Here is a 72,089-nt window from a genome sequence, read left to right as displayed (position 1 = left end):
AAAATGTGAACACAATTTTGTACAAGAGAGGTAGAGGAAATATATATTAGAGTGGACAATAATTCTACATAATTGCACATAAATAGATTTCAAATATAGACTTAATTTTCTTATTATGTAGAACTATAATTTAGTTAATTTGCTAAATTGATATGAAATATTTTTAAAACTTTAATTCTCCAACAATTCTTTATTGTTAGTGGCACAATTATACAGATTTTCTTTGCACAAGCTCTTTGTTTCCTTTCCTTTATAATTATCATAATTATTGTTTATGAACAACTGATGGTTACTATTGATAAAAGAAATATTATAGTTAAATAAAATTTATTTGTTCACACATAAATGTTGTCTTTTAATTTATTATAATTATATAAACACACTTTTTATTTGTATTATACAAACACGCTGAGAAAGATATAATTGAATATAAGTTATGTTATAAGAATGGTTGATATTATCACAACTTAGATAATAAACTCGCATAAATAGAATTATTGTTGACCTAATAATTAAAGGAAAGAGCAAGAAAATGATAAAAAAGAAAAATGATTGTGAGAGAGATAACAAATATTTATTAAAAGAGAGTAAAATAAATATTTATTAAATTGAAACATCTTTCAAAATCTTATTTCAACAAACTTTGAGCATACAACTTTTGAAATATATAAAAAATATCCGACATTTATGAAGGGTACAATAACAACAATATGGTGTTGTAATTAATGATGGTACTACAATTTAATTTAATGGCCCTCAAGCGTCTCGTGTGCATACATGAGACAGTGAATGGCATCTCGTGTGTTTTGAAATGTGTGTGTGCTTGAGTTGCATTATCAACAGTGTTGATTGAGGACATCTATGTTCAAAACTTTGATTGTTGATTTCTTTTTGAAGGCTCATGGTTTCATCTATCTTGGCTAATAAAATGGCAATGTAGTTTACAATTTAGTTGTTTTATGTTCCCACTTCAGTCTTTCATTTCCTATTTCCTTTTTCTCTCCTCATCTGGCAGAAGCATCATTGTATGGACTCGACTCAATTCACATCAACGATGCTAACTAGGATCAACCGAAATTTCGAAGAAAAAAGTGAAAAGATAAAACATTTTTATTTTTGACAGCTATCCTGTACTTGCGTAAGCAAAACATATTTTATAACAATTCTTGGATTAAATAGTTTATATAAATGAGTTGAGAATATTTATTTATTTTTATTGAAAATAATAAGATATAACAAAATTAATATAATAAAAGCTTATTTTGAATGTTTTTAACATGGTGTGTTTTAGCGGGACCTTCATTCCATGAAACTTGGAAGAAGTTCCTCTCTGCTGTATTGGAACATGGACTCTACTCCAATAGCAACAACTCCTTCCCACACCGAATCATCTTCTTTCCGACGAACGGTTACTCAATGCTCCCTTTCTTCCTTTCTTTTTTTCTCTCTCTCTCATTCTTTCTATCTTCTCACGCTCTTTTAACTCCTTTCCCAAGGTCTCCTTATACGATTGGTGGCTCGTTAAAGCCAAAAACGACTTCCAAGGAAAGCGTTTAGCCGTCGCTGGCGTCTCTTCCAGAAAGTAAGACCGGAAACACGTTAGGGTTTGTCGTTCGCCTTAAAATGCCTCTGCTTCACGGCAATGTTTATGTCTTTCAGGGATGAGGCAGTGCGCGTGTTTGTTTCTGCTCCTGTTGTCAAACGATGCCATTTTTTTTCTCTGGAGACTGTGGATGGGATATGCGTTCTTCTCAGTGGTTTCATCAACGCGCAGCGCACGCTCGAAAATGGTTTCACCGCTCAGGTATAGAATCACTTCCGGAATTTAGTTTCTGGAAGGTCTCATGCACACTTTCGGAAATTATAATGAAAATGGTGGTGTGAATAGCAAAAAAGGGGGTGCAGAAAGTAATCTCTTGTTTGGTGCTTTCATAAGCCTTGTTTTAAAATTTTGTAAATCGCAAGTGTTAATGTTAATTTTCCCTCTCCCTTATTTTATGATATACTCTCTGTAATTTGTTTGTTTTCCCAACGGCTAGGTTTGCAACCGTTTTTTAATTGGCTTTCCTCGAGACTGGGAAACTCTAGTTTGCTTCAGAGAAGTATCAAGCACTGGCACTGATTCGGGTAGTGCTTTTCCTGATTATGTATCAGCAACTAGTCCAGAAATCTTATCTGATGGTAATGAATGCTTGTAAATGATTTGTGTAATTGTTTTTTTGTTCCGTATGGTTGTTTGATGCTTTATTTTTACTGTATCGTTTCCTATTTACCTAGTTTCTATATGGATGCTTTAATTAATTGCGGTTACAGTTGTGGAAAAATATGTCCCTACTTCTTTGACATCAGTTGAGGAGACCCCGGGAGATCGTGAGAAGTCGTTCCCTAAAAGTGAATGCGATGTCTTGAAGGAGATGGGTGGGGCTAATGTTGCTTACGATAGTGGCGGGAATAGACATAGTGCCAGGTTGCATAGTATAAGAGTATGTGAGCAGAAGCAGCAGCTGGCTCTTATAAGCAAATCTGAGCAGATTGTTAAAGTATCTGTGTCCAGAATTTCTAGAACTTTGTCAGCAAAGTCTGAAGGCTGTTATAAGAAAAAGAGTGTATCAGTTGAAACAAAAGTGGGCAGGGATAAGAAAAAACTGATTGAATCTCCATCTGCTGTGAAAAATCTGCAAGAAAAGGATGTAAGCCACTTGATCAAGGGAAGCAAACAGAATTAGAGTTTTGGCGAAATCAAATACCAATTTATAATGCGGTATGTGATATCTTTGGGTGATTGTGCATCTTTCTTTGGCTACCCATTCGTGGACATCCTGCCCACCAAACCATATGTCTTGTAAACACTGAACGTGTCACCTTTTTTTAGGACTGCATATGTAGGATTTATTTTCTTTATGAGGTGGGATAAGATAAAAGTTGAAATCTTACTACCTTTTTTCTTTTAACTATTTCTTTTTATTTGTTATCATCCAGGACCGTGAGATTGCAGAAATTCAGGAAGGTTCTTCGGCATCATTGAGCAGGTACATCTTTCATTGTTAAGACAGATTCCAATTAATTAGATTAGTACTTTCAACATCTGGATGGCTTTTCCTCAGATTAAAATATCTATCCATGTTTCACGGTTTCGTTTCTGTGGATGAGGCATGGTGCTTGTTGTTGTCTCATTTGAAATTCTGAATTATGAAGCGCCTTACCATTTAAGTCTCAATTTCTCATTCACCACAGAAATACCAATTATTATTATTATTTTGTTGGTCAATTTCTTGTTGAAATAAATCATCTTTAGATATGCTTTAGCAGTCAGCAGATGCTTTCATGAAATGCTTTAGATTTGTAGCCTTTGTTAAAGGCATGTTCTCTTCTTTTTGGCCTCTTATACCTCCTTTGGAGTTCTACACACACGTCCTATAAGTTTTGTTTCTTTATCTTTCGATTTTCTGTGTGCATTGTTGTAGAAATATCAATACAGATACAGAACTTGTTTGGGTGACATGACGAATCAAAATGGATGTTCAATTTGAATCTTGTATTTCAAGACACTCATAACAGAGTTTTATCAAAGGGAAAGTTAGTTACTTTCAATAAACCCGTGTTGAGAACGACAATACAAACAAGACTACAATCCCAGGACCTTGTTGAATAGAGTTTTTTTTTTTTTTTTTTCATGATTTATAGACATCACCTCATCGACTCCATTCATTTCTATTGCTATGAGCACAAACACCTCTCTTGTTTGAAGTGTCGCAGTGTCGGACACATTTTTGACCTGACACTTTTAGAACACTTGTTAAACACATTGACACTTCTCGTTAGGTGTCCAATTAGAAAGTTATTTGCTTTTCGGCTTAGACACTTGACACCACCATAGAGCTTGGACACGTGAGGCGACACTTACAGTATAAATGGACAAACACAAGTATTATGGACCTTGGGTGTGGAAGACATATAACCGTCCAATTCTATGAAAGAGGGGCTGGAGCAGGGGGGACAAAATGGGAAATACAAAGAGGAACGGTTATACAACATGTATTTTCTTTTTATAGAGATGGGTAGTGGAAGAAATTAGTTTTTGAAACCTTTCTCTAAGTAGTGGAATAGGAGTCTAGCCCAGTGGGTATTTCAGAATTCACGTATGTATACATTCTTCTTTCTTAATTTAGTTTCTTCCATTTTCATTTATTGGTTTCTGACATCAGCAGCTCTGCCAGAATGAACTGTAAACGTCTTGTTACAATGTTAAAGGTGGTGGCACACACAAAGCCAGTGTCGCTTCCCTTCAAAAGCAAGTACAACATCTAGAGAAGGGCAAGTAAATATTACACTGGTAAGTAATAGGGAGGGTATGTTGTGGAGGAATGTTTCTTCCTCATTCTCATTCGGGCAATGACAAAGCTAACTTTTTTAATTTCTAGGTTTTGCTTGTTTTTGACTAGGGGTGTAATTAAGTCGAGTGGCGCCAAATGTTTAAAACTAAGGCTTGACTTATAAAAAAATAAAAAAAGAAATGTTCAAGCTTGACTCATTTATTTAAATAAGCCAGCTTTAAAGCTTAAATTTTGCTTTATTAACAAATTTGAAGCTTGGACTTGACTCAAAAGCTTGTATATAAATTTTTTAAAAAGTTTTGAATTTTTTTTATTAATTTAGTATTTAATAAATATTTTTTATGATAAAAAGTAAAGTAAAATAATAATAAAATGTAATTTTATCTACATAAAGATGACTTAAGGTTAAAAAAATATATACATTATGAAAATAGTAGTATATTTCAACTCGTGAAAATTAAAATTAGGTAGTACACACAATTATAATAATAAAAAATATAAATTTTAAGTAAATATAATAAATAAAATTATAATTATCTAAGTATGCATATATATGTGCTTAGTCGAGTATTTAAGGAGTTTAGTTTGAATAGTTCATGAGTAGCTCAGCTTATTTAGACAGCTATTTTGGACCATAAAAATCAATGACTACTGCCGCATGGAAGAGTATCATTACATGTCCAAAATCTTTCAGGTTTCAGTCCAATGTAAGCCCATAAGTGCAGCAGCACATATAATGTAAATGAACTTAACCCCTCTGATATGGAACTGTTAAGCATGAACAACAATTATTCATTTCTCATTAGCGGGGCACCACCTGTCGCCTATAAAATCATCAGCTGGTTTCAAAGAAGACCCATTGAGTGGGAAGGAGGAACTCGAGAAAGAAATATCCGTCATACATCTTAATGCCTACCATCTTTTGTTTGGTGTGCCTTATGTCCGTGAGTTCATCAGTTGTAACTTGCAATTGAACTGACTTATCTTCCTTAATAGTAAGTTAACATGATTGTAATGTTTTCTCGATAAATATTTGCATGGAAACGTTTAATCTTGTCTCATGCTATTACCAATTCATTTGGCCTTTTATATTTGAAATGACGTGCGACTGGGAGCTGAAGGCCTAATGCGTGGTATGGGTCATCTCTGTAAATATACCTCTCATTTTTGCTATGGTTCTTAGAATCTTTTTGTGTCTACTTACTAGATCAGATGTGTAATGATTTAATTATACCATGGTTAGACTTAATACCATTTTGTATATTAACGTGCAACTCAGGGTTGCCTCTCAACTTCGATATTTCATCCACTTTTGTTGAAACACAAAGTGGTTTAAAATTATTACACACAAAGTTATTATTTACTTTTCAGTGCTCAACATTGTTTTGATAGCCCCTGATGTTATCCGGTTTAAACACTACATTTAACCCAGAAAATAAGGAAATATAAAGGAGTTGAAAAATGATGCTACCTGGGCACAATTCATCAGCACAAACTGCACATAGACTCAAATGTTTTTGTTGAATAAAACCTTGATTTTTATTTTGGTTAAATGCACTTTACTCCCTAACTTAACATTTTTATCGTAATTCCCTTAGTAAATCGTTATAGTTAATGAAACAAAATAATAGTTATTTAATACAATTAAAATGCTAGAATTATCGACTTGTATTTTAGTCAATTAGCAAAAGAAAGATATAAGAAATCAAGGGAAAGTCAGCCTGCAGGATCATGCTAATGTTTTTATAGTGCAATAAAATGCGATATTTGTCTTGTCTTTTATTGTCTGCTATCTACCATCGCTGACTCGTAGCCGTCTTTTCATTTACATTTCCATACAAGACACATACATACACACGAGCGACATATCTAGTGGAAGTATATTGGGGTTAAATTACTGATTTTGTTTTGATTTGATTTTTTTTTTTTGTCATTTTAGTAATTATAAAAATATTTTAAATAAGTTTTACTTTGTCTAAAATGTTAATTTCATTAAAAAATTATTGTTCATATTTTTTTTTTTGTGAATTCAGATGAAAATATAATATATTTCAGTAAGTTTTTTTATATAGCCTATTCCTTTTTATCTTTATCATTTTCTTCATCATCTGCACCTCTCTTAACTCATTATTTTCCATCCGAATTAACAAAAGATTTTCTTATTCTGAGGAAAGAATAAGTTGTGGAGGCATGAATGAGGTATAAAATATAGAGAAAAAGAAAAGATAAAATTTTTGTTAAGAGTTCGAGAAAAAATGAGTTATTAAGGCATGCATAAAAGATAAAAGGAAGAAGAAAAAAATATTTTTATCGAATTTCAAAAGGAAGGAGAAGAAATAATTATAAATGTGTAAATGAAAGGTAAAAGGAGGGGAGAAAAACAAGAAAAGAAAAGACAAGATTTTTATTGAAGTTCAAGAGAAAAAAATTGATTATTGAGGATTAGACAAGGATAAAAAAAAGAGAGAAGAAAATTAGACAATAAAATTTTTTATCAGAAAATGTTGTATTTTTGCTTGTTTCAAAGAAGGAAGAATATAAACATTAATTTTTTTTTTAAACAAAAGTTAAAATTTTTGAGAAAAAAAGAGATTTATTTAAAATGATTTTATAAATTAAAAGATTAAAATAAGAAAACAATATTAAAAGACTAAAATAAAATAAAATAAAAAATTATGAAATGAATCTATTTATGTTGATTGTTATTTGTTTTTAAAATTACATTATTAATATATTTTTACTTTTGTTAAGTTTTCATTCATTGTGTGATACACGTACGTGAAGAGATTAACTTATATTGTTATAAGTTATAGTAACTATTATATCACTAATAATTTTATATTCAATGTGGGTCAATTATAAAATTAAGATTTGTTTTAGTTAATATATTAAAATATAGAATTAAAAATAGTAATTTTATAAAAAAATATAAAAATGAGATAATAACAGTTAGAAATTGTTAAAATAAACAAAAAATTAAAAATGAATAAAAAATATTACACGTAACAAATAAGTTAAGTATGAGAGCTTGTCTATATACGTAATAAAGAAAAAAGGATGAATTATATTAAAAAAATTGTAAATTAAGTATTAGTTTTTAATTGAGTATTATATTAGATTGGAAGAATTGACCTTAAATATAAAAGCATCCTTAATTATTTTTAACGTATTGTATTATATAAAATCTATTGTTCTATATTTAATCTTATGTGGTTAAAGTAAATATTAACATTGATTGCATATGATTTTAAATTAAAAAATTTACATAAATTAAATATATTTTTTATTAACCTGATACTTATTTACAATAAATTTATTTGTTGAAATAAAAAAAAAATTAAAGATACGTAATCATTAAGAAAAATTAACGATTTGGGTATTGTTTTATCTGAAAATATAGAAATTGATTATTTTGATTTTCTTACTTTGTAAGAAAAAAGAAATCTTTTTAAATATGTTGAAATTGATTTGATATGTAATAGAAATTATTTTTTAAAAGTAAATGAATAAAAACACCCTCATTTTACACAAGATAGCATGACTATAACAGTTAAATAGATAAATGGCAATCTAAAGTTTTACATCATGACAAAATAATATTTAAATAGTATAAATAATCACAAATAATATGATTTTAATTTAATAAAGTTCTAAAATAATTATAAAATAATATCAGGTTAAATGAAAAAAATGAATAAATATTATATTAGCTTGACCTCTAAATTTATTTTATTTTATTTCTTATTTTGATAGTTTATTTGAACTTTTTCTCAATTTTTCTTTTTCTAAGATTAGGTTATTATTATATATATTTTTTATAATATTACCTTACAATTTATTTTATTAGTATATAAATATTGTAATTTATTATTTAAATAATCTCCGTGCATATATCTCTCTTCACTCCATCACACTTTATGATTGTTTTAGGAATGAATCATTATTATAACAAAAAGATAAAAAAAAAATTTAATTACCAATCATTTTAGTCACAAAAATAAAATATAATTTAATAATTAATTAACGTAATAAATGTTAAAAATTATTTAGTGATTATTAGGTTGCTTAATTAAATTCATGAATTTGACTAATTCAACTGTAAAATATTTTTAGCATTTTAAAAACTAAATTAACGACTATATTTTTTACTAAATAATTTATATTTAAATGTATAAATTTGACCAAATAGATTAAAACAATATAAAATGTTATGATTTTTAATAATAATATACTATTTAGTCACTCAAATGGAGAAACAAAACAAATCTTTATGACAAATTTCTAAACTAGACATGAAATGAAAAGTGTGAAAAGGAAAAAAATTTAAGATGCTAAAAGTTTAATTTGATGAATGAAAATAATTTCATTTAAGATAAAAAGGTTTGATTTATTAATTTGTTTATTTCAAGTGTTTAAGTAGTATTTGTAAGATGGTATAATTAAATTGTGTGAAAGAAAATCAGATCAATTATGTGTAAGACAAATCAAAAGATGGTGTAAATGTCAAAATTGATTTGGATTGACATTTAGATGGATTTTTAGTTAGTTTTCTAGGATCTTTTTAATAAAAAAGAGTAATTTTGATGATGAAAACTGTACAAAAATATATAATTGTTCAATAAATTCAATTTAATAGAATTCTTGTGTAATTTTGTTGTTGAACTAGTTTTGCAAGAGATTCTAAGGAAAAACACGAGTTAGAGGCATTAAGATGTCAATTAGGCCGAGCGTTGTCATTTTGGGCACAAAAAGTGAACACTTTAGAGGTATGAAAAACAATTAAGGTAGAACGTAGGCACTTTTAGCATAAAAAGTGAGAACAAACTCCAGAGGTTAATAAGCAAATATGCCCTGCGCGTAACTATTAGCATCAAAAGTAGTCACTTTAAAGGCTTTTTGAGGAGGTGCGTGATGCACTAGCTACTTTTGGAACCAACTATAGAGCTAAGTTGGAAGAATCATCATGCGCCTAGCCACTTTTGGAGCCAAAAATAGCCACTACATAAGCTTAGATGAGGAATTATTCTTCGCATAAACAGTTTCAGGGCCAAGAGTAATCCCTCCAGATAGCTATTGTTGCTAAGTACCTGCGTGTAGCTACTTTTTATGTTGAAAATAGCACTCTAGAAGCTATATTATGCAAAAGACCATGCGCGTAAACACTTTAAGTGTAGAAAGTGAATGTTCCAGAATGGTGTTATTTGAGAAGAAGGTGCACGTAATCACTCTGGGCACCAAAAGTGATTTCGTGAGAAGTGGGAAAAATCTATAAATAACTTTAAACTTAGATTTTTTAGGATATTTTCTCATTTTTTTTTCTTTTCCACACTCTTAGAGAGTGAGAGAGAGAGAGGATTGGAGACAAATTTTGAGGCTTAAAACTAGAGGAATTAAGCTAGGGACTTGGATTCATAGAGATTTTCTGCACCTTCTCTTCTACTCTTTCTTTCTCTTTTTCTTTTATAAACATGTTCTAATTGTTTTGGTTAGGGATTGATGGATTCGATTTTAACATCATAAATTGATTGTTGATATGAATTCTAAGACTTTAATTGTGTTGAACATTTAATTCTATAATTAATGCAATTCTTGGATGAACTATATAATTGAATTGAACTTGGAGGATTTTCATCAATAGAAGTTGAGTTAATTTCTCATATCTGAATTGAATGTCAACGTTATTGATATTTTAGGAATAAGCATTCATGATCTTATGATCTCTTAATTTCTAATGCTTAATGCAATATTTGATTGATTTACACCTAAGGAATTAGGGTAGTTAATTGAACATTAGGATCATTGAGTCAAGGAATTGAACTTTGATTATCTTAGTGAAATTGATCATCAATTAATTAAGGAACTTAGAATTCATATCACATTCAATTTTGTAATTAACAAATTAGTGAAATTAACCCTAACCTTATTTGATTAATAATCTCATCTCACAATTCTTCACTCTGTTTTGCTGTTATCTTTTGAATTTTGCTGCACTTTATGATTTAATTCTTTAGATGTTTAAAACACCTCAAGTTTTGATTAGCTCAAATAGCCTTTAATTTGTGAAGTGGTAATTAAATAAACCAATTCCTGAGAACAATACTTGAAACTTAAGATTTTGAATTTATTACTAGCTATAACTACCTAGTATACTTGCTAGTTAGGACTCTAAAAGTGTAACAAGTTTTTGGTGTCATTTGTCGAGGATTGTTTACTTTCAATATCATTAGTGTAACATCATTAATTTTTATTTCAAATTGTGACAAATTATAATGAAGAAAAGCAAATAAAGTAAATACTTTTTTTTTATGGTAAAAAAATTGAGAAAAAGTCAAACTTTCATTTTGTTATTCAATTTTATGAAAACTTGAAGGTATTTAAAATTTTCAATGGAAAAATTTGATAAATCTATATTTTACTAGGTTTTTAAGTAGTTTTCTAGGTTGTTTTTAATAGAAAAAGGTAATTTGAAAGGTGAAAACTGTACAAAAATATATAAATGTTCAATAAAGTCAATTGTTGTCTTTAGTAACTCAAATTGTATGAATTTAATAGAATTCTGATGTAATTTTATTGATTGAACTAGTTTTGTAGGAGATTCTAAGCTAAGAGTCTTGAGGATGAGGATTCAAGAAGAGAAAATAGAAGAAAGTAGCAAATTTGGATAAAAAGAGCGAAGAATCCAAAGTTGTATAATGTGAGTGATCACTATTTGTCCATTAAGTGACAACATTGGAGTGCATTTAGCAAAATATGGTGAAAGTGTTCACTATTTCTACTCATAGTGAACACTATAGAGCCTTTGTTCAGAAGCAGGAATGAAAGTGTTCACTATTTTTACATAAAATGAACATTTTAGAGCTTATTTCTAGGAGAAGAGATGCGCGTGAACACTTTGTACACTCATAGTGAACACGCGCAAGCCTGTTTGAAGGAATGAAGTTGCAAATAACTACTATGATCATTGAAAGTGATCACTCTGAGTGTGCGTAGCTACTATCAACACATAAAGTGATCACTAGAGAGTGCTATTAGGAAAATACCTTGCCCGTGGTTACTTTCAGCACTGATAGTAACCATGCCAGAAGCACAAGAATTTTATAAAAAGTCAGAAACTCAGTATTTTTGAAATCTTTATCATTTTTTCATTTCTACACCTTAGGAGAGTTAGAGAGGGAGATTAGGGGTGGCTTCCAACCTCTGGAACTTGAAGAATCAGCTAGGGATTGGAATTATGAAGAAATTATGCACGTCTTTTTTTACTCTTTCTTTCTCTTTTTCTTTTAGGAACATGTTTTGATTTCTTATTGTTAGGGATTGATGGATCTGATTTTGATATTGTAAATTGATTGTGGATTTGGATTCTAAGATCCTGATTGTGTTGAACATTTAATTTTGTCCTTAATGCAATTCTTGGATTAATTATTCAATTAAATTGAACCTAGAGGATTTTTATCAATGAAAGTTGAGTTAATTTCTCATATCTGAATTGAATGTCAAGGTTATTAATATCTTAGGGATAAGCATTCATGATCTTATGATCTCTTAATTTCTAATGCCTAATGCAATGTTTGATTGATTTATACCTAAGAAATTAGGGTAGTTAATTGTATATTAGGATCAATGAGTCAAGGAATTAAACTTTGATTAATTTAGTAAAATTGATCATCAATTAATTAAGGAACTTAAAGTTCAAATCTCATTCTGTTTTGTAATTGATAAAGAGGTGAAATCATTCTTAACTCCATTCACATATCATCTTATTTATGAACTTTACACTATGTTCTACTATTACTTTCTAATTTTTTGCACGTTATTGCTTTTATCTTCAAATGTTAAAAACACTCCAAATTTCGTTTAGTTTAACTAGTTATTGATTTGTGAAGTGATAATTAAAAGAACTAATCTCTGAGGACAAAACTTGGGACTCAAATGAATTTTGAAATTATTTTATAAATTGCTACAACAACACTAGTATACTTGCTAGTTGGTTTACTTTTCTGAGTATATTCTGAAAGTAACAACATTTATGGAATTTAACTTTTTAAATAGAGTAAAAACTAAAATTTTTATTTCAAGAATTTACTTAATTCATGATACATACATATAAATTTAAAACACAAACAACACTTTTTTCTAGCAGAGTAAATTTCTATATATAAAAAAAATTGAATGTAATCTATAGTTAAAATAACTAACTATTAATATTACCAATACACTTCAAATTAATAGTTACAACCAAACTTATCAAAGTGTTATAAATTCAAAATTTACATCTAGTATAATTACATAACCTTGTCAATTTAAGTAGAAATTTAATAAAAATTACAATTTTTTAGAATATAGTACAGAGCAGTCCTTCCTTACAGTTTCACTGAGAATATGAATTTAGATCGGGTTAATCTTCTTTAATTCCTTTCAATTTCATTTCTTGAAATAATTAGTAAGGGTGAGTATTCTCCACTTCACTAAATCCTTATTTGACAGAAGTATTATATAATGTTGAAAATATTATCTAACACATTTTTAACACACATTGATTAACACTAACACACAGGTCATGTGAATGATTATTACAACATACAGTAAATCAATAACCTTTGTAATATTTATAACATATATTTCTACATTGATTTGTATGTCATAATACATGTATTATATGACATAAATCAATATGTCACAATACATGTGTCATAATCGCACCCGTCGATGTATTACAACACCTATATCATAACAACACCAATTGATATGTTACAACACATATATTGTAATCACATTATTACTATACTTTGTCACATTCATCACTATTTCACAATCATTGCCCCTATGATCCTTTGAGGTTTTCATAGTATAGATATGTTCTGGTTAACCGCTACACACGAATACAACATGTGCCAACCCTGGCTCATTTTAGCAAAAATGTGGTCAGGGGTTTAGGTCAGGAAATGAGTGAGGCCTGTGGTGTCTTTTCTCTTTATTTCATAATTATGCGCAATCAAGAAAAGCATCTGCTACCCTCATTTTTTCCAAATTTCCAAAATTGCCCCTCATCTTCCACACCCTCACTTAGTGTATTTTTGTGACTATCTATACATATTCTCACAATTTCTCATATCATTCTCTTTCTCATCATTTCTCAAATATTCTCATCCATTTCCATATACTTTTCACAGATTAGCATGTCATAATACGTGAGTTATGATCATATAGGTCAATGCATTACGATACATGTATTATAAGTACACCCTTCAATGTATTATAATACCTATATCATAATCACATCTATCAATTTGTTATGACTCACGTATTATAATCACACATCTCACAATTTTCACAATCATGCCATATTATCTACGTTTATACATAATACCCTTTCTTCATTCAAGATCAATTAAATACTTTTCATTAATAATATAATCCACCAATTTCAACATATATCAATTATTAGACAACATCCATATTCATTGTATCATATCAATCTAATACAAAAAACTCATCAATTTTTTCCACATCATACAACTCAATGAAACATGCTAGAGGTTAGACACCTTCAAATTCAGACCAATCATACAGTATCAAATACATTGCTGGAGATACCACTCTCCCAGTCTTAATAAAATCATCTATCTTAAAGTTTTGGCATTTTTTAACACCTATTATTCAGAATAATCATTCAACATTAATTGTACATACATAATAATAACAGAATCATAAAAACTTGTTAGAAACATGTTTTCTTCATAGCTTTTACTGTAAAATCTCATTTAGATAATTTCTGAAACAATTTATTAGTTTTTCATGCCCAAAAATTCTATTCTTAGTACTAAAATCTTAAGAATTATTAAAGTTCTATGATTTAAAGTATAAAAATTAGGGTTTTTTAAGCTAAAACACATACGTAGGAGTTAGGGTTTGGAATCAACTTCTCTTACCTGAATTACAAGGAGTGGAGCTGTAGTTGCAAGTCCTAAACCTGCAGAAAAGAAAATAAATGATGCAGCAGAGAGGAAAGTTGAACAAGATCTGCAACAAGGAAATTTTAAGCTATTAAAGAAAGATCATTCAGAAGAAAAAGAAGAAGTTCTTATGAATTCTGAGAGAAAAATCAAAAAGCAACTCTTTGAAGATGCTTGCAAGCCAATAGATCCAGAAAAATCCAAGAGGCTGCTTTATCCTCAAAGGGTTCAAAATCCTAAACAGGAGGAACAATTTGAAAGGTTTATGAATGTTTTTAAGAAACTGCAGATTAATATTCCTTTTGCAGAGGCATTAGAGTAGATGCCTTCATATGCAAAGTTCATGAAACAGCTACTTTCCAGAAAAAGGAAGTTGGAACATGATAAGACTGTACCTTTGACAAAAGAATGCAGTGTGATTCTCAAGAGGAAGCTTCCTCAAAAGCTAAAAGATCCTAGATCATTCAGTATTTCATATGAAATAGGAAATTGCACAGTTGGAAGAGCACTATGTGACTTAGGGGCAAGCATCAATTTGATGCCATTGGCTGTTCTGAAGAAACTTGGCATAGAGGAAGTGAAGCCCACTAATATAACACTGCAGTTGGCTGATAGATCATACACTTATCCTTATGGTGTAGTTGAAGATTTGTTAGTTAAAATTGACAAGTTTATTTTTCCTACAGATTTTGTAATTCTGGACATGGAGGTCGATGCAAACATACCTTTGATCCTAGCAAGACCATTCCTTGCAAGAGGGAGAGCTCTAATACATGTGCAGAAAAGAGAACTTATGCTTCGAGTTCAAGATGAGAAGGTAGTGTTCAATGTGTTTGAAGCATTAAAATAATTCAGCTGAAGATAATTCATGCATGAGAGTAGATATACTGGATGCTTTTATTACACAACACCCTATTAACGAATTTGATGAAAATGTTGTGTTAAGGGAAATTATAGTTGCAGAAAATACAAATTCTGAGATTTGTAAAACAGAACAAATGATGGAAATTGAGCAGCAATTAGAAGCCTTGCCAATTCAAAAACCTGCAGAAAATTCAGTGAGGGAGGAGCTGAAAAAGGATGTTAAAGAAGAGGAAAAACAGAAGATAGAGCTGAAACAACTTCCCTCCCACCTGAGGTATGCATTCCTGGATGAGAACCATGAGAATCCAATCATAATTAACAACGAGCTCAAGGAAGAACAAGAGGAAAAACTGCTGTGAATCCTAAGAGAGCATAAATCTGCAATCGGCTAAAGTATTGCAGATCTGAAAGGTATAAATCCTTCATTTTGTAAGCACAAAATTTTATTTGAAGAGAATTTTAAGCTTGTTGTGCAGCCACAAAGGAGGTTGAATCCAGCCATGAAAGAGGTAGTTAAGAAAGAGGTCATGGAGCTGCTAGATGCAGGAATAATCTACCCAATTTCTGACAGCAATTGGGTGAGTCCAGTACAAGTTGTTCCAAAGAAAGGGGGCATGACTGTTGTAGCTAATGAAAAGAATGAACTCATCCCTACTAGGACTGTAAATGGCTGGCTCATGTGTATTTACTATAGGAAGTTAAATGATGCCATTAGAAAGGACCATTTCCCACTACCATTTGCAGACCAAATGCTAGAAGACTTGCTGGACATTCATTTTATTGTTTCCTTGATGGTTATTCAGGATACAATCAAATGGCAGTGAATCCTTTGGATCAAGAGAAGACTGCATTTACATGTCCATTTAGAGTCTTTGCATATAGGAGAATGCCTTTTGGTTTATGTAATGCCCCTGCCACTTTCCAAAGATGCATGCTTTTTATTTGTTCTAACTTGGTAGAAAACATTATAGAGGTGTTCATGGATGATTTTTCTGTTTTTGGTGATTCATTTGATGATTGTTTAGCTAACCTATCCACTATTTTACAGAGATGTAAAGATACTAACCTTGTGTTGAATTGGGAGAAATGTCATTTCATGGTCCAAGAAGGCATTGTTCTTGGCCATAAGATTTCAGAAAAAGGAATGGAGGTGGACCAAGCAAAAGTAGAAGTCATTAGTAAACTGCCTCCACCAATCAATGTTAAAGGAATTAAGAGTTTTTTAGGACATGTTGGTTTTCATAGGAGGTTTATGAAGGAATTTTCTAAAATTGCAAAACCTCTTAGTAATTTACTTGTAAAAGATGCTGAATTCATATTTGATGATGCTTGTTTGCATGCATTTTCTATTTTGAAAGAAAAACTTATTTCTGCACCTATTCTTGCAAAACCAGATTTATGATAAGTGATGAAGGTGCTCACTTTTGCAACAAATACCTTGAAGCAATATTAATGAAGTATGGTGTGAAGCACAAGGTTGCTACTCCATATCACCCACAAACAAGTGGACAAGTGGAAGTGTCAAACAGAGAAATCAAACAGATTTTGGAGAAAGTAGTGAGTAGTTCAAGAAAAGACTGGTCTAAGAAGCTGGATGACTCTCTATCGGCATACAGAACTGCTTTTAAAACTCCAATTGGTATGTCTCCATACCAGTTAGTATTTGGAAAGGCCTGTCATCTACCCTTAGAGCTGGAACATAGAGCATACTGGACTATCAAGTGGCTTAACTTTGACTTGTCAAGTGCTGGAAATAAAAGAGTTCTGCAGCTGCATGAGTTAGAAGAATTCAGGCAGCAGGCTTATGAGAATGCAAAGTTATATAAAGAGAGAACAAAGAGAATCCATGACAAATTCATTCTGCAAAAAGATTTCAGACCTGGGCAGCAAGTACTGTTATTCAATTCAAGATTAAAATTGTTTCTAGGGAAACTGAAATCCAAATGGTCTGGACCCTTTTTGATTAAGGAGAATTCTCCCTTTGGAGCAATCCTTATAGAAGATTAGAAAACAGGGAGAGAATTCAAGGTCAATGGCCAAAAATTGAAGATCTATCATGGAGAGGAGTTTACAAGGAACATCTCATGCTTGAAATTGGTTCTTCTTGAGTGAGGAACAACTAAGGTCAAGCTAGTGACATTAAAGAAGCGCTTTGTGAGAGACAACTCACATTTCTAACCCATTTTAAGCTTTTTGTAGTATTTTAGAATTCTGCATATGCATGTTTTATAATTTTCTGCTTTTTTGCAATTTGATTCTGCTGCATATTTCTTTTGAGGTGAATTTGGTACTTAAATTGAGATTTAATGCTTAGAGTGTGTTTTGAAAGGACTAGAGTGTGAGAAGTGAGTTAATTGAGAGTTTAGAAACCATTGACTAATGAAAAGAGTTATTTTGTTGCAGGAAAGGAGCTGCGCAAAGAGTAAATTTTGAGGATCTTTGCTGGAACAATCACTTTTACTGATAAAAGTGATCACGCAGAGACAGATGGGAAAACTAACTCTCTGGAACGCTTCCTTTTATTGGCAAAAGTGACTATGCACAGGTAAGTAAACTTCCAATATTTCTGCATTAATCCTTTTATTAAAAAAAGTTGTCACAATGCTACGCGTTATTACTTTGCCCAGCAATAGTGATAACGCGCCACACACTCTAAAAAAGTCACTCTCTGGAAAGTCCACTCTTATGAAAAATAGTGATCACGCTGAAAGTCTTAAATGTATAACGTTCACTTTTCTTACTTTAAGTTGTCATGTGTCCACGTGTGATTATAAATATAAGTCGAAGTGAACACGCACATACCTTTGCACTCAAAAATTCTTCTTCTCTTTGAGCGTTCTGTGCGATTTCAAGCTTCCTGTTTGTCAACCTAGCAGTAGCAAGTATTTCCCCCATATTTCTACATCTTCTTCATCAGGTACGTGACCCTCTTCTCTCTGAAATAGCGAGTTAGGGTTTTCTGTGTTAATAATTTGAGGAAAACAAAAAAAGGAGTAATAGGAAATTATTTTAAGGTTATTTGACTCAATAATAGCATGAACAATACACTGAATGAGTCTCTCTGTCATTTAAATTTTTTGTACAAGCAGATTCAAATCTGCATTACATTGATTGAATTGTTTCTGCTGAAAATGATTAGGTTAAAAGCTATGTTTGAAAAAAATTAGTTGAAACCTGAATACATTGGTCTGTTACTCTGTTTCGTTGTACAAATAAATGCACTTTGAACTTCCAAATTAGGATTTCTCTGAATCTTATGGTGTAAGGTTATGCAGTTATATGTTCTGGTTTTTAAGTTAGAAGAAATTTTTGAATGAATAATGGAACACTATTCTGAAGTTATTTTCTAGAAAATCAGAATCTGCATTATGCCAATTCTCTGATTAAATTTTTATAGAAGTTCAGTAATCTATAAAGACTTCTACAAAAATATTCTAATTGAAAGTTGATTGTCTGAATTTATCTGCTGAACTATATTATGTGTTTGAGGCTTTAGGAAAAGTTAGAATTGAGAATTGGGGAACTGTTCTGGTGTTATTTGGTTCAATGTTAAAATAGACAAAACTCTGAATAGGTTTTCTCTGTCCATTGTGATCAGTTGTTTTGATTGGAATAATTGAAACATATTTGAACCAAAATTCTGCAGAATCTAAGTTGATAACAACAAAATTTTCTGAGAAGGTTGGATTGGAAATTAGAATGCATGACTGTGATAAAATTGAGTTAGAAATTATGCTAGGAAGAATTGAAGTGCATACTTGGTTGAAAATTGGCTAAAACCTTGTAATCTTTTGCTGAAATTACAGAATTTTATTGGAATTTGGTCAAAGACCTGTAATAATCTCTCTGCGTTAACTTGATATTTTCTAAGAGTGTGCACTCTGAACTCATACAGTAGGACTTTACATGCTTTGACTGTGAATGATTAAGCCTGTGCAGTTGTGTGTATATATGTGTATGCCGAATTATCTTAACAGCAACCTGCATGAGTATAGTGTTAAAAAGTGAATGTCTGCAAATTATTTGATTGAATTTTCTGTAAGCATAGAAATATCATATGTGTTAAAATTTTAAATTTCCTCTTTTGCAGAAACTAAAAAATGGTCAGAACGTCTTTTAATACACCTGTGGGCCTTTCTAAGAAGAAGCAAGCTGAATCTTCCACCACTCCAAGAAGAAGATCCAGCAGAAATCTTAAAGTTAGGAATAATCCAGCAGCAAAGAGGGCCAAAATTGATGGTGTCTCACCCTCCTCACCCATTGAAATTTTTGACCCACCTCAGCAAAGAACAGCTGCATCTTCACCTTCTCCACCACCTCAACCAAGAACAATTGCACCTTCAACCTCTTCACCACCCGCAACACATGACCCCAGATTCAGAAGTGTGGCTCATGAAAACTTTTTCAGAGCTAACATTCTAAGAAGAAAAATTGTTCCGGATATAGCTTTTCAAATCGCTGAGGACAACTACCCAGAATATAAAGAAGAAATCCAGAAACGAGGCTGGGAATTTTTCTGTGCAGCAGCTGGTCAAGGATGGCGAGAAATCACACAAGAATTCTATGCCAATGCCATGAGGTTCAAGGGAAAGCAAATCCCTAAGTTCAGCTCGATGGTCAAAGGAATGAGGATTGATTTCTCCCCTGCAAATATCAATAGGGTGCTGGAAATTAACACTGCACAACATTCTGCACAGCTAGACTTCAAATCATTTAAGGAGAGTCCAGACATTGACTTTGTGCTGATTTTGGAAAAGATTGGTAGGCCAGGCACCACATGGGAGTTGAACCAATCGAAGAAGCCTAAACATATAATTACCAAGAATTTGCTGCCCTCCTCAAAAGTGTGGAGAATTTTCATTTTGAATTCATTCATGTCTGTGAAACATAGTTCCACATTGGCTGTCAAGAGGGCTGCATTGCTGTTTGCTATAGTCTCTGACATTTACATAAATGTGGGAGAAGTTATAAGTGATTGCATCTTGATCATTGATGGAATTCTGGTGTTTTGTGCAGAGAATGTCACACACATCACTCACACCCACTGACTGGTGACACTTGCACAAGCTGCCATGAAAGGGGGGTTTCAGTCTCTACCTCTTGGTCATGTGTTAGCTTCACATTACACTGAAATTATTTCTGAAAAACACCAAAATACTAGAATAGATATTTAACTGCTGGTTGTGAATCAAATGAAGCTAATTGATAATTTTGTGAATTCTGTTTGATTTTTTTTAAATTGTTTTTCCCATTCTCAACATGAGATCACATTTGTATTTTAAAAAATGAGGCAGTCTTGCCACTAGGTGCATATGAATCTGACAAGAGAAATGTGAGTTCATTGATTAACATGTCACTTACACAACCTGAGTGAGACTTGAGCTGCATGTTTCTTTTTCATGTGTGATTAATCATATTTTGCTGCATTCTCTAGAACTTGCCTTGTTTCTTGGTTGAATATGCAATTTATAGTTTTCACATATATGATAGAGGCCATGTTTGATATACCTAGTTAGCCTAAATACCTTCCCTTATGCTTGAATGCCCTAGTTCACGCCTTTAAGCTTAATCCTTTTCTTGAATTAACCTCATTACAAGCCCTGCTGAAAAACTAATTTTACCATTCAATTAATCAGAGGCATAGTGAGTTTAATCAAGAATGAGTTTTAAAACTAAATTTGGGGTGGCATCCACATTTTAATTACTTGAGGATAAGCAATGTTCTAAGTTTGGGGTGGAAAATAGCAAGCTATCTAAGTTTTGAGTTCAAAAAGTCAGAAAGTAAGCATAAAAGTGCCGCAGAAAAATGAAGAAATTATGAAGCAAAAATGGCTGCAGAAAATTCTGAAAAGAGAAAAATATGAGTTCAAGAGAAAAGAATTACATCAAAATGCTGCAGAAAAAGAAAAAGAAATTCAATGAAAGCAAGAAAAGAAAAAGGAAAATGAAAATTCTATTGCACAAAAACAATTTGTTTGCTGCATAATTGAAGGAGTTAGTGAGAAATGATGCAAAACCAGGCTAGTTTTAAAGTCATTCACTCAAAATGCTTCTGATCTTTTGAAATTGCACTTGATTCCTATTTTGTTCAGTATCTACCTTAACCTAAGCCTTGTTATAACCTGCAAAAAGTCTTCTTGATGTGTGATTGACTGTATTAAGCAGAGGAGATTGAAAATATGGGCAAACATATGGTAGAGTGTAGTAAAATTGATGATATAGAGTGAAAACAGTACCCAAACACTGTGGAGTGATGAGAGAAACACTTCTTAGTGAGCTGTGATGATGTTTATTAATTGTACTAACATGAATTTTGATGAAATATATGAACTTAGATAGCAATTCTTACTCAATGATGATTATGCAGTAGGAATATCATGATAAGTATTTGGATGAACAACTTGATTGAAAATTTTGCAGAAAACACAGAATTGGAAATTGGAAAATCTGACAAAAAGCAGTTTGTTAATTGAATTTGAAAATGGAGGAACTTTCCCTTGGTTTAGTTTGATTTGCTTGAGGACAAGCAAAAATTCAAGTTTGGGGTAGTGATGAATCCATATTTTTACTGATATTTTAGTATAATTCCAACTCATTTGATAAGGAAAATATATAAAGAAAGCAGAAAAACTCAGAAAAGGAGAATGAATTGAAGTTTTCTTTCAATTTGTAGTTATCTTAGCAATTGTGGAATTTTTGCTAAGGAATAAAGTTTTTAATCTTGTTTTTGAAGGAATAATTTGAGTAAGGTTCATGGAAATGGAGGCTTGATGAAAAGGAAGAGGAAAGTAGCAAGTCTGGACTCCAAATCACATGAACAAGGAAATGCAGGCTGGGCGTGATCACTATTGTCAGTGAAAGTGATCACTCCAGAGCTCAAAGAAGTAGTGAAGTCTTGGCGTTACCACTTTTTCCAGAAAAAAGTGAGAGTTCCAAAGAAGCCTTAGACTCAGCATGCTCTGCGTTATCGCTATTAGCATTAAAAGTGAGCGTCCCAGAGAGGCAAAATCTCAAGAAAGCTCCGCGTACCCACTATTGTCATCGAAAGTGATCGTTCTAGAGAGCCTTCAACTTGGCGAGTTGCGCGTAGTCATTTTTATTCATAAGAGTGATAACGCGCAACTACTTGAGCTCTGCGGTGATACTTTTATCAGCAAGAGTGATAGTTCCAGAGAGCTCTCAATTCTCTAATCTCACATTGCATTCATTGATCTGTTTTTCTGTAAGTTTTCTTTACTTTTAATTGCTTTGGTTTATTTTTTTGTATATTACAACTCTCCTCCCAAATTCGTATGGCTTAAATGGTTACAATTTTGTGAATTGATACTTGAAATCTAAATTCCCTGCGGAGACGATATCTTGTTCTTAAAAATTACTCATTACTTGCTGCAATCTTAGTGCACTTGCTAGTATTTAGATTGCAAACAACAATAGGCCTGACATCTCTCATGAAATCGAACTTGATCATATCCAAGTTCAAGAGAATCTTTCATAGGATGTGTTTCTGATGAAGGTTGCTGATTGTCGAATCAAACAGTTGAGGGGTAAAAGATATCTCATTGGTGAAGGTGATATGAAATGTAAGTGATGAAAGAGATGCCACCTGGGAGCTTAAGGATAAAATGAGGGAGGCATATCCTAATCTTTTGTTATTACTATTATTGTTATTATTGTTTTGTTTTATGTTATTTGTTTGTGCATGTTGATTGAAATTATAAGAGTTTAAGTAGTGTAAACTGTAAGATATCTCACTGTGGCGAGAAAGATAATCCAAAACCAGACTCTATGGAGCGCTCTCGCTGTGGTGAGAAGTTGATTAGGTGACTTAACAATCCTCTCACTATAGTTAAGATTCTCGCTGTAGTCAGAATGATAGATAACAGAGAGAAAATGTTGACTGATTTTTTCGCTGTGCGAGAAAGGAGCTCATAGTAACAAGAATATTACGAGTTAAGGGGTATTTAAGAATTTTCAACCTAGAAAACTGATATTATAATCCAAGTTACGAACTCCTCTCCATTCTCTCTAATCTCTCACTCTCTTCTCTCAGAAAATCTTCCTTAAACCTCAAGCTTTCCTTGAATCTGAACTTGGACGTTCGTTCTGATTGACTCAAAGTAAGTTCTCCAAGCTTAGTTTCATAAACTTTGTTCTTTTCTCTCTGTTCTTTAGTCCCTCTAAGTGTTCTCTTTTGTGATACTTAGGAAATGCTTGATTCCTTGAGCAAAATCCTTCACAAATCTCGTTCCAGAACTTCATCTCAAGGTAAGGAAAGCTCTATTTTGTCATTATATAATAAAGTATATTTGTGCTCATAAGAATACTATTGTATGTTTTCTTGTATGGAAATATATGATTGAATGGTATTTGAGTGTTGTGAATATTGATGATGCATATTTGGTTGATTTGGATTATTGTACTATATTTCTGTGGTACATATGATAAGGACTTAATTCAAAAATGTTTTGAATGAACATGATCTTTTAGTTGAATGATATTTGATTGTGGTGAAGGATTAATAATGTATATTTGGTTGATTTTGGGCATTTGTGCTTTATTCTTGTAACATGTGTTTTGGACTTAGTCCGGAGGTGCTGTACTTACTATAGGCATGACTTGTTTATCCGAATAATGAGATAAGATGAGAGGAAGTATATTATGGATAAAGATGGTGAAATGAGTTAGTGTGAATAGTTATATAGATACACTGGGTATAGAGTTTGGAGATGATTTTAGAAATCTCAAGGAAACGTAGGGTAGTGAATGACATTCGCGTATATGTACACACTCTATTTGAGAGCGAATGCATCACATGGCCTTACACTCGTTTCCTGACTAGACTCCTTACTATACCTTTGCTAAAAGGCTCGTTATTGTATACGTTGTATTTGTGTGCATGGGCTAACCAACAACTATTTACCTATCAGTGTAAAACTTCAAGAAGTGTTAGAAGCATCGAACGTCTATGATCACACTGCACGAGAAAATGTGTATATGAGAAAGATGTGAATAGTTTGTGATAAAGCATGTATGATTTGTGAGAATTGTTGATGTATTTGTTTCTGTAATTGTTGTGGAAAGACTTTCTTTTAATTCATGATTAGATTTTATGCGTGATATTTAATACTGAAATTGTATTATGTTTAATAGTGAAAAATGTGCTCATCCTTACTAAACATTTCAGTGAGAAAAGATGACTGAATCTCAAGGAGTAATTAGATCAGTAGACTACCTTATAAATTGTAGGCTGTAACGCCCCAAATTTTGGTAATATTAATTATTATTGTTCTTATATATATATATATATATATATATATATTCATATGTGTGTTGATTTATTTAAAAAATGATGTTTATGTCTATTAAGTACATGGATGTGTGTATATACGTGTATGTATGACTGGATAAGTTGAAAATGGGCTAAGTACCTAAGTGCAGGGCGTAACACTGGGCTGTTCTCGTTGCAGCGAGAAGGCTCTGAGAGGAAGGACTGAAACTGTCATCCTTTCGCTGTAGCGAGAGAGCGACAGTTTGGGGTGCAATTCTGGGTGCAGTCTCGCTAGCGAGATTCTGCAGAAACCAGAGTGCAGTTTTCTCTGGTTTTTTCGCTGTAGCGAGAAGGCATGTCGCTGCAGCGAGGGGACTTTTCTGCAGCGAGAATATCTCGCTATAGCGAGAGTGTTGCGACTAGAAAAGGATTTAAATGGGGTTAGGATTCAAGGAGAGTTATTTCTCCCTCTCCCTATGAAATTCCTTTGATCCTCTCATTCCCAAGCCCTTTTCCACTGATATTTTGTGTGATATTATGATGTAGCTAAGTAGAGGGTAGGAGATTGCTGAGATATGTGATGTGGGCAATTGTGCCATTTATACATGTGTGTATATCTGAATGAATATTGTGAAAATGTGGGCCCGAAGGCCATGTAATATGAATGGAAATAGGCTAGGGGTCGTGTGTCTTGAATGAATTATGGGCTATGTGCTGTGTGTGCTATGAAAATGAAATGTGGGCTTAGTGCGGTAAAGTTGAACAAATGTGGGCCTAGTGCCGTGTACTGTTAAATGTGGGCCACGTGCCGTATACTAAAATGTGTGTGGTTGGGATGTGTAACGCCGTTGTAATGTGGTATGAATGGTTCAGCGATACACTGGATGTGTGAGAGATGAAGACGGTAGAAATACCTTGGAGAAGAGGGAATGGCGGTGACACCGACTGTGGAACGGGTGCACCACAGGCCACACTCTCTCTTCCTAACTAGGCCTCTGACCATTACCTTTGCTGAGCGACCCGTGACTGCCCACATGGTATCCGTGAGGTGGGGGTAACCGGCGACCATTCATGGTGTAAATCTGTGATCATAGTGCTACAGAGAGTGTGGCTGGTGTGCGTATGCATGGATTTGTATTTTGTAATTATGAATGTGAAATACTGCCTGTGATTGTGATTGTGTAATGTGTTGGAAATGTGCTGGAGGTGAGACTCTATGTTTGATTGTGTTTTGGCAGCGTAGAGTACTCACCCTTACATTCATTTTTCAGGTAATCAAGACGATCAACACTGGACTCAGTGAAAGGGGTGGATGGAACTGCTATAAGACTAGGAGTTTAATTTGAAACTAATGTATTTGAATGGGTCCTGTAGTAGTGACTTAATAGAAATTGTAACCCCTTTCCATATTTTAAAAATATTTGATGAAACCAAGGGTTGAGAACCCTATTTGAAATGAAATTTATTTTATTCCGAATTCGAAATTATGATTTATGGAAATTAAACATAAAGTGTTGCAATTTTGGTATCAGAGCAGTTCATCCAAACCAGACTAGGGTATCAGGCTGAAGCGTTCAACATAAGTGTTGATTGTTTGTTTGCCTGAATTATAATGTATTATTAATTTGATGTGCTGAACTGTGACTATTAAAATTGTGTAGCTTAGAATATGTCTGGTAGAGGTAGAGGTAGAGGAGCTAGAGGCACCAATGACCTCATGGAGCGTATGGCTCAGATTCTGGAAGTCATGGTGCACAATCAAGGTAGAGAGCCGGCTGAGTATCGAGGGTTGTCTGCCTTCACTTGGCATGATCCTCCAAAGTTTGAGGGTGGGTTCAATCCCGAAGGAGCCCAAAGGTGGGTGGCTGATGTGGAGAAGATCTTCAATGCAATGGGGTGCTGTGAGGAGAACAAGGTTGCCTATGCCGCTTATTTACTGTGTGGGGAGGCTGAGAACCGGTGGAGGTTTGCCGGTCAGACCCTACCACAAGAGGATGGCTACATCCAGTGGGAGACATTCAAGACCATCTTCCTGGGAAACTACTTTCTCCAGGACCTAAGGAAGCAGAAAGCTAGGGAGTTCTTTGAGTTGAAGCAAGGAAACATGACCGTGGGAGAGTATGCAGCTAAGTTTCAAGAGTTGATGAAGTACTGGCCTCATTATCAGCATGGTGATAGAGAGGAGGATCTGTGTGCTCAGTTTGAGCATGGATTGAGGTAAGACATCCGGGCTACAATCAGTGTGTTTCAACTGACGGACTTGCCTACTCTGGTGAGCAAGAGCAGAATCTTTGAAGCCAACTCAAGGGGGAAACAGTGGACACTAGGGGAGCTGGTGCAGTGAGACATGATAGAAGACTCTGAGGTTCTCAAAGGGGCCATATTCAGGCTCGAATAATTCTCAATCCCTAGGGAGTTCTTCTCAAGAGAAGAGTAGTGGAAGTGGTTTATGATCGAGTTCTTTCAGGGGGCTGCTTAAGTGCTTCAGGTGTGGAGGGCCACACATGGTGAAGGACTACCCATAGCCAAGGATAACTTGTAGCAATTGTGGGAAGTCAGGGCACGTTGCCAATGATTGCTGGGCCTCCAAGAGGGGAGGCAGTACAAGTACAGCTCAGAGGCCATAATCAAGAGGAAGTACAAGGCCAAATACGGGGCAGAAGCCGAGCATCCCCGGGAGAGTCTTTGCTATGAGTGGGGCAGAGGCTTCACAATCAGAAGAGCTGATCCAAGGTAAATGCATTATTAAAGGCAGATTACTTGATGTGTTGTTTGACTCAGGTGCTACGCACTCTTTTATATCTGTGAATTGTGTGAAGGGTCTGGGCTTGTATGTGACTGAATTGCCGTGTAATGTAGTGGTGACTACCCCTACGGGTAAGCCAGTTGTGACGTCATGGGTGTGTCTGGGGTGTGCAATAATGGTACACGATAGGGAGTTTGAGGTGGATTTGATTTGTTTACCTCTTTCTAAACTGGATGTTATTTTGGGAATGGATTAGCTTGCTGCCAACCATGTACTGCTGGACTGTAGGGAGAAGACTTTGATCTTCGGTGCGACAATGACAAAGGTTCCAAAGCTTATGAGCCGGGGAGTGTGGGAGAACACAGTAAACGCCAAGGCTTTCATGGTTATATTTTCAATGGAAGCTGAAAGTGTAGTGGAGCCGGAGTATATCCGGTGGTGAGGGATTTCTTGGAGGTGTTTCCTGAAGATATTTCTGAGCTACCCCTGAGAGGGAGATAAAGTTTGCTATTGACCTCATTCCGGGAGCAAGCCCAATTTCTGTGGCACCTTACAGGATGTGTGGCGGAGGTCAAGAAGCAAGTAGAAGATTTGTTGCAGAAACGGTTTGTGAGACCGAGTGTGTCACCGTGGGGAGCACCAGTGCTCTTGGTGAAGAAGAAAGATGGAAGCATGAGGATGTGTGTAGATTATCGGCAGCTGAACAAGGTAACAGTCAAGAACAAGTACCCACTTCCCAGGATCGATGATTTGATGGACCAATTAAGGGGAGTAGCGGTGTTTTCGAAGATCGATTTGAGATCGGGATACCATCAAATCCGAGTGAAGGATGCAGATGTACCTAAGACAGCGTTCAGGACGCGGTATGGTCACTACGAGTACTTGGTTATGCCATTTGGGGTGACCAATGCACCTGCGGTGTTCATGGACTACATGAACAAGATCTTCCATGAGTTTTTGGATAAGTTTGTGGTGGTATTCATAGACGACATCCTTATTTATTCAAAGACTCAGGAGGAGCACGCCAGCACTTGAGAATTGTTTTGCAAATTCCGAGGGAGAGACAGTTGTATGCGAAATTCTCCAAGTGCAAATTTTGGTTGTCGGAGATTCAATTTCTGGGACATGTAGTGTCAAAGGAAGGAATTGTGGTAGACCCTGCAAAAGTGGAAGCAATGGCTGAGTGGTCGAGGCCGACGAATGTGACTGAGGTTCGTAATTTTCTGGGACTAGCAGGTTATTACAGGAAGTTCATCGAGCGTTGCCCTTAACGAAGCTGACTCGCAAGGGAAAGGAGTTTAAGTGGACCAACGGGTGTGAAGCTAGTTTCTTGGAGCTGAAGATAAGATTGACTTCAGCGCCAATGTTAGCTCTACTTGACCCGCAGCGAAAGTTTGATGTATATTGTGATGTATCCGGGCAAGAACTTGGTTGTGTTTTGATGCAAGACGGACGAGTGGTCGCCTATGTCTCGAGGTAGTTGCGCCCGCATGAAGTCAACTAACCGGCAACCATTCATGGTGTAAATCTGTGATCATAGTGTTATAGAGAGTGTGGCTGGTGTGCGTATGCATGGATTTGTGTTTTGTAATTATGAATGTGAAATGCTGCCTGTGATTGTGATTGTGTAATGTGTTGGAAATGTGCTGGAGGTGAAACTCTATGTTTGATTGTGTTTTGGTAGAGTAGAGTACTCATCCTTACATTCATTTTTCAGGTAATCAAGATGATCAGCACCAGACTTAGTGAAAAGGGTGGATGGAACTGCTATAGGACTAGGAGTTTAATTTGAAACTAATGTATTTGAATGGGTCCTGTAGTAGTGACTTGATAGAAATTGTAACCCCTTTCCTTATTTTAAAAATATTTGATGAAACCAAGGGTTGAGAACCCTATTTGAAATGATATTTATTTTATTCCAAATTTGCAAAATTATGATTTATGGAAATTAAACATAAGGTGTTACATAGGCTAAACTATGTATTTAGTGAGTATCAACATATATGTTATTTTAAATTTGTTGTAAAATATAATAATGAAGTAAGAGACATCTTTACCTTAGAAATGACATTAGATTATAGTGTTCCTTTTGACTAAGAGACATTTTTACCTTAGAAATAAAATTAGATTATAGTGTTCCTTTTGACTATCCTGTAAATAATCGGATTCATGGCACTCTTAGTTTCTATATCAGGAACCGTTAGGACTCTAGCAACTAGATGGGCTCTAATACCATGTTAAGAAACTTGGATCTAACTCACTCCCAAAAGTTAGCTTATAAGAGGAGGACTTTCCTAGACCTTATAAGGAGTATAGTGGCTATATTCCTAACCAATATAGGAAATCTTAATAGTTTTCAAGTTTAAACTTTAGTTACCATTTTTAGGAAAATGATGATTCTTATTTGTGTTATTTTCAAAGATTAAACTGAGTGGATTTGATAAATATTTTCATCCTATCCCTCTAGAAGGAATGATTTTCACCAAAGAAGGGTAGAGATCTTGATACAAATCCTCCTTTAGCAATGAGTTAGTTTTATTGGTATGTCATTTTCTTTTTTAATATTTTTTTCTAACATAGTTAGGTGCTCAATTCTAAGAGACCCAGCTTTGATACCAACTAAAAGTGATTTAAGTAAAAAGAGAGAATGGGATATTAAATCCTATTTTCACAATACAATTTTTTCTTTTGACAAAGATAGTTTATAAAAGTTTCTTTTGTGTAGTAATCATCTTTATGAAAGACTAGATATTTAATTAAGGTATAAAAAATGTTCAATTCTAGAACCTCTTTATGTTAGTTAAAGCTTTGTTTAGGAGTTTGGAGAGATAGAGAAGAAAAGAAATCTCCCAAATTATGAGAACTTGAAAATATGATATTAGGAGAGTTTATAAATCCTCCCTCTCTCATTTAAAAACTTTTAAATAAGGATAATCATCACATAAATCTTCTCTTTCCCCTTAAAAATTAACTCACACAATATAAGTAATATAAAAGGTAAAAGGAAAGAACACCAATATTTATGCTAATTCATCACACAATTCTAGGACAACGTGTATTCCTTACAACATGTCAATATTTTCATTGTATATAAATATCTTTACATAAAAAATGTTTTACTACCTCAAATATTCTTGTTCAAATTTCTTTAGGATCAATAATCCTAGTATTCTATTATTGTTTTGTTAAAGTTTTGTCACACCTAAATATTCTTACCATAATTTCTTCAAATATCTTACTTAAAAAAAATTACTATAAAGATTTACAAGAAGATAAGTAGCATTTTTTTGTTGTTCTCATTCTAGTGTCTTTTGCATGAATATATGTATTTTTTATTTTTTATAAACTCAAATGTGTTTGTATATGTTAAAAATATCTATGTATCCATTAGATACTCATTATATCTTTTTTTAAACTTCTTCTAATAGGTGTAGTTTTTCAGCTTTAATAAAAAAGTATTTTTAAGTTCTTCTCTCTGTTTCTTTGTTTAAGATGTGTTTAGTAGGTAAAAATGTGCATAAAAGATATTTTGTTTTTATTAAATAAGTTAATATTGTAATATTTAAAATTTGTTTCTTTGATCAATGAATACTTTTGATTCATTTATGCATATTATGGATATAAAGGTTTATATAGGTTTTATTCTTCGTTTTGCTTAAATTATTAATTCTTATGGACTATCTTATAATAATTGATGTCTTGAATGTATGTTTAATTTGAAACACTTGAACAAATTCATTAAAAAAATGTAAACTTTTTATCAAATTTTAATGATTTTTCCTACATTAAAATTTTATAAGATACTTTATATTTTTAAGAGTTAAATATCTAAGTTTCAACTGCTTTAGTGATAAAAAATCACATGACAAATAAAAATTAAATCTTTTTAATTTAATGTATGTTTAATTTTATTTATTTTAATTAAATTCATAAATAAGTTTTTAAAAAATTTAAAATTTTATATCAAAGAAAGATAAATTTATATAGATCGTGATCACTATTTTTATTTAAAGTATAATTTTTGTATTAATTCAGATATAAAATTATTTTATCTTACTTATATTATTTGTCAAAAAAGAAAATAATATATATATATATATATTAATTTTAAACATATATTAAAATAATTTTGATGTATATTATTAATAATAAATTAAATAAGTTTAAATTAATATAAAGTTTGCAAATATAACTCACATAGGAAAAACATTTAAATCAATGATTAATTTTCTGATAAAATAGTTGATAAATAAATAATATAGCACCAAAAAAGTGTTGTAACTTGCAAGTAGTTGCCTCGTTTGAATTAAAAAAAGTCACCAAAATTTTAGCTCCTCTGGCTTTTCTAACAAACGGCAGCTTGGATTTGGAATGGAGAGTTGGAAGCCGACAGACATATCCTTTCTGTAAATCTAACTAATTCTAATTCTGAGGAAATCCCTCTTCTTCTCCCAATCCCTACACTTGTCACACAATTTCTCCAATTCGATTTGGATTTTGGATTTTGGATTTTGGATTTTGGATTTTGGATTTTGGACCCACTCTTCCTCTCAATTTCGGATCCATCATATATTCAGGTACCCCTTTCCTTTCCCAGATCTTCATCAATCACTTCTGGATCCTGCTTCTTGCACTTTTAGCGTCATGAGCAAAACCCAATTCTGAAGATGGTGCTGGTTTTGTAGTTTACATTATAATACAATTTTTGTGTGTTTTTAGAAGATATGAGTAGGTCCCCTTCGTTTTCAGTGAGAACGGAAGTGAGTCCGAGTGTTGACTCAGAATCATTGCAACGATGGGTTGTTGCTTTTTGTGTTATAAGGTTTGATCTTGAACAAGGGCAGCTCGTAGAAGAGTGTTACCCGCAGGGTTGTCTTTCCCATGATGAGGAACTTGAAATTGCTTATAGTTCCTTTCCTGATTCTGTTTCACAGCACCAAAACCGCTCCAGCATTCACGACTGCATCTTCTTTTTCCGAATTCGCAGGCGCTGCAATGATGGTTTTAAATACTTGTATGGTTATGTGTTTAATAGGCAGAGACACGATGAGAGGTTGAAGAGAGGTGGGGAGCAGAAGTCTGTGGTCATTTTGTCTCACACTCCTTATTCAAGTGTGTTTAGACCTTTGTTGCAAATTGTAGGTCCTTTGTTTTTTGACATTGGTAAGAAAGCATTGGAGCATATAGCTGCTTATGTTTCAAAATGGCCTGTTCCTGTCCCTGGGAAGGTGATGGATCTTCCTATTGGAAATGCAGCTCTTAAAGTGAACTTGCCGCCTGCTCATAGTTTGCCTGTTGAGACTGAGACTGGAGTATCTTTTGAAGAGGCTGCTTCTTCTGTGGTATCTTTTGTTCCTAATAATCAGAGTGTCCCGCATGGTCTTTTTCATGATTCTGATCTTTTTGGTTCGTTCCGCGGCCTTTTGCTGCAGCTTTGGCTGTTATGGGAATTGTTACTTATTGGTGAACCTATGCTCGTCATTGCCCCAACTCCTCCCCAATGTTGTGAGGCTGTTGCCAGTCTTGTGAGTTTGGTTGCACCATTATTTTGCAGTGTTGATTTCCGGCCTTATTTTACAATTCATGACCCAGTATTTGCACACTTAAACTCAGTTCAAGAAGGAGAAGCTTTCCCCCCAATGATTTTAGGGGTGACAAACCTTTTTTTTCTCAAAGCTCTCCGAAACATTCCACATGTTATCTCAGTTGGAAACCCTCCTCCTAATTCAAATAGGGTTCCCCTTTCAACTAGGTCTTCTACTGGCAGAGTTTCTGGTAGAGTGGAAGGTCTTGGGTTTCAACAACTTTCCCTAAAGAAGTTCTCTCCTTCGAGTTTATTGAGTGCGGTTAAGCTGCGGAAAGATGGTCCGCTTTGTCTCATGACAGAACATAAGGAAGCAATTTGGAGTACCTATTCTGCAACAACTAAGCCAGATACTTCTATCTTAAATAGGCTTATAGATGCTGGGGTGTCACCAAGAGTTGAGGAGTCAATGTCTGTTGTGAACAATGAAATATTACGGAGACATTTCTTGGAGCTTACTAATAACTTTTTGGCTCCTTTTAGCCCATATTTTAGGACTACAACACCATCTGAAGGATCTTCTCCTTATGTAGATCCTCCTTCTCTACCTCCATTCAATGCCGATGAATTTCTCACAAGTTTATCAGCAAGAGGTCCAGGGAAGTTTATATTAAAGCGAATGAGATCTAACTGGCTTGACTTGTACAGGTAATAACTTAGTTTGCTCTATTATCTCATGTACTACCATTTTCTACCAACCTCTATGTATTATAGTATTTTTGCAATTTATATTACGATCTTGTTCTAAATTTGCTGATCTTTGCAAATTAGATTTATTATCGATCTTCACATGATTGTACTTGAATGCTCTCTTTAGGCGATTCCTGAATGGACCCAACTTTATGCCATGGTTTCAGAGAAGACGTGCTGTTGCTGAACAAGAACAAGATAGATTGTGGAGGCAAGCAAGAATGAAAACTGACATTCAACTGCTTATTTCTAGACTGTCTGAGTTGGAAATTGTGGATTCATTCAACAAGATAGAGAGGCTTCTCCTCAGGGAAATGCAGGTAATCTGTTCTCCTGGGATCCTCAAGTAAATGTATGCTGTTGGTTAAGCAAGCCTTGATCTTTTCCCAACATGAATAAATGAATAAAATGCACTGTATCCATATCTATATTTAATTAGTTATTGTTTTCATTAATATATCGAGATGAATCCATGATGTGATGATACTTTCATTTTTTGCAATTGCAAAGGACTTAATATCTATCATTATAGATCCTGAGTTATAAATATTTTTTTATTGGGACTTTATTATTTACTATTTGTTTATGTGATATTTTATCCATCTAGATGAATGATCAAATTGAAAGGCCATATATAGACTTTGAGTGATGCCCAAGTTCAGGTAGAAGTATATTATAACTATGTGATCTCTCTCCATCTTGCTCTCCCCTTTTTGGTTCAAGGTTTACAAAATCGTCAACTTTGATCTACCACTAGGATCAGAGAAGTTAATTGTCATCCATATTTTCTATCATCTTCTCTTTAATAGGTGTTACTCCAATCTCTTATCATGTACAATCATTTCTTATCCTGCTATGTCTTGTATGGGCATGCATCTAATTTAACATTCTCATTTTTGTTATTTTCACTTTTTTCTCTTGTTGTTCCTTTAAAGACCAACATTCACTATAGAGAATAGTTAGTTGTATTGCAATTCAATGAACTTTCATTTGAGCTTGATAAGGAATTTACGGTCATATATAATTCCAATACTTTTTTTTTTCCATTTTGGTTACCCTACCATTTTTTATTGAGTTCAAAAATATTGTGTGATCCATGTAGCCAACCTTATGTAGTGGTCTAAAATTCTGTTGTTTTATAACATCTTGATTATTTTTTCTATTATTCTGTAAAAAGATCATATATAGTTAAACTTTGAAATTTATGGCATGACATCATCTTCATACTAGGGGGGTTTCTGGTAGAGAGATTCTTTTAAGTTTTTCAATAATCTTAAGTTAAGAATGTTAAATTCTCATATGTGGTATGAGTACTCTAAGAAATATTCCCAAGACACTAGCATTTCCAGCAATACTATTTTAATTAAGTTTTTCAAGAAAATATTTTTATGGGAGGGGTGAGAATCTAAAATTCTCATGAAGTCAAAAAGTTTTTTATAATATAAATTACAGTTTTATCCCTCAATGTTTTTAAATATAAACCTAAATTATGTTGTCTCTCCCTCTTGTCATTGTCTATTCCAAACTTTTATTGTTAATTCGATATTATAATTGAAAATTATTTGAAATCATTATGATTGAAATTTTGTAACCCTCACCACTTATATTAATAAAATTAGGTGACAGTGTAGCTAATACCATTGTTATATTATACATATATACATACATATATCATAGTATTCAAAAGTGTGCAATAGCGGCAGTGTGCAATGGCTCTGATAGGTATGAGAAACAGAATGTTAAAGTATGTATTGAATTGGCTCAGTTGAGCAGAAAACAACAATGAAAAGAGAGCTCTCAAGCGGCTCCGTGCCCTAAGACTGAAGTAATTATCCAAGATGCCTATTCCCATCTGCAACCCCATTATTTAAACTATTCTGTTTCCTAAAATCATGCTCCTAACTACTGAAAACAGAAAACAATAACAATAACAAAAGATAAATCCTAAACTACTGAAAACAGAAAACAATAACAAAAGATAAATCCTAAACTACTTATAACAGAATATAATAGCCTATTTCCTAATTCCTCTCCTATAGTTTTGCCGCTTATAGACTTTCAGCCCTTCCGGAAACTTGTCTCTAACAGGCTCCCTGCTGCCACAGTGTGAATTGCCTTGTGGTTTTGTGTAGTGTTTGGAGGAGCGGCACGAATTGTCGTAAATCACGGCTAGAGTGGCTGCTATCTACTGTGTGACAAAAATGTCAAATTTACCCTCGTTTTCTTAATTTTAGAAGGATTTTAAGGCGTTACCCCCCTTTTACATTGCGGGTGTCTACTGCACATTGTTGTATCATTCTGTCTCAACAATCTTGACCCTAGGTGTTCTCACTCACATCTCCAACAACATTTGCTTCATCCTGTGCACTTCACAGTAACTGACATCCTTTCTGGCCAAAATCTGGTGCAAGTCACCATTTGTTGCTGAATTCTAATCATTTTGTTCATCTTTGGCGAGACCTACTCATTTCTGATGTGAGCCATCTGCGTTAGGGGCTGTTCTCCAGCCAAAGCTGTTCACTATTTCTAGCCAAGTTCAGTCATCTTCATTTATAGTGAAACCCACACGTTTTCTGGTGAGACCATCTATGTTGAGGGCATTTTTTTGTTGAGACCACTCTATTTTGCTATGCTTTTCTTCTTTGTTATGTTTTAACTTCTGAGAACCCCTCTAAATGATTGAAATTTGGATGTTTGGAACGAAATTAATAGCTACTCCCTATCAGTCTCAGGAAATAACACAATCTTAACTTTGCCTTATCTCAATTTCTTCTTGTGCATTGGTGAAGTTAACAATAACTTGGATATAAGTTGGTAATGGAATAGTTTGAAAGACATAAAAAATAGAAAGGCTGTTACTTGTGACTTTTGTGGCAAAAGTGCAAAACTACCTAAAGACATCAAATGAGAGTGAGGGGAGATGTTGATAGTTGTCCAATGATTGCTAAAGATGTGAAAGAAATACTAAAAGCAGCCTATGTGAAGAAAAAAGTTGAGAAAGATGCATACTTGGTTGAGCATCAAGAAAATAATGATAAGGACAAAGAGTTGGACTAAATTTTGACTATATGTAGTAGAAAAAGACCTATAATATCGAGTGCTTTGGAAAGACATAAAGACAAACAAGTATTATTGACACTTGTGATGATGAGGCAAGAGCAAGAGCAATTCAGTGCATAAGGCGATTCCTTTATAGGAATGAAATTACTTTAAATGTTGTGCACTTAGAAAGCTTCAAGTTAATGATTGAAGCTATTGGAAATTATGGGCCACACTTAAAGTCTCCCAACTATCATGAGAGTAGAGTTTCTTTTCTTAAAAATGAGTTAGAGTATACAAGATTTGCCACAATATTCCTCACATCACAAAGGTGGCATGGTAAAAATAAAAAAACAACCTTAGAAAAATGTTTACTTCAAATGAGTGGTTAAGGTCCTAGATAGTCAAAGAAGCTAAAGAAAAAAAGGCAATTGATATTGTGCTCATGCCTTCTTTTTAGAATGTTGTTTACACTCTTAAGGCTATGGAGCCCTTTATGCAAGTTCTTAGGCTTTTTGATAATGAAAAAAAATCCTATAATGATTTACACATATGAAGCAATGGATAAGGCCAATAAAATTATTCAAAATGCATTCAAAGGAAATGAAGACAAGTATAAGGAGATTTTTGCCATAATTGATCGAAAATGAGCATCAACTTTATCATCCTTTGCGTGTTCCAGGTCATTATCTCATCCTTCGCATGTTATAGGTCATTATCTCAATCCTCAATTTTTTTTATGGTAATTTCAAAAATTGAAAATGATCTTGAAGTGATGAAGGACTTGTGTAAATGCATTGTGAGATTGTCTACAGGTGAAAAAGATATACACAGTACTCAAATGAGTTGTCAATATTAAAAAAAGTTGAAGACCTCTTTGTTTTGAAGGCAACAATAAGACAAATGACTACATTGACTTTTGGTAAAAGATTAGTTTAATTTTTTATCATTATGTAATTATGTAGATGATAGTGTTAATAAGTTGTTGCATAACTTGCAGTTGAATAGTGAAGAACTATGGACCACACATGCCATATTTACAAAAAACATTGGTATTAAAGTGATGAGTTTGACTTGGTAGTACACTTGGATGTGAGCAAAATTGGAGTACTTTTGAATCCATAATTAAATGTCAAACAACTTCAATTTAAGGTGCTTGGTCTAATAATAGTGAAAGTGTGATACTAATATTTTTCTTGTTATAAAGGTTGCAAGATTTGTTTTTTTATTAAATATAATCAAGCTTTTAAAGAATGTTTTGAGTGTCATAATGTGATGGATCTCATTCTCTTAAAGAATGTTGATGATAGTATTGAGTGGTTGCTAGGAGCAATAGGCAGAGATGATGAAGAAGGTATTGTAGATAACTTGTTTATTATGATAACTTGACTTGGGGAGTTGTTGCCAATACAACTTAGGCTATTGAGCTATAACCTACACTAAGTGACAAGCAAGATTAACAAATAAGACAATTGTAATTGTTTCTTATTCTTATAGAGCTAAGGGCAAGGAAAAGGAAGTTGTTGGAAAAGAAGAAAATTGTGATGATGAAGACATTGAAAGAAGAGGTCTATAAGAGTAGTGATGAAAGTGAAATGCAGAGACGAAAGATTTTAGCAATGAATATGATGATACTTATTAAAAAAATTATGTTTGAATATTTAGTGATTCTAAACTCTTAAGCATTGAGGCTTAAACTAGTTCAATTTTTTATTTTTATTTTTTGTTATTAATGGGTGTTAACTTTCATTTTTGATAATTAATTATGACTGTCTTTAATTTGGATATTAATTTTTTTTTCAGCATATATATATATATATATATATATATTAGGTTATTCCAAATCTTCTGAATAATGGTTATCCTGCTATACCATTTTTGAGTTCGGCTGCATCGCATTGCTATCCTATTAGGTTATTTTTTTTATACTCACATGTACCCATTTCTCTTATTATAAATGCCTTATATTATTTTCTTTTATTTTAAACTTTAATTTAATTTTTAAATAAGCATAAATTTAGTTAATAGCGTAAATAAAATTTATGAATTATCATAGAGAGTAAAAGTATATTTTTGAAACTAATAATATTCCTAAAATGTAATTCCCAGGAACTAAAAATGATTTCGTACACTAAATGCTCTCTAAAAGAATTACTTGTCTGGAATGTTTTCCTTTCTATTATGGGGGGGCTACTTTGATTCTGTTTTGAACAGGGGCAGAGCCAAGATTTATTGTGAGGGCCTCAGACCAAGCATATAGCATGAAACTTTTGAAGTCCCTTTTTCTTTTGCTTTCTTTAAACTTTTTCTCTTTTATTACAAATAGGTGAATCCTGTATAATAATGATTATATCATTTACGCAAAACTTCCCAATAACTGAAGGACTGCATGAAAAAGTTTACGGAGCTGGGGGTCATTAATTCTGCGCTGGTTCTTAGTATCATGAAGCTATGATGTAAATAAAATTGGAGGAATCATATTTAATTAAAATTATGAAATGTGTAGAAACCACAAAGTTATATAGGATTTCACTTATTATTATGACAAATTTGAATTGACATAACTTGCAATAAGCTATTATTATATAGTACTTTGATATACCTGTTCACTTTCCATTTCTTCCCACACCTTCTGCCGAGAGGAACTTAAAATTATGGTGCTGTGGAACCATTGTAGTAACTAGAAGGAAATGATTTGTCCCATCACATTTGTCTGTCTGGAACTTAAAGTGGTTAATTTTCAGGTCTGATGTTAATGTGTTCTTGATAGGAACCTTGTGTCCCTTGGAAAAATGCGTCTTATAAAATGGATTTCTTTTTCTATTTTTGGCTATTAATTTGCTGGTACTATGAGGGAGAGAATCTTGTCTGGTCTGGGCCTAGTAATATATCTGGATTTGGGATGTTTGGAATCAAATTACATGAGGAATTCCTTTCTGACTGGACTTCTGATCCTCTGAGAAGTATGAAACAAGTACATTGTTGTCTTCTTTTTGTTGAATGAGAATATATCTTGGTCAGAGGATAAGCATTGATGCCTCATTTACAAGGATCAATAACTGGGTTCATACTGGCCCATAGTTCTCATATCTTTCAGTAGTGTTCACTGCTAGTGTGAGATGAAACTTAGCTTTGCTTTGTGCTTCTGAAAATGAAGCCAATATTAAGTGCGAGTTTTATAATCAGTTAGGTACAAAGTATGAACGTAAATGAGCTACCCCTAATTGAATGCTAGTATGCTCGAGCTTATTTAGTTAAACTATATGTTGAACTTCAGCACATTCAAACTAAACATTTGTGCTCAAGCTTAAACAAGCCCAAGCAGTTCATGATTAGTATTCTATATATGATGCATACTTGCACATGCATTTACTTGTATTCAGGCTCTAAGAGATGAGCATAAACTTAGCGAAGTCTGAAGAGTATATAGGTTGGTTATGTGCTAGACCAAAAGTGCAAAATTTGGTGCCCTTGGCCTAGTAATTTTAGTTCACTTAACCTAGTGGCGCTGTGCAATTGAAAGCTTTTATTCATTTAGGATGTTATTCATTTGCATGTATGCTAGTTGATATCTCAAGGTTTTCTGGTTTCCTAAAGTGAGACTTAGCAGTGAAACATGATTAGAATGATCAGTAGCATTGAAAGTTGAAGACCTCGGAGCTGGCTAAGGATGTTGTGATTAGAAAACATTCCACATACTGATAGATTACTCATTTTTTACCAGGCAATGAGGAATAGGAGATGCAATGCGAGACACTTGTTTAAATGTTTTAAGAAGACTCAAAAATGGCTTCATACTTGTCTACTGTTATGTTGTATAATTTATCTTCTTTTTTTTTCTTGGATATTGTGGAGATATATTTTTCTAAGTGATTGCATGTTGGGTCATTCATGCTATTTGTTAATAAGAACGAGATTGCACATTGGATACCAAGAGGCTTAGGGTGAATTGAAATGAAATTCCATACTATATTTAAAGCCTTCCACATATTTTCATCGTGCAAGCATACCCTTACCTATGAGTAAAGGAGAAATGATGTTTAGTGGCCGTTTTGTAGTATACTACGTGCAAGGCAACATATAAGTATTTGTTTCATAATATGCTAAAGGACATCACACACCTACTCAATAGGATTATTTATTCTGTAAAAATCATATTCAGTGCTTTATTCATCTTTATTCATCTTCTTAAATGCATTTATCAGCTGCAGCAATCTGGAAAAGATGGCGTTGATTCCTTGGCAACTTGTCAGAAATTAAGAGGAGACCTTCAGGCCGTTTTCAATGTACTTCCAAAGGATATGCAACAACTTATGCTTTCAAATCCAGAAAGGGCATCCCTTCTTCAAGGGAGTCCAGAATTGACAAAACTTCCTGGGCGTCCACTCATACAAGTTGCGGTTGTATCAGCTACTTCACCCAGGTAATGGGAAAAACCGGAAACTTGTGGTTATGGTTGTTTATAGGATCTTCTCGTGCTGCCGAAGGACAAATTAATGTTGGACTACTTCCATCTGATTGTTCTTATTCATGACAAGTCATGTGAGGTAAGACTCATTTTCATCCTTCATTAATTGCTTTTAAATCACTTCATTAGAACATATTTGCTGACTTTCATCAAATAAACAGCTGTGCAGTCACTGCAATTTATATTGATTAATCAATACACTTCAAGCTGCCTGCGTGATGTAACTTCTCTCTTGGCAAAAGTGGATGAAAATTCCTTTTGATGTTTATACGTGTGAGGTTTTGTTAATTGCCTTTGTTCTCAGAAATTGAGGCTTCATGTTGTTCCTATTCCTAAAAGATCAAATTGTAAATTATTGATTGTGTTAGCTTTCGGTAATGGTGTCTTCCAGATTTGTTTACATTTCCAAATGTTTCTCAACATATGCAACGTGTCGTCTGAGGCGCGATTCATATACTTTGTAATTTATCTAGACTCATTAATACTTTGCAGAAGAAATCGTAGATAACATACTTCAGTTAAATTCTATTACGACTCAAAATTATGTATGTTTATAACTGTGATTTCTGATAATTTTTTATTAATTGTAGGGAGTTGAGAAGATCATGTTATTAATATTTTAAAGGGCATATTAAATAATTAAACCAGTATTGTGGTGCTGTTTCTAGATTGATATTATCTATAAGAAAGAAATACGCGTTGCTCATACACATTCACAAAGTAACCTTCAAATGCTTATTCGTCTTTGCAAATGCAAGGGTTAGTCTTCAATGATCATTCCTACCCAGTTAAATCTGTACCCGACATAAATAGTTTGGAGATCAAGTGAGCTAAAGAATGAATAGAAAGAGGTAATATAGTTCCAGAGCAAAGCTCATCCTTGCATTTCAAGTAATATTCCTTCGTTCTAAAAACAGGCTTTTGGAAAATTGTATATTGAAAATCTTTGCCTACGGAATTTGGCAAAACATGTATAGCATTGTATAGCCTAGAAAATACATTGAACGGTTCTAGACAATAAATTAAAATATCTACTGGGTCAATCATTGCACGTTATTTTCTATAGAGATAACTACATGGACTTTTTATTAGAAGTAGTGACAATTATATTTAGACCTTGTTTGTTTTTGAAGGTATGCTCAATTCCTTTAGAGCAACAATAATGCCGATATTGAGTAGTATAAATAAACATATCTTCATGCAACTTAGATGTTCAAATACAGAATTGAGTAGTATCTAAGTTAGTTTGCTCATACAAACTACTTTACCATTTCGATCAGTATATCACTCATTTTCCCATTCCTTTTTTTATTTTTTGCTTTTGCACTTGTAAAGGGGGAAAAAAGAATTCAGAAGCAAAAATTTAAAGAACTCAATTTTTTTGTTCACCTTCTCCGTGAAGGCACTAAAATACAAGCACTAAGAAATTGAGCTATATAAATTTCTGCTCCCTAGAATAGATACATTCCCATTTCATTCTATTGATTTGGAGGTTCTGTCCCATCATCGTCATCATCATTCTAATAATCATTGCAAAGTCCAAGCACACCCTTCAAAACCCACAAAAACTAACAAAACAAATGGCTCCAAATTGTGGGTACCTAGTGGCATTCTTCCTTGTGATCTCAACTATGGTCTCGAGTGGCTCTGCTTGGATTGGTGTGAATTGGGGAACCATGTCAACCCACCAGCTTCCACCTAAGAAGGTGGTTAAGATGTTGAAGGAAAATGGGTTCCGAAAATTGAAGCTGTTTGATGCGGATGAGTGGATTATGGAAGCTTTGATGGGGACTGATATCGATGTCATGTTGGCAATACCCAACATCATGTTGGACAAAATAAGTAACAGTCCTAAAGCTGCAGATGCTTGGGTGTATGAAAATGTCACCAGTTACTTGTACACTGGTGGTGTCAAAATCAAGTTAAGTAGTCCTATAATATATATATATATATATATATATATATATATAGGATATTTATGATTTTATGTCTTCTCCTAGCAGATATATATTGGCTTTATGTATATTGCTCTATTGTTTTACTTATTTATTTATTATAAAATTTTAACGTCAGTTTTTTTAGTTTATTTTAGGCAACAGTAAACGTTTATTAGGGGAAAAATGCATTTGATGTATAATAAATATATTTTAATAAATTTTACTATCTTTAGTTGCATAAAATTAACTCTAAAGACTAATATTAACAAAATTGTTACTTGTTTGTTTATTGAAGTTGCTGCTTTCTTTCGTGTTTCTTGGTTAAAGTCTTGATCGTATCCTAAGTCATATTAATTATTATTAATCTTCTGGAAGGAGTTCGATAGCATGCTTTCCGATGTATCAGCTGGATATGCCTCTAGCTGATTTTGGCGCTTCAATTAAAGAGTTGGAAATAGATCCCTTATTGTATATTGTTGTTGATGTTAACTAATAGCTATTGGTGTATGCTTAAGCTTTAATAAAGTCATGTTGTAGCTGTTCCTAACTCTACATGGTTATGCTTGCTATGTATGTTTTTTTTGCAGGTATGTTGCCGTGGGTAATGAGCCTTTCCTTAAAGCATATAATGGGACCTATCTAAAGAAAACTCTGCCAGCTCTTAAGAATATACAAGCATCAATCAATAATGCCGGGTTTGGTTCAAAGATCAAAGTCACTGTTCCATTCAATGCTGACATTTACTATTCACCTGACTCAAATCCGGTGCCATCAGCTGGTGACTTCAGGCCTGAAGTAAGGGACTTTACTATTGAAATAATCCAATTCTTATATTCAAACAAGGCACCTTTTACAGTCAATATCTACCCTTTCCTTAGTCTATATGGCAGCGAAGATTTCCCTTTTGAATTTGCATTCTTTGATGGAAGTAAAAATAACAAGCCTCTTAGAGATGGTAATGCACTTTACACCAATGTGTTTGATGCAAATCTTGATACCCTTTTGTGGGCTTTAGACAGGGCAGGATATCCTGACATGCAGGTTATAATTGGTGAAGTTGGGTGGCCAACTGATGGCGATAAGAATGCTAATGCCCAGAATGCAAAGCGGTTCAACCTGGGTTTGATTAAACATGTTCTGAGTGGCAATGGTACCCCTAAAAGGAAAGGTATAATTGACTTGTATATGTTCAGCCTCATTGATGAGAATGATAAAAGTGTTCTTCCTGGGAACTTTGAGAGGCACTGGGGAATTTTTGAGTTTGATGGCAAGCCAAAGTATGAATTAGACTTAACAGGTAAGCATAAGGATAAGGGCCTTATCCCAGTAGAAGGTATAAAGTACCTGGAGAAGAAATGGTGTATCTTGGATCCAGATGTTACTAACTTGAACGATTTGGCTGATAGCATCGACTATGCTTGTACCTTTTCTGATTGTACTGCCCTTGGTTTTGGCTCTACTTGTAATAATTTGAATCTCCAAGGGAATGCATCTTATGCCTTCAATATGTATTATCAAGTAAATGACCAGAGGGATTGGGATTGTGATTTCTCTGGTTTGGCTACTGTAACACATAAGGATCCTTCAGAAAAGGGCTGCCAATTCCCTGTGATGATTTCTCCTAGTTCTTCTTTGTTTCCACATGGAGGGCTTTCGGATATCCTTATGAAAGCTATGAAGGTATATATTTTTGTGATGTTTTTGCTGTAGCTGACAGGTTTAGGAAACAATTTGAGTATCAAGTGTGATTTAGTGCTAATAGTATTGATTTAGAAAATAATAAATGAAGTTTTTTATTTAAAATTACATTAAGAGTACATTAGAAATTATGGTAAGAGGGTATAATAATGCTTATTAATAAAAAAATATTTTCATTTTTAATTCCTTAACTAATGCTTTAATTATAATGATTAACATTTGGCTCATCTTAATCTCTAATTAAATTAACAGGTGATATTTTGAGATGTAAAAGTGACTTTTGATACATTAAATATAAAAATGTGTGATCATGGGCGTGTACGCAGCACTTCTGTCCTGTAAGCAACTTCTAAGATTGTTTCTTCCATCTTGCTTACACTTGAATGACTAAGTTTACACTTGGTGCTGCAATTTTTTTTTTTTACGAGATCAATTGGTGCTGCATTAGTAGTATATTATTTTGAAAGAAATCCAAGTGAACAGGGAAAAAAAAAGCTAGAGAAAGAAAGAAGTAGAGAAGGGAATAAGGTTATAACCGGGAACTGTTCCAAATACAAGAAAATATAAAGGTTTACGCAAGTTATTTTTTTAAAGTCCAAGTAACTTGAATTAGATTATCAAATTGCTGGTTTCCTTAAGAAGAAAATTGAAATATTTATTACCAAAACATGAAGCAACAAATCATTATTATCTAAACATGAGACTCAGTTTGGGAAAAATATTGAGTCTAATTGTCCAAGTTAGTACATTTGTCAGCATGTTAATTGGGAATTTAAGATCGAAGGGATTAACTTGGTGTTGTTGCTCTTCCAACAGGTGATTATTTGGTTTAAAATTGAGTGAAATTAATTTTAAAGGGTTTAATATTTTTTAAGTATGTACATATATTAACTTGAATAACATACTTTTATTAAAATATTTATTTTGTATAAGAAAATGTGATAATTAATTCTTGAACAATAAAATATACAAGTGAGTTATTCATATGTGATCTTTCATTATATCATCTAAACTATATCAGTAGATTGGTACTTAACTTTTATTTGTTTTAGTTTAATTTAATCTTTTAATATTTATTTTGTTTTACTTTTGTGTTCAAATTTTTAATGTTTTAATTAGATTTTTTCCTATTTATGGTATTAATATATTTTTATTTTTTATTTTTTAGCATATAATTATTCATCATTATCTTCCATTTTTTTTCTTTAGCTTTCTCTCCCTTCTTCCTCCTCTTCTTCTTTGATTGATGTCTTCTTCACTCTTTCTTTTTAGGATGGAGATCATGGTGCTACCGCTGAGGGGCAATAGTGATGTATGAAGAACATTACATAAAATTATAAAGATACCATTGATCATACATAACACACATCATAACATCTCAATATAATTTCAACAATATACAATTGAATAATTGCGTTAAACACATACCTGATGAGAATGCACAATCCATAAGCAATCATTCTTCTCAAGTGAGCGTGTACTACTCTCGTATCTAATTACTATTATCACACACAAGTAATTGTCTAATGAGACAACAATTATATATAAAAACCTAATCAGATAAGAGTAGGAACCTCTCACTAGGCAAATAGAATGACCTAACCCATCACAGACCATTCATACTAAAAGCCTAATCACAAAATCTATACAATTAATAATAACTATACACATTTATTTTATTTCATAATTAATAACAATATAGCTATGATAATTTTAATAATGCTAATCTATAAATTAATATAAATATTAATATTAATGTTAGAAAATCTAACAATGAACTCATTTGCTACTGATGCTTGGTGATTTATTTTCAAAAAATTTATAAAATCAAGGTTGCAAACTATTTTTAATAATATAGATTTAGATAAAAATAAATTTAACTACAAATATAATATGTTTGTTTTACAAATATAATGAGAAGAAAAATTATGGTTATACTAGTTCACAGTACACTATTAAGGTTAAGTTCAATTCTTGACTCTTAGTCAATATTTTTACTATTAAATAAATCTCATAGACTATGTGTATTATACTTTTAGTATTTTTGCATAAACTTGTTTAGACTTAAAGATCCAAATACTAACCACCACTTTAGGTTTTCACCCTAACAAGTATTTTTAATGTGTTTCTTCAAGCTTCTAACATTCCAAGAAGTAATGAAAGCTTTTTAAATGATAAGCTAAGTTCACATTCATGTTCTAAATTTGAATAGTGCACTCAATTATTTCTAAATTCTAATAGTTACGATCAAGTTCATGATTGGGGAAGGTAAATTGAAAATGAAAGAAAGAAAGCATCTCCAACAAAATCTTTAAAGAATTTTGAAAAATTTGAAAAAAGAAATATATATGAGTTCAAGAATTTAATTATGCGTGAAGAATATATTAGCATTTTATTCTTAAAAAGTTGAATCTCTTTTATTTATTAAAAGAAATCTATTAAAAATAGTAAAATTTTTGTAAAGTATTTTGATATTCTTAAAATATTTTGAAATAAAAGAAAAGAAAAAAGGAATTTTTTTTTAAAATAATTGGGTATGGCAAATTTTCATCCCCTCTCCTATATTCCTAATTGCATTGAGAAAATCAAAGTTACATGTTAAAATGTATTAACTCAAAGAAAATATTTAAAAAACATTATTATTGTGTTTACAAACAAAATGAAATTCTTTAAAAGTGTAAATTTTTTAGAAAAAGAAACTTCCTTGATGGCATTAAAAATATTGACTTGACGAATTTTTTTTTTATCTATATTCCTATGTATCTTGTAATAAGGAAATTAGAACCACTTACTTATTAATGACAATATTTATTAAAAAAAAAATATTTTTTGAAAGGTTATTTTAAAATAAAAAAATGATAAATAAAACCTTATTGAATAGTACTTTAATATACAAGAAAATAAAATTAAAAAAAACTTTAAAAAATCCTTTAAAAGTGTTAAAATTAATTTGAAAGAAAATATCTTTATTTTAATTTTTTCAAAGTAAAAGGAAAAATTCACTTATGTAGGATGTAAGATATTGTAGCTAAATAAGTATACTAATAATTTAATAACCCACAAATGGTATTTAATTTTATGCTTTTTTGTTTATTTATAAATGCAAAATAAACATTTGGAGCTAATTTAGATGAATTGACATTGATAAAATTTTGTTGTCGATTCTTGAAATCAAGTTGTGACTTTGAAGTAATGAAGTCTACTAGAATATTGCTTTTACAGAAGCTTGTGCATGTCAATTATTGTAAATGTTGACTTGAAAAACTATAACCATGTCACACAAAGATGGTAGTTGGGTGGGGGGAAATAACATATAATTAATGTGCTACCAATATCACACCTATAAATCTTCACTAACCACATCTTATTTAGTTCAAGTGTCTCTTTGCATCTTCTTTCTTTTTCTTTACAAAACAAGCTACCCCATCTTTGCATGCTCAGCAAATTCTATCACTACAAATGCAAACATTTCACATAATCTCCTTAGCACCTTCTCATGGCTCCTGCATGGGTTGAAGAGTTGCATCTTCATCACGTGACCATTCCTGTGACCATAGATAAAATGTATTCAGTCATGCCATCAACACCTATTCCAGTTAAACAAGGTGAAAGCTTATACCTTTCCAACCTAGATGACATGATTGGAGCACGTGTGTTTACACCTACAGTGTACTTTTATCAATCAGAAAACATAGATCCTTCTAAAAAACCTATAACAAAAATACTACGTTATGCTTTAGGTGATGTTTTAGTGCCTTACTACCCTCTCTCTGGCAGACTTAGAGAGACCAAGAATGGAAAACTACAAGTGTTTTTTGGACCCAAACAAGGAGCACTTATGGTTGAAGCACGATCTGATATTGCCTTAGTTGAACTAGGAGATCTCACAGCTCCAAACCCATCTTGGGAACCTTTGATCTTCAAGTTTCCAAATGAAGAACAATACAAAGTGCTTGATATGCCATTGGTCATTGCTCAAGTTACCCTTTTCCGTTGTGGTGGCTTTAGCATTGGTTTGAGGCTATGCCATTGCATCTGTGATGGCTTGGGAGCCATGCAATTCCTTGGTGCATGGGCTGCCACTGCAAGAACAGGAACACTTGTGATTGATCCTAAGCCTTGTTGGGACAGGGAAATGTTTAGGCCTCGTGACCCACCTATGGTGACGTTTCCCCACATGGAGTTCATGAGAATTGAAGAGGGTTCCAATCTCACAATGACATTGTGGCAAACCAAGCCAGTTCAAAAGTGTTATAGGATCAAGCGTGAGTTTCAAAATTGTGTTAAAACTCTAGCTCAGCCATTTGATGCTGCTGGTTGTACCACTTTTGATGCAATGGCAGCACTTATTTGGAGATCTTGGGTGAAAGCCCTTGATGTAAGGCCACTTGATTACCATCTTAGGCTAACATTTTCAGTCAATGCTCGTCAAAAGCTTAAAAACCCACCTTTGAGAGAAGGATTTTATGGCAATGTTGTATGTGTAGCATGTACAACAAGCACTGTCTCAGACCTTGTGCATGGACAACTTCCAAAAACTACTCGTTTGGTTCGTGAGGCAAGACAAAGTGTTTCAGAGGAGTATTTGAGATCCACAGTGGATTATGTTGAGTTGGATAGGCCTAGGCAACTTGAGTTTGGTGGTAAACTAACAATAACTCAATGGACAAGGTTCTCAATCTACAAGTGTGCAGATTTTGGGTGGGGTAGGCCACTTTATGCTGGTCCTATAGATTTAACACCAACACCTCAAGTTTGTGTTTTTCTACCTGAAGGGGAGGCTGATTGTAGTGGCTCTATGATTGTGTGCATATGTTTGCCTGACTCTGCTTCTCACAAGTTTACACAAGCCTTGTTGCTTGATTCAATGTTCACATAAACCTTGTCCTAATTTGACTTCTCAGACCTTATGTTCCTATTGGACCTTATGTTGTTAATAAAGTGTCAATGTTGATACATTTTGATAATTCAATATTTTCTTGTAATTATTGTTCTATGTGAAAGTAGTTTGGTGCTAGCAACATATGCACTAGGTTGAGAGAGAAAAATTATGCACATTCTCAGAGAATAATAGTATTGAATGGGGTTATGGAAGAAAAGTAATCTAATCTTTAGTTATTCTTGTATCAACATTCATTTAATTTATTTCTAAATTTAAATCTAGTCTAATTAAAGAATGTAAAATTGCATTTTTTTTCTTTTAAAAGAAAATAATAAATAAAATTTTAAAATATTATATTAAATGATATAAAATTGTATTTAATCATGCCATCAAGGCCTATTCTAGTTAAACAAGGTAAAAAATTATACCTTTCCAACCTAGATGACATGATTGGAGCACGTGTTTTATACCTATAGTGTACTTTTATCAATTAGACACCATAAGTCCTTCCAAAAACTTGCATAAAATACTACGTGTTGCTCTATTTGATATTATAGTGCCTTATTACCCTTTCTCAAGTAGGGTTAAAGGGACCAAGAATGGAAAATTTCAAGTTTTTTTTGGACCCCAAACAAGGAGCACTCATGATTGAAGCAAGATTTGATATTTGCCTTAGCTGAACTAGGAGACCTCACAACTTCAAACCTAGCTCTGAGAACCTTTGATCTCCAAGTTTTCAAATAACAAACTATACGAAGTGCTTGAGATGCACTAAATCATTACTCAAGTTACTTTTTCTGTGGTGAATTTAGCATTGGTTTTAGCCTATACTATTGCATCTATGATGACCTGGGAGTCATGCAATTGTTTGGTGCACATGATGACCAATAAATATACTTATTCTTAAAGACCATGTAGCCAAAATAACGACAAACAAGTCCTTGAAGAAAATACAAGAAGCTAGGGGACCTAAAATTGAACCTAGAGGTTATAGAGATGGTAATCAAAACTTTTGTATTCATTTTTCGTTAGAAACAAATGTAGAGAGCACAACAAATAAAAGAAAAATGTGTAAGAAAAGCCAAAGTGAAAGTGAAGAGAGAAAGAACGTTAAGATTTAAGAATTCCAAACATGAATGATCAAGAAAAATTATCCCAAGGTTCAATAATTCCTAAATTTATAAAAGTGAGTGTTAAAAAAAAGTGTAAAATATGTATGAACAATTAAAAAGGTTGTGTGTGAGTATATGCTGGTGCGTGAAATGAGAATGTAAGAAATATTATGTATGTGAGAAAAAATGTGAGAAAGTTGTGAGTAAGTGATGTTAGTTAAAAAGATTATTATTTTTTATTAATGCTATATTTTTATATTATTTTAATTACACTTTTAGTATTTTTAATTTTTAATAATTTAAATTAAGTCTTTATTCTAAAAAATTTTCTAATAATTAATAAAAATATAACATATATAACATATATATGTTTTTACTAATAAAAAATTATAAAGAAAAATTGATATGTTCTTAATTATTTGTTTTATAGATGTAAACAACTATGACAAGTACTAATTCTTTTAATGATTATAAAAAGTTATCGTTTTCATGAGGATTGGGCCAATTTGTAACATCTCTACTTTATTAATTATTAGTTTTATACTTGATGTGAGTTGTTAATGCATGTTGCTTGAAATTAGGAGAGTTTTAGATGTGTGAGTTGCAGGATTTTTCACTGTAGCGAGAAATCAGCACCAAAATCAAGCATTCTAATGCTCTATCGCTGTAGCAAGGATGCTCTCGCTGTAGCTAGAATGACAGACAACAAAGTGCAATTTTGTCTGATTTTTTTGCTGTAGCAAGAATTTAGGTGCTGTAGCGAGAATGTCGTGAGTCTAGGGGTATTTAAGGGTTTCCAAGTTAGAAAACTTTGATTACAATCCATGTTTCGAGCTCTCTCTTGTTCTCTCGACCCCTAACCCTCTCTTCTTAGAAAATCTCTCCAAAACCTTAAGTTTCTTACAAATCCAAGCTTGGGAACTTCATCAATCAACTTCAAGTAAGTTCTTGGAGCTTTGTTTTTCTTTTTGGGTGTTTTCTAAGTTTCTCCTTTCTCAAAATGTTCTCTTTTGTGATATCTAGGAAAATCTTGGTCCTTTCACTCAGAACCTTTCACAAAATCCATTTTAAAACTTCGTCTCACGGTAAGGAGAGCTCTATATCATTGTTAGGAACTGTTGTATATATGAGTGAAAATGCTTGAAATGAGTATGTATTGAATGATAATATATGATTGATGTATTTAGAACATGCTCTGTGATGTTTGAAAATATGTTTGGAATTATAGATGATAAGTATGTTTTATGTGAATTTGAGCATGTGTATGATGTATTGAGCCCGAGAGGAATAACCCTCGATAATGAGAAAGTAATATATAATGAAATAATGAAATAGAAAGAGACATAAAAAGATGAGATATAAAAGAGAAAAAGAAAGGAAATCAGAATGAATATGAAAAAGACAAGTATAGATAGTTTAGAGGTACACTGGAAGTGTGAAAGATGGAGAAGACTGAAAAGTCTTGGGGAAATGAGGGTGGTGGATACTCCTCTTGAATTGTGCACTATAAATGAGAGTAGGAGTACCACATGCCTCACACTCGTTTCCTGACCTATACTCCTAATCACATTTTTGCTAAAAGGGGCTGGGTCAGCACACGTTATATCCGTGTAGCTGTGACTATCCAGCAACTATCTATGCTAAGGAAGACCTCAAGGGATCCCAGGGGCAGTAGAAATTGAGAATGGAACTGAGTATGAAATGAGTACTGAAAGGAAAGAGAGATAAACATAAGTTGAATGTGTAACTGAATCGATTTTATGATGCATGTTGGATGTTGACTTGTATTATTGGATTCTTTGTGTATGTATGCCTGGAATGAATGTAGAGACTCATCCTTACGTAACCATTTCAGGAAGCCCAAATGACGGCACCCAGGGAGGGAATTAGAATAATAGATAGTTGTTGTTAGCAATCTACACTAGCAAGTGTACTAGGATTGCAGCAAGTGATGAGTAAAATTAAGATCCAAATATCGTCTCCACAAGGAATTTAGATTCAAGTATCACTTCATAGAATTATAACCATTTAAGCTTTTTCGAAATTGTAAGGAGAGTGGTAACATCTAATAACAGCAAACTGGAACGATTAAAAGTAAAATGAACTTGCAGCAAACAAGACAATGCACACACAGTTATGTGATAACAGAGGGAGAAACCATAGCTAGGGAATTGCTTCACCAAAACTCCAATGTTTAATCAATAAAGTTCTGAATTAACAAGCAATTGGAAAGAATGACAATCAGTTTCACTTTATACTATTCAGAGGTTAATTCCTTAACTCAGTGAACCTAACATTCAATTAAACCATTCTAATTCCTTAGATCTAATTCAATTCAATGTTGCTTTAAGTGTAAGAAACCAAAAGATTGCAAGATCAAAGTTCCTTATCCCTAAGAAAACTAAAATCTCGGTGATTAGTTCAGATCTGAAGAACAAATTCAATTTCCATTGACAAAGGTTCCTCTGGATTTAGTTAATCAAATTTCCATTCAATTCACACGTGAAGTTCAGAATCAATCACTCAATCTATTCCAAATCTTGAAATCCAGATCCAAATCAATTCAACATGTTCATTTCAGATCTACAATCCCTAACTATGAACGAATTACACAGCCATGGCAGCAGAAGAAGAAAAAGAAAGAGAAGAAGAGAAGAAGAAACTCATAAACGCCATGGAAGCTTGCTCCACTCCAATTCCTCTTCGTGAAGCTCCAAGATCTGAATCCCCACTCCTCTCTCTCACTTCCTCTAACCAGAAATTAACTAAAAAAACTGAAAATGAACAGAATCCCCTTTTTTCCGGATCGCTTCTGGTATTTATAAAATTTTCCAGATTTTCACGTTATCACTTTTATGAGAAAAAGTAGTTACGCAGAGAGTTTTTGGTTGCACGTTAACACTTTTCCCAGAAATAGTGGCCACGCGCATTTTTCTGATATTGAGAGCTCTCTGGAACTATCACTCTGGATGATAAAAGTGACAATGCAGAGCCAAGGTAGTTGCGCGTTATCACTTTTTCTGATAAAAGTGACTACGCGCAGTTCGCCAAGTTGAAGACTCTCTGGAACGATCACTTTTGATGACAATAGTGGTTACGCCCAGGCTTCACTTCTTCTTTGAGCTCTGAAGTGATCACTTTCACTGACAATAGTGATCACGCCCAGTCTGCAATTTCTTATTCTTAAGTTTTTGGAGTCCAGACTTGCTTCTTTCCTCTTCCTTGTCATCAAACTTCCAAGAACATGATCCTTGCTCAATTTATTCCTACAAAAACAAGATTAAAAACTTAATTCCTAAGCAAAAATTTCACAATTGCTAAAATAACTACATATGTAAACAAAATTCAATTCCTTCTCTTTTTCTAAGTTTTTCTGTTTTCTTTATATATTTTTCTTATCATTTGTGTTAGAATTATGCTAAAATATCAATCAAAATATGGATTCATCAATAGTTCAGAAGTAAATATAGTAAATGATATTTTTGGCGAGTATCAGAGACTTACTTCTTTTAGAACTCTTGTACATGATAGTGAGATACCTAGTGAAGTAGTGATGATGGAGTTAGAGTTATCCTTTAGTATCCCTTTTGATTTGTCTGTACATAGAATCCATCACACCCTCTGTATTTATATCTTTTCTGGTATTGAGAGAACCCCTGCAGCAGTAACGTATCTTGTTACGTACCATGACCACGATCAGTCTAGAGTACCATCGCGATGGACGATTGAGCATATTACAAGTGTTTAGGTCACCACAGACCCGGGCGATCAGTATCTTGGCTCGAATGATGAGTTGACTGCTGAAGACCTAACGATGATAGAAGATTGGCACGGGGATGACTAGTGCCACTTGGTTAAAAGGATGGTTAGGCTGCTCATTAGGACCATTATTATTTTGAGTACTTGTAAATGTAAATGAATGGTCTTAATGTATTTTGATAACTTTATGTGTATTTGAAATACAAATATATGTTGTACATTATGAAGCAAATTATGACTACGATACTTAATGTTTATTACTACTTTTAAAGATTAATGTTTTATTATTCAAGTTTTCCGATTTAAACTTTTGTTATTCAGGATCTCTCCGATTTTGATTTTTTTTTTACTATTATTATGTTAATTAAAAATAAGGATGTTACACAATTAGTCAATAATAACTCTTCAAATATCTAGTCAAGCTTAGAAAAAAATTGTATATTATACTAGTAAGAACTATCTAAAATATATTTTTAATTAAAATAATTAATTTTGAAGTATTAAATGCGAAAATGATGTTGAACAATGCAAAACAAATGCAATGAATAACACAAAACAATACAATATAACAACAAACAAATGAATACAATATGCATATGAATTCTTTTAGATCTCACTTCATATAAAATAAGTGTCCATTTTAGTGTTCACACAAGCATTGCATCATTTTTTATTATATTGACCACATTAAAATTCTAACCCCCTTATATCTTAGCAGTTAGAATAACCATGAACTCACTTAAAGTCTAAGTATAAAACTAACGTGCACATTGTGAATTATATTCTCAATTCATCTAAAGGAAGTCTTAAGTATAGAACTAAAATTATACAATTTCTTATGCAAAACAAAACATAAACAACAAATCTAATCAAGTTCACTAGTCATATTTTCATTATCTAAATTGCTAGTTGATGAGAAGGTTGTCACTACCTCTATCAAAATATAAACAAAATTAATGTAGTACTAGATTGAATCAATGTGTGAGTGACTAAATATCAAACATGTGGTGTGCATTGTATTCAGAAAACGGGGAGGGTGTTTGATTGTGGTTTAAAGTTCTTAATCATTCAAAATAGAAATACGAAATTAAGAAAATCAATCAACAAATTAGATTAATCTCTAGTTCATCCACAATTAGTTCAATCATTAGTTAACCAATAATTAAATACTAATTTCCTCACAGATTTGAATTAATTGGAACAAGCGTCAATTAATTCTTGGATTCTTATGCAAGATCAATCAAATTACATGAACTTCAATCTCTGGTCCTTGGAATTAAGCAAATCTAAAACTCAACCCAGAATTAAGCAAACTGAGTTTTGAAACCCTTGTTAAGAAAAGAACATGGATTGAATTAAGTAAACAACTCTTATTCAAATCCTAACCTAGATTTCAAGAGATTAGGAAAAATAAAATTTGTGCAAGAGGAAATTCGTATTAACAATCAAACCCAAACTTCAAGAACCATAATGAACCATACTAGGAATTAATCATCAAAATCTAGCCTTCCATAAAGGTATGATTTAACATTACAAGCATTCAATACTTAAAAAAAATAAAAAACTGAGTAAAAAGGGAAGAATAAATGAAAACCCTAAAGTAAAGTTCTTGGGCAGCTACCCAAGAACTCAACGAGTTAGATAAAGTATGTCTCAAAATAGATAATAATTTTATTTAGCCCTAAGTGTAGTCCTCACCTTATATTTATACAAAGGGTAGTAATCACAAGAAATCCAAATAGAGGTAGTGTGTTACTCCGAGGAGTTCAACCATGTCCCTCGTAGGACGACTCAATGAGTTAGACCCAAGGCCATCAACACACAAAAAAAGGACACACTATCGCAAGGCTAGATTATAAAACCACATGTCCTTTGCTAACAGTAGAATCCATACTTTGATCAAGTCCTAGTCCATCTGCACACACACACACACCAAAAAAAAAAACTAAGGAAAAATGCATAAAACACACAAGAGGGTGAGTCTATATACTCAACTAAAACAAATCAAGCCATACAATAATTCAAGGTGTACATTCATAGTCTTTCTATCTCAACAATTCATCACAGAATAACACAGGCACGTATGCAGGATGATGCATAATGCAGGTCATTTATGAGTTTCTCTCTTGTTTAGTCACATGATGTAATACATGTGGATCCCAAGCACTTGTAATATCATCATCATAACCATTTAACGTTAAAGGCGGTCAGAGAACTCCATTCCCTACTTCACATCCAAGCACATTAAAATTTTATATCAATTGTCGACAACATACGCCAAAGAAATCCCGTTTAGGAATGGATCTACCACAACCATGGTAACGGGTGTTCATATCAGGATTGGCAAGGGTTTGCTAATGACATGAACTGGTCACAAGAAGCTACTCTGCGCCATTGGGTCGTCCCCCCTTTACCACCCCCAAGGTTCGCCATGAACCTAACACAAAGCGCTCCACAACTGTGTCAACTGTAGCCTCGACAATTCTTCTTTCACATGTTCATGATGCATGAAAATCAATTTTTATCACTTTTTTCCTTTAACAGATTTATTTGACTTTCTCCTCCTCTTTGAGGATTCCATATTCAAGCACATCCTTATACACTCTTGTACTAATCAATACACACTTTCAACATTTTTAGTGGCTCACTTATTGAAGTAAGAATTCAAGAGAAGCTGTGATCTATTTCGATAAAGAGGCACTAATCCTTTGAAACTAAGTAGCAGACCTTCATATACATTCAGTTTAGTCCAAGATTATAACTATGCAAGGAGACATAGGCAGTTTGATCAATAGTTCATAAAGCTTAGTAAATTTTTACTAGTATATTCTAAATGTTACCTACAGTTGACTCAGTCCATAGCTCTCCGCTTTCTATTCCCTTTGAATTGCTCTCTAGACTGGTTCATTTACCCTTAGGTCTAGGAATTTTTATTTCAAATTTAAGTGCTGAATTACTTTCTACTTATTTTACTGTCTATGTATAGTATTCTAATCATCCTAAGGATTACTCATAAAATTTGCCTAATTCTATCTTTGGTTATCGATTTATTTGTTTTTCCAGAGTAGAATCCTTTGTATATTGTTCTGCAAAAGATATTGACATGTCAAGATTTAATTAATTTATCTGTGTTAATCTTATGCACTGGAACCCTTTTGTGTTAGGGAAAAGAAAAGAAATAAAAGATTATATATTATTGCAGGGTTAAATATTAATTGAATATACTAATTAACAAAAATGATTTACTTACAAGGGTTTCTAATTTATTTTAGTTTAGTCTCAGTTTTAATTTTGTCTTATACAATATTTTATATTTTTTTTAATAATATCTAGAATAAGGTTATATCTCTTAACTATATTCTTTGTCCTCGATTGTACTTCTTTAAGTGTATATGTTAATCTTTAAATGTTGCCCTAGTTTTCCCTTTTATCTTGCACAAGATAGTGTCAACCTACTGGGATCTCTTCTTTTTTTTTTTTGAATTAGGAAAAGAAATATGAAATTTTGCAGAGTTAGGCATAAACTGAATACTGTAAATGATTATAATATTTCACACTATTTATAAGTATTCTAATTAACAATATTTGTATGCAAAGGTGGAATTTATTTATGTAGATTTTTATATCTGAATTTAGTTATATTTAATTCATATGAAATGTTTGTATTTCCTATACATGGTTACCTATGTCAACATTTATATTTCACAGAGGTAACTACTTATTACATACTGAGGCAATCATAGGTAGATATAATTATTCAATATATGTAGAGGAGAAGATCTATAATCGTAGATCACACAATATCATGCAACAATGACTTTATTATATATATACATATGTGATATGTCTAAAGCTCAGTAATTAGGTATTCGCAGACGTATGTTATTTGTGTAACTACTTAACTTGATACTTGCTTTTAACAGAGCATATTATTAACACATGCATTGTGTATGTGTACTAAGTTAGCATTTCACTTTATGCAGAGGCAAAATTGTTATAGGAATCTTACACAGAAATAATTTAATATATGTGTATGTGTATACAAAGTCTGCCAGTATTTGACTCCGATTTTCCTTAATATAGAACCATAATTAGTAATTAATTAATATACATAAATTGTTTAGAATCTTCATATTTCAGTCTTATCAAACATAAGGGAAAGCTTAAGGAATTTGTGAACTTGTTAATTTAATAACGCTTAGAAGAGAAAGATTGGTTTGGTCCACCTAATCTTTTGTCTCATTTTACCTTATAGATCTATTAATTAACCGAGGTATGGTCGCCTGATGATATAATTAATTAGGATTAAGAGAGAAGCACAATAGGATAAAATCTAATCACGAAACGAAAATTAAATTTAGATTCAAACGTCAAAACCCCATAAATCCATGAACAATAGTTCCCATAGCCCTAGCTATGGACTTCGTTACTCATGCTAAAGAAAAGAATTAAAACAATCACAAATAAAGCCATAATCAAAAGAAATAGCAAACTAGAGTATGAGATGTGTTCCCGGTCTTCAAGTACGATCGCTTGAAGCTCTAAGTCTCGCTAAGCATGTGTCAAGGATCCCGTGCAAGAGAAACGAGATGAGAAGTGTATCCAAAAGCCAAAGACTAGATGTAAAAAATCGGTGTTCTTTATGATGTCTGAGATCTCCTTTTAATAGGGTTTGAAAACCCTAAAGACTCTTGATAATTGGGCTTCTCGCAGATGAGCACGGTCGTGCATGAGCTCGAAGCACCCCCCGTGCTTGTTGAAAGGGTCTGGGCATGCTGACTGCTGCGAAGCTCTAATCTTCTATCAATTTGGGCCCAAAACACACCCAAAGTATACTTACAGCATCTTTATACCAAACTGCATAATTAATATATAAATTAGTGTGAGCCCCAAATAAAATAAAGGTCAAATATGAATATATGGACTGTAAAATAAAGCCTAATTACAGACTTATCAATGATTTAATAAGGTATTTCAAAAATAAGGGAGGGTTACAAGTTTGCATCAAATAAGTGCTACATAACCAAATTAAATACATCAAATTTCAAAAATTAATTTCTTAAGTCCTATAGCAGTTTCATCCTTCCTGTTCACTGAGTCCAGTGCTGATCATCTTGGTCACCTAAAACAAAATACAAAAGGGTGAGTACTCTACACTATCACACACACATGACAAGTATAGAGTCTTACCTTGCCCATTTCACATATTTTCTAACATAATTTAAATCATACATCAACAAGTACAAGATAATAATCTCATCATTCCAAACTCATTCACACACAGGTGTGCTCACTGCACCATTAAACAGTTCACATAAAATACCTGCATGCGCCCACTGCACGTTAGCCACGCTCACTATGGCACTATGATCACAGATTCTTGATGCCCTTAACCTTAGCGACTTATTCTGTTAGTTAGAGGCTGAGTCAAAAGGAAAGTATGCGACCTGTGGTGCACTCACGCTCATTGTTGGTGTCACCACCACCCTCTATTTTCCAAGATATTTTTACTGCCCCCATCTTTCACACCTCAGTGTATCGCTGAACCATTTATAGTTTTCCAACATTCTAAACATCATCACAATCACACCCAACATGCCATTCACACATATTTTCAAACATTCACATTATTCAACATGAATCAATGGCACGTCTAAGCATTTCAACCACATACTCAATCACATGATATTCCATTTTACACATGGCATGTATGCCCATATTCAATCATAATCAAATTACTACATCACACACATTATGCTCAATATTCATTTCATTATGCTCAATCAAGAATCTTCTATCAAAACAAGTCTATCCCTACATTCTATCTCAACCACATTTCAACCTATAGCAAATAAACGAATTCAAAACAAAATGAGATAGGGTAGAGTCCTCCCTTACCTCAAAATGAAGACCTAACACGAAGTAATAGCATAAAACGTTCCCCACACAATGCTTCATCCCCCATTCTCTAAAGTAATCTATAAAGACAGTATTCTACCAACCACTTTCGTAAAATAAAATTTTAAAATATCTTAGTAACTTTTAATTATAAATGCACACAAGAGAGTCTTGCTTAACTCACAATGTCATGAATCTCTTCTTTGTCACGCTAATAAGGTTGGTCATTTCCATAACCTAGGTACCTCTCTCTCTCTCACTCTCACTTCATAGTGAAACCTCTAATTACTTTAATTTTCCTTTCTATTTACTAGGACGTTACATTGTTTCATTCATTTAAATGGAAACCCTTGGTTGGCACACTATACAAACTTGAGTTTCAATGCTACAAAAAATCCATTTCTATTTGCTAGAAAAAACTCATGAAAAAATAATTTTTAGTTTAAAATTCTTAGTTAGTAAGGAACACTAAAAGAGCAGTTATGAAAATTGTTCGTAAGGCAAGTGTACCCGTTAAAAAGTAATAAAAGATTCTAAATAAGTTCTCAAATTATTGTCTCATAAGGATTGTTTCTAATTATTAAAAATTTCTTAATTCAATTATTTGAGCTTAAAGGATGTGAAATTAAATAAGGATTCAACTAACAAATTATTTATCAATGAAATTTAAAGCAATTGACACAACACACTTCTTGGCTAAACTTATAGGAGATGAACCTAGGCATATGGGTTTACTCATTTAATACTTTGTATTATTCTTCTGTTTAACTCTAAATCTAATTTCATTGTAATTATCAATCATTCATATAAATATTATTAATATTCAATGGTCATGTAATATTAATATTTTTCTCTAAATTAACATCTACAATGTGTAACGCCCCAAATTTTGGTAATATTAATTATTATTGTTCTTATATATATATATATATATATATATATATATATATATTCATATGTGTGTTGATTTATTTGAAAATGATGTTTATGTGTATTAAGTACATAGATGTGTGTATATACATGTATGTATGACTAGATAGGCTGAAAATGGGCTAAGTGCCTAAGTGTAGGGCGAGATACTGGGCTGTTCTCGCTGCAGCGAGAAGGCCTTGGGAGGAAGGACTGAAACTGTCACTTTCTCGTTGTAGCGAGAGAGCGACAGTTTCAGGTACATTTCTGAGTGCAGTCTCGCTGTAGCAAGAGGGTCTCGCTGTAGCGAGAAACCAGAATGCAATTTTCTCTAGTTTTTTCACTAAAGCGATAGGGCGTGTCGCTGCGGCGAGGAATATCTCGTTGTAGTGAGAGTGTCGCGATCAGAAAAGGATTTAAAGGGGGTTAGGGTTCAGGGAGAGTTATTTCTCCCTCTCCCTTCAAAATTCCTTTGATCATCTCATTCCCAAAGCCCTATTCCACCGATTAATTGCCTCTAAAGTTGTTCGGAAGCGAGATTGGAGCTTGGATTTGTGTAGGAAACGCTTAGAGGTGAGTTTTAAATTATTAGGGTTTTGGTTTTTCATCCCCTTTCTTTGTTTTCATGGTTTTCCTGAGTTCTCATGGAGTTTTTCTGTTAGGCTAGAGATTTATTATTGAGTAATTTATAATATTTTATACATATTCAATGTTAATTGAAGGATTAATTGGTATTGGAATAGATTTAGATGGAGTTTGAAATTATTTTTAAAAAAAAAAAATGAACAGTACCGTATGAACAGTGTCGGATGAACAGTAAAACCGCCTATGAACAGTGCAAACCGCGTACAAAACCGTGTATAAACAGTGCAAACCGCGTATGAACAGTGAAAACCGTGTATGTACAGTGACTGCTGACGTCACATACGCGTACAGTGCGTGTACAGTACGCGTGCATAGTATTTTCTGGCATGAATAGTGCCCTGAACAGTGTTTCCGGAGTGAACAGTAAGGCGGTGAACAGTGTTTCTGGCAATGAACAGTAAATTTCGGTGGTGAACAGTAAATTTTGAAAATTTTCTATAAAAAGGGGGCTTCACACGAAATTTTCATTTCTTTACCCCTATCCAAGGTTCTCAAAGGTTCTAAGGCCAAAAACTACCATTTCTCTCATACTAAACCTTCCTAAACTTAGATTTCTCGCCAGATCTGAGATCCTACGTCTATTCTGAAGGATTTGAAGTAAGTTTCTTTAAGTTTGAAGCTAGATTTACTGTTCGTTTCTCTTCTCCTTCTCTTTCTCATAGAAGTTCATGGTGTTCTTAGGAGAAACTTTGTTCTAAAGCCGAATCTTCGGTGAATCTTGCATTAAAACACGTAATATTCGGTAGATCTAGTGTGAATCATCTTTTTGAGGTAAGGGGAGTTTACTTTAACCTATGAACTACGTTTTGAACGGTTTAATATGCTATTTCAAGATATTTTGAAATGATTTTGTTAGATCTATTGAATAAAAGCTATTTTCTAAGCTGTAACTGTTGTTAATTGATTTAAAATGTTGAGATTTTGGCTAATCTATCTTAAACTTGCCTTAGCTGAGCTGTTAAAATAATTTTGGCGGTGTGCATCATGCTGAGATATATGTTTTGCATCATTATAGAGCCGAGTTACATGTTTAGGTGGGTAGACGTGTAACGGTAAGTTCATGCTGAGCTGCTGTCTGGATCCAGATACCGAAATGGGTTGCTCCCGGACCGGCTCGGTTCCTTCTGGATTACTTGGGCTGTGAAACCAGTTGGAAACCGTTTTCATGCTGTGCATTAGATGGGCTGGAAATGCATGGGATTATTGTTGTGAGAAATATTTTGCTCTATATATATGATTTTATTTTAAGTTTGGTAAGCTCACCCTTGCATTTCTTTCTACGTCGTTGTGTGCGTGTGTACTGCAATGATCGTACGGTGGTACGTGAGCAGATGTAGCAGGTGTTGCATCTACTTCACAGGCTGCGGGGCCAGTGGAGAAATGATAGAAGCTGAAGTCGAGTAATATTGCATCTAAGTCCTTTTTCCTTATATTTTAAGACCTCATGTAGAGGGAGCTACGTAGTATAATTTTGGGTATTTTTGAATATTATGAACCAAATGTAATATTATGTTGTTCTGTTGGATATTTGTTGTAAGAAACTCTGTTTTATTTTGAATGAGAAGAGAATTTCATAATTATATTTTCTATACTTTATTTCAAATAAGTTTGTGATGTAGAAACAATGTTCTCGGTTCCTTATAAAAGGGGTCGTGACATTTTAGTGGTATCAGAGCATGGTCTAGGTAAACCTACGGGGTGAGGTTGTTAGACGTCAGTTGTGCATATTAGACATGTCAATTTTAGCTGTGAATCATATATCATAATTTCTAATCATCAGGTTGTGAGGGAACGAGCTTGATCACCTCGGTTCTCAGACACAACAGATGTAGGAAATCTTGGTATATGATACTGGGGTGAGCTATAGGCGATTCATGCTGCATGAATAAAAAGTTGTTAAGCTAAGCTATAAATGATTGTTGAGATAAGTGTGTTTGCTATGCTGTGTGAATGCTGATATAATGTTATCCTCAGTGCTAAACTGATTAAATTGTTATGATATACTAAATATGAATATATCACTATAAGCTGAATCTATGAACATAGCTATGTGGTGGCATTGCTGAATGTGTTAAACGCTAGTAATCTAAGCTAGTCTATATATTAGGATGGCTAGACCAAGAAGATCTGCTACAAACCCTCCTCCTCCTGTTGATATGAACCAAATGGCTCACGCCATGGAGGCCATGGCAGCCACTGTTAGGCAGAGTCTAGATATGATTCAGCAGCAGCAAGCTGCAAACCAAGCCGCTGCTGCAGCACAGGCAGCAGCAGCTACTGCCTCAGCTGCACCTCCTCCTGAATACCATGGTTTGTCAGAGTTCAGGAAGAATGATCCTCCTCAATTCACGGGGGTGGATGGACCAGATGCTGCTGAACTCTGGATCAGGGAGATTGAGAAGATCTTCCTAACTATGGGTTGCGCCGAGGAGAAGAAGGTGTTATATGCTACTTATATGCTGACAAGGGATGCAGAGATGTGGTGGCACGGAGCTCGTGCTATGCTGGAGGCCCGAGGTGAAGTCATCACTTGGGCTGTATTTAGAAGTAGTTTTTTGGGAAAGTTTTTCCCTTCTCATGTTCGTGCTGCCAAAGAGCGGGAATTTCTAAACTTGGTGCAAGGAAACTCATCAGTCTATGAGTATGTAATACAGTTTGATCGGCTCTACAGATTTTATTCTCACCCGACCTCGGAGGAGTGGAGATGTCAGAGGTTTTCAGACGGGTTGAGAATTGACATAAAGAGGATTTTAATCCCACTTAGGATCACGGAATTTGCTGACTTGGTGGATCAAGCCACCATTATAGAGAGTCTTAATGCAGAGGATGTTGGTGGAGTTGGGAAGGCTCCATCTAGTAGAGCTGCTAGTAGCTATGGTAATGGAAGTAAGGGTGCTAAGAAGGGCCTCTATAGTCGGTCGCTACGCCAACAGCAATCTCGACCATCTCAGTCGAGAGGATCGGCAGCATCAGCCCCAGTGCCAATAGGGACTGCTACTTCTGCATTTCAGCCTAGGGGAGCAACTTCTTCCAACCCTAGAGCCTCAGTGCCGCAGATTGTCAAATGTTTCAGATGTGGTGGGCCACACTACCTGAGCCAGTGCCCACAGACTGATGTCAGAGTTTGCTTCTCATGCCAGCAGCCAGGGCATCTTGCTAGGGACTGTCCTACGCCTAGTGGGGCAGTTTCGTCTTCTGCTAGCGCCTTACATGCTGTGAGACCTAAAGCAACTAGAACTCCGACGAGAATTAGATCGAGAACAGAGGGACGTGTATTCACTACTTCTGCATCAGAGGCAGCCCAGGCGACAGATCTCGTTCAGGGGACAGCGGTAGTGGCAGGTACTTCTCTTTCTGTATTGTTTGATTCTGGAGCCACGCACTCTTTTATTGCGGACATTTGTGTGAGAAACTTAGGGTTACCATTGAGTGATCTAGGATGTGAATTGGTAGTATCGACACCTACTTTAAGTTCGATTAAGACTTCAACGGTTTGTGTTAGGTGCCCCATAGTAATTGAGGGACGAAAGTACAAAATAAACCTTATTTGTATCCCAATGTCAGGGTTAGATGTAATCCTGGGTATGGATTGGCTAACTGCCAATCGTGTGCTAATTGATTGTGGCCGGAGGTGTTTAATATTTCCTGAGCAACAAGGCTGTGTGGAATTAATTTCTACTCGACAGGTAGAAACATCCTTAGGTGAGGGAGTATCTTGTTTTGTTTTGTTGGGAGTTATGAATGCAGAGGTGGAGCAAAGCCTTCAGTCAATACCAGTAGTACGAGAGTTCCCTGAGATTTTTCCAGAGGATATTCCTGGAATACCTCCACGTAGAGAGGTGGAGTTTTCTATAGATTTGATTCTTGGAGCTGAGCCAGTGTCTGTAGCACCTTACAGAATGGCGCCGAAAGAGTTGATGGAGCTTAAGGAGCAGATTGAGGATCTAATGCGGAAACAGATGATTAGGCCGAGTGTATCACCTTGGGGAGCACCAGTTCTCTTAGTGAAAAAGAAGGACGGCAGTTCTAGATTATGTGTTGATTATCGCAAGTTAAATAAGTTGACAATTAAGAATAAGTACTCGTTGCCGCGAATCGATGATTTGATGGATCAGCTGAGAGGTGCTAAGGTATTCTCTAAGATTGATTTGAAGTCTGGGTACCATCAGATCCGAGTGAAGGATGAAGATATTCCTAAGACTGCTTTCCGCACTAGATATGGCCACTATGAGTATATAGTGATGCCTTTTGGAGTCACAAATGCTCCAGCTGTGTTTATGGACTACATGAATCGGATCTTTAGACCTTTCCTGGATCGATTTGTGGTAGTCTTTATTGACGATATTTTGATTTATTCTAGTTCATCAGAGGAACATGCAGAGCATTTAAGGACTGTACTCAGTGTTTTAAGGGAAAAACAGTTGTATGCTAAATTATCTAAGTGTGAGTTTTGGCTAGAGGAAGTAAAGTTCCTCGATCATGTTATTTCAGCTAAAGGAATTACAGTTGATCCTTCCAAAGTTGAAGCGGTGTTGCAGTGGGAAAGGCCTAAGACAGCCACAGAGATTCGTAGTTTTGTGGGCCTAGCAGGCTACTACCGGAGATTTATAGAGGGATTTGCAAAGATAGCTGCACCATTAACACGGTTAACTCGCCGTGATCAACCCTTTGTATGGACTGAGGAATGTGAACAAAGCTTTAATGAGTTGAAGCAGAGACTAACTTCCTCTCCAGTGTTGATTCTTCCTGATACTAGTCGACCGTTCGAGGTGTACTGTGATGCTTCCCATCAAGGATTGGGATGTGTGTTAATGCAGGATAAGAGAGTAGTAGCTTATGCATCTCGTCAATTGCGAACTCATGAGCGAAATTACCCAATTCACGACCTTAAGTTAGCTGCTGTCGTCTTTGCTTTAAAGGTGTGGCGACACTATCTTTACGGAGCTCAGTTTGATGTATATAGTGATCACAAGAGTCTGAAGTATTTATTTGATCAACGAGAGTTAAACATGAGGCAGAGACGTTGGGTGGAATTCCTTAAGGATTATGATTTTCAACTCCAATACCATCCAGGAAAAGCTAACGTGGTGGCCGATGCATTAAGTAGGAATGTAGTTCAGGCATTCTCCTTAAGAGTTAGTGAAACTCTTTTGGTAGAACAATTCCAAGACCTGAACATACACGTAGACTTATCACCTGAAAAGATTAGTTGTAGCCGAATTGTGGTGACTAATAATTTCTTACAGGAAATTAAAGACAAACAACTGTGGGATCCGATGTTATGTCGGATTGTATTTCTCTTAGGGACAGATAAAGCAAAGGGTTTTAGTAAAGGTGCTGATGGTATCCTCAAATGCCAAGGTCGAGTTTGTGTCCCTAGAGATACTGAATTAAAGAGAGCAATTCTAGAAGAAGGACATAAGGGTAATCTCAACATTCATCCTGGTGTTACCAAGATGTATCAAGATCTAAAGCAGATGTTTTGGTGGCCAGGCATGAAGCGAGAGATAGCTGAATTTGTTAAAGCCTGTTTGACTTGCCAGAAGGCAAAGGCGGAGCACCAAAGCCCTCCAGGAGAGTTGCATACAATGGAAATTCCAGAGTGGAAGTGGGACCATGTGACTATGGACTTTGTGTCCCATCTACCTAGAACAGTTAAAAATCATGATGCCGTATGGGTCATAGTTGATAGGCTAACCAAGAGTGCGCATTTCTTGCCAATTAACATGACCTTTAGCTTGGAGAAATTAGTAGAATTGTACATTAGAGAGATTGTCAGGTTACATGGAGTACCTTCTAGTATTATCTCTGATAGGGATCCTCGATTCACTTCCCAGTTTTGGCAGAGTTTCCAAGAGGCTATGGGCACACAGTTGAGGTTGAGTTCTGCATATCATCCGCAGACAGATGGTCAATCTGAGCGTACTATTCAGACCTTAGAGGACTTATTGTGGACTTGTATTGTAGAGCAGAAGAGTAATTGGGAGGATATGCTTCCTTTGGTAGAATTCACTTATAATAATAGCTACCATTCGAGTATAGATATGGCACCATTTGAAGCTCTGTATGGTAGGAGGTGTAGAACCCCTATCTGTTGGTTCCAAGATGGAGTACATTTGATGGTTGGACCTGAAATGCTGCAAGAAACTAAGGAGAAAGTTGAACTTATTAGAGAAAAGCTGAGAGCTACCCAGAGTCGACAGAAATCTTATGCTAACCGACGCAGAAGGCCTCTAGAATTTGAGGTTGGTGATCACGTATTCTTGAGAGTATCACGCACTACAGGTGTAGGGCGAGCTTTAAGAGCCAAGAAGTTAACACCTAAGTTCATAGGACCGTATCAGATATTACATCGTAGAGGACCAGTAGCCTATGAATTAGCGCTACCACCTCAGTTGTCAGGACTACATAATGTTTTCCATGTGTTGCAGTTAAGAAAGTATGTTCCTGATTCGTCTCATGTAATTGAGCCTGATGTTGTGGAGTTACGAGATGATTTGTCTGTGGAGGTCCCAGCTGCTCGTATCGAGGATACTAGAGTTAAGGAACTTAGAGGCAAATCTATTCGATTAGTAAAAGTTGTTTGGGACCCAGTAACTGGTGATGCCACATGGGAGTTAGAGGAAAGAATGAGAAAGTTGTACCCTCATCTTTTCTCTGAGTGATGAAATTTTCGAGGACGAAAATTTATTTTCGGGGGGAGAATTGTCAGGCTAGAGATTTATTATTGAGTAATTTATAATATTTTATACTTGTTCAATGTTAATTGAAGGATTAATTGGTATTGAAATAGATTTAGATGGAGTTTGAAATTATTAAAAAAAATAAAAATAAACAGTACCGTATGAACAGTGTCGGATGAACAGTAAAACCGCCTATGAACAGTGCAAACCGCGTACAAAACCGTGTATAAACAGTGCAAACCGCGTATGAACAGTGAAAACCGTGTATGTACAGTGACTGCTGACGTCATCAGTGACATCATCATGACGTCATGGCTGACGTCACATACGCATACAGTGCGTGTACAGTACGCGTGCACAGTATTTTCCGGCATGAATAGTGCCCTGAACAGTGTTTCCGGCGTGAACAGTAAGGCAGTGAACAGTGTTTTCGGCAATGAACAGTAAATTCCGGTGGTGAACAGTAAATTTCAAAAATTTTCTATAAAAAGGGGGCTTCACACGAAATTTTCATTTCTTCACTCCTATCCAAGGTTCTCAAAGGTTCTAAGGCCAAAAACTACCATTTCTCTCATACTAAACCTTCCTAAACTTAGATTTCTCGCCAGATCTGAGATCCTACGTCTATTCTGAAGGATTTGAAGTAAGTTTCTTTAAGTTTGAAGCTAGATTTACCGTTCGTTTCTCTTCTCCTTCTCTTTCTCATAGAAGTTCATGGTGTTCTTAGGAGAAACTCCGTTCTAAAGTCGAATCTTCGGTGAATCTTGCATTAAAACACGTAATATTCAGTAGATCTAGTGTGAATCATCTTTTTGAGGTAAGAGGAGTTTACTTTAACCTATGAACTACGTTTTGAACGGTTTAATATGCTATTTCAAGATATTTTGATATGATTTTGTTAGATCTATTGAATAAAAGCTATTTTCTAAGCTGTAACTGTTGTTAATTGATTTAAAATGTTGAGATTTTGGCTAATCTATCTTAAACTTGCCTTAGCTGAGCTGTTAAAATAATTTTGGCGGTGTGCATCATGCTGAGATATATGTTTTGCATCATTATAGAGCCGAGTTACATGTTTAGGTGGGTAGACGTGTAACGGTAAGTTCATGCTGAGCTGCTGTCTGGATCCAGATACCGAAATGGGTTGCTCCCGGACCGGCTCAGTTCCTTCTGGATTACTTGGGCTGTGAAACCAGTTGGAAACCGTTTTCATGCTGTGCATTAGATGGGCTGGAAATGCATGGGATTATTGTTGTGAGAAATATTTTGCTCTATATATATGATTTTATTTTAAGTTTGGTAAGCTCACCCTTGCATTTCTTTCTACGTCGTTGTGTGCGTGTGTACTGCAATGATCGTACGGTGGTACGTGAGCAGATGTAGCAGGTGTTGCATCTACTTCACAGGCTGCGGGGCCAGTGGAGAAATGATAGAAGCTGAAGTCGAGTAATATTGCATCTAAGTCTTTTTTCCTTATATTTTAAGACCTCATGTAGAGGGAGCTACGTAGTATAATTTTGGGTATTTTTGAATATTATGAACCAAATGTAATATTATGTTGTTCTGTTGGATATTTGTTGTAAGAAACTCTGTTTTATTTTGAATGAGAAGAGAATTTCATAATTATATTTTCTATACTTTATTTCAAATAAGTTTGTGATGTAGAAACAATGTTCTCGGTTCCTTATAAAAGGGGTCGTGACATTTTCCATGTGTTTAGGACGAAATCTGTGAGGGGGAGCGCTTTTTGGTGGATTTAGCGTGTGGGACGTCAATCTGAGGTAAGGGGAGACTCTACCTATCTCAAATGTGTTGTAATTTTTGTGTGTTTTGTTAATTAATGCAATGTGGCTGTGATAGAAAGTAAGAATTGTGTGTTTGATAGAAATTGGTGTGCAATGTGATGTATGCTGGAATAGTTAGGCCCCGTGGGGGTGATTGTGTGATAGAATGCTATTGATTGGTAAATTAATGTTATTCTGAATGAATGAAGGCTATGTACCGTATATTATGGATAAAATGTGGGCTATGTGCCGTATAATGTGAATTGAATATGGGCTGTGTATCGTGTGCAAGCATGAATATTGTGTGTGTGAATGAAATATGTGTGGCTGGGGCGTGTAACGCCGTTGTAATGTGCTGTGAATGGTTCAGCGATACACTGAGGGTGTGAGAGATGAGGACAGTAGAAATATCTTGGGAAAGAGGGAGTGGTGGTGACATCGACTGTGGAACAGGTGCACCACAAGCCACACACTATCTTCCTGACTAGACCTCTGACCATTACCTTTGCTAAGCGATCCATGACTGTCCACGTGGTATTCGTGAGGCGGGAGTAACCGACGACCATTCATGATGTAAATCTGTGATCACAGTGCTACAGTGAGTGTGGCTGATGTGCATATACATGGATTTGTGTTTTGTAATTATGAATGTGAAATGTTGCCTGTGATTGTGATTGTGTAATGTGTTGAAAATGTGCTTATGTGAGACTTTATGTTTGATTGTGTTTTGGTAGAGTAGAGTACTCACCCTTACATTCATTTTTCAGGTAATCAAGACGATCAGCACCGGAATCAGTGAAAGGGGTGGATGGAACTGCTATAGGACTAGGAGTTTAATTTGAAACTAATGTATTTGAATGGGTCTTGTAGTAGTGACTTGATAGAAATTGTAACCTTTTTCCTTATTTTAAAAATATTTGATGAAACTAAGGGTTGAGAATCTTATTTGAAATGAAATTTATTTTATTCTAAATTTGCGAAATTATGATTTATTGAAATTAAACATAAGGTGTTACACAATGGTCATGCAAGATATCAATTAAAGAAAGCATAAAACATTTATGAACTTGTTAATTTAATAACGATTGAAAGAGTAAGATTGGTTTGGTCCCATTAATCTTTTGTCTCGCTTTATTCTAGAGATCCATTAATCGTGGTACAGTCATCTATAATGTAATTAATTAGGGTTATGTTACGAATGATAAAATTCACAACATATAATTATGCGCAATAGGACAAATACTAATCATGAACGGAAATCAAACTTAGATTCAAACATCAAAATCACATAAATTTATGAACAAGAGTTCTCATAGCCCTAGGTATGGATTTAGTTACTCATGCTAAAGAAAAGAACTAAAACAATCATAAATAAAGTCTCAGCCGAAAGGAAATAGAAAACTAGATTATCCTTAAGGATTAGAGATAGAGAAGTTATTGGTCTTCAAATATGATCGCTTAAAGATATTATAGTTTTGGTAAGAATGTGCCAATGATCACGAGCAGTGTTGTGAAAAAAAATGTGTAAAAGGCAAGGAATGGACGAGATGAAAACAAGATGAGAAACAAGATCCTAAGTTGCACCCCCAAGGTCTCTTTTAATAGGGTTTAAAAACCCTAAAAAAATTTTAAGTTGGACTACTTACAGATAAGTATAGTCATGCATGTGGTGGAAACACTCTCATGCTGATTGCTGGGGTCTAAGTGTACTGACCATTCAACAATATGTAGATTATAAAATCATGCTAAAATACAAACTTATCAAAATTTACTCTCACATGTACCTCAACAAGTTTGTGATCCCATATTTACATTATTCTTCCTAATATAAATACT

At 34.0% G+C, this 72,089-nt stretch overlaps 4 protein-coding genes across 5 annotated transcripts; all 4 read left to right on the top strand.

The window, feature by feature from the left end:
* The first annotated feature begins 1,345 nt into the window (after positions 1-1,345).
* LOC113874185 (kinetochore-associated protein KNL-2 homolog) lies at positions 1,346-2,726 on the top strand. The gene is made up of 5 exons (XM_027512408.1): positions 1,346-1,408; positions 1,497-1,582; positions 1,660-1,804; positions 2,040-2,181; positions 2,314-2,726. Exons 1-5 carry the CDS (start codon positions 1,346-1,348, stop codon positions 2,724-2,726), a joined length of 849 nt encoding a protein of 282 aa, XP_027368209.1.
* Positions 2,727-31,443: 28,717 nt separating this feature from the next.
* On the top strand, positions 31,444-41,497 carry LOC113847160 (protein DENND6A-like). 2 transcript variants are annotated; one of them, XM_027476071.1, is made up of 5 exons: positions 31,475-31,571; positions 31,743-33,397; positions 33,567-33,759; positions 40,684-41,025; positions 41,108-41,464. In XM_027476071.1, exons 2-4 carry the CDS (start codon positions 31,890-31,892, stop codon positions 40,903-40,905), a joined length of 1,923 nt encoding a protein of 640 aa, XP_027331872.1. In that variant the 5' UTR covers positions 31,475-31,571; positions 31,743-31,889; the 3' UTR covers positions 40,906-41,025; positions 41,108-41,464. The 2 variants fall into 2 exon arrangements, with proteins under 2 accessions (XP_027331871.1, XP_027331872.1); XM_027476070.1 differs by having other exon boundaries at positions 31,444-33,397; positions 41,108-41,497.
* Positions 41,498-42,526: 1,029 nt separating this feature from the next.
* Positions 42,527-44,593, top strand: LOC113874183 (glucan endo-1,3-beta-glucosidase 8-like). Its single transcript, XM_027512407.1, has 2 exons — positions 42,527-42,867; positions 43,471-44,593. The coding sequence occupies exons 1-2, from the start codon at positions 42,527-42,529 to the stop codon at positions 44,591-44,593; spliced, it is 1,464 nt and encodes a 487-aa protein (XP_027368208.1).
* A 3,484-nt stretch (positions 44,594-48,077) lies between these two features.
* On the top strand, positions 48,078-49,460 carry LOC113874182 (omega-hydroxypalmitate O-feruloyl transferase). The gene has a single exon (XM_027512406.1). The coding sequence runs from the start codon at positions 48,078-48,080 to the stop codon at positions 49,458-49,460; it is 1,383 nt and encodes a 460-aa protein (XP_027368207.1).
* Positions 49,461-72,089: the final 22,629 nt, after the last annotated feature.

This window comes from Abrus precatorius, unplaced genomic scaffold, assembly GCF_003935025.1.
Source record: "Abrus precatorius isolate BTA unplaced genomic scaffold, Abrus_2018 Scaffold8, whole genome shotgun sequence".
Classification (NCBI taxonomy): domain Eukaryota; kingdom Viridiplantae; phylum Streptophyta; class Magnoliopsida; order Fabales; family Fabaceae; genus Abrus; species Abrus precatorius.
Note: the sequence above shows the minus strand (reverse complement) of the source record. Positions and strands in the feature narration are given on the sequence as shown.

Excerpts from the sequence above, each read along its gene's own strand:
- LOC113874185 (XM_027512408.1), top strand. The coding sequence starts at position 1,346 with ATGGACTCTACTCCAATAGCAACAACTCCTTCCCACACCGAATCATCT. Across the intron at positions 1,583-1,659 it reads GCTGGCGTCTCTTCCAGAAA|GGATGAGGCAGTGCGCGTGT; the intron begins GTAAGACCGGAA and ends TATGTCTTTCAG. Across the intron at positions 1,805-2,039 it reads AAAATGGTTTCACCGCTCAG|GTTTGCAACCGTTTTTTAAT; the intron begins GTATAGAATCAC and ends CCCAACGGCTAG.
- LOC113847160 (XM_027476070.1), top strand. The coding sequence starts at position 31,890 with ATGAGTAGGTCCCCTTCGTTTTCAGTGAGAACGGAAGTGAGTCCGAGT. Across the intron at positions 33,398-33,566 it reads AACTGGCTTGACTTGTACAG|GCGATTCCTGAATGGACCCA; the intron begins GTAATAACTTAG and ends TGCTCTCTTTAG. Across the intron at positions 33,760-40,683 it reads TTCTCCTCAGGGAAATGCAG|CTGCAGCAATCTGGAAAAGA; the intron begins GTAATCTGTTCT and ends TGCATTTATCAG.
- LOC113874183 (XM_027512407.1), top strand. The coding sequence starts at position 42,527 with ATGGCTCCAAATTGTGGGTACCTAGTGGCATTCTTCCTTGTGATCTCA. Across the intron at positions 42,868-43,470 it reads ACTGGTGGTGTCAAAATCAA|GTATGTTGCCGTGGGTAATG; the intron begins GTTAAGTAGTCC and ends TTTTTTTTGCAG.
- LOC113874182 (XM_027512406.1), top strand. The coding sequence starts at position 48,078 with ATGGCTCCTGCATGGGTTGAAGAGTTGCATCTTCATCACGTGACCATT.